General features: G+C 44.5%; 1 protein-coding gene across 3 annotated transcripts; it reads right to left on the reverse strand.

The window, feature by feature from the left end:
- Nucleotides 1-10715: 10715 nt before the first annotated feature.
- Nucleotides 10716-54471, reverse strand: PELI1 (pellino E3 ubiquitin protein ligase 1). Of its 3 annotated transcripts, none has more exons than XM_054290481.1 (7): nt 54292-54471; nt 19119-19260; nt 18753-18882; nt 17146-17247; nt 14977-15174; nt 14677-14865; nt 10716-13728 (listed from the first exon to the last, which is right to left on the reverse strand). In XM_054290481.1, the coding sequence occupies exons 2-7, from the start codon at nt 19187-19189 to the stop codon at nt 13162-13164; spliced, it is 1257 nt and encodes a 418-aa protein (XP_054146456.1). In that variant the 5' UTR covers nt 19190-19260; nt 54292-54471; the 3' UTR covers nt 10716-13161. The 3 variants fall into 3 exon arrangements, with proteins under 3 accessions (XP_054146456.1, XP_054146452.1, XP_054146455.1); XM_054290477.1 differs by lacking the exon at nt 54292-54471 and adding an exon at nt 41516-41557; XM_054290480.1 differs by lacking the exon at nt 54292-54471 and adding an exon at nt 28338-28495.
- Between the last annotated feature and the right edge of the window lie 17618 nt (nt 54472-72089).

Raw genomic sequence — 72089 nt, forward strand, 5'->3', positions numbered from 1 at the left:
GTAGGGAAAGTAACAAACTGTTTGATTTTCTACCTTATTGACATTATCTCTGAGCTAAATGTTGTTACTGTTCTGCTGCATTTTGTATTAACAGCAAAGCCCTCTGTTCCCCTTGGGAAAAATAAACTAGAGCTGCATCATCTTTGTGGATCAGAAGGAAAGGATGACAGCCATGAGGCTGCCTCCTGCTGCTTCCTTTTCTGACTGTCACCTTTCTGCTAAACCCCGTGGTGGCAGTGACAACGCCAGTCCAGCCTGAGAAACCTCCTCTCCTGCCGACTGCAGGAGGCTCAGTGGGTGATTTCTGGAGACTTTGGGAAGAAAGGCTGCTTTAAAGCATAGCAAATCTCCCCAAGGCACGTGGCGTGGCTGGGCTTGTGAACTGTGGTGTTGGCAGTCTGGATCACTCTGTGGGTAAGAACAGGCAGCAGAGCTGGTGAGGTGAGGAAATTGTGAGTCAGTCAAGCATAGTTCACTTGATCTGTTGTCAGTCTACCTCCTCACATACAGCTTGTGTCCACAAAGTCTGCTTTTATGGGAGCATTTCAGTTATCTGGGCTTCCTACTGATTGCCAAGGGCCACGTCAGCTCTGCAGGGCAGCGTGACTCAGCCCAACAAACACCCTTACCCTGGGCACACAGGACAGTTCCACAAAGGCTCTTCCAGGGAAAAACTCCAGCCCCAAGTAGCTTTAGCCAGAAAAATCTTTCTACTGCTGCTTTTTCATCTATGTGAGTTAAACTGGCATTCTTATAAAACAACAGAAATATGACAGGGTTTTTTCCTACACTCATGCCAGCTCAGGAGTCTTCAGTGGAGTCTTCCTGGAAAAGAAATGGGAAACAGTGAGTTTTGTGCTGTAGAAAATAAACAGTGAAAAGAACAAAGTAGCTCAATGTTTTCTCAGATACAAGAGACATTAAAAAAAACCAAGGAAATGCTTATTACTGTTTAATAGCAGAACCAGCAGTCAACTGTTGTAAAAGTTGCGTCATCTCTAGGAATACCTGACCTCCTTCCTTGAGATGTCATAGTGTTTTAGAAGGTCTTTGCTTACAGGATCCTGGTACCACGAGCTTTCAATTTCCATCGAAAACCTTTGCTCAGCTTGCTAAAAACTGAAGAAGGTACTGCAATCCATAGGGAATGTGAGGGAAAATAGTGATTAAATGTAATTAGAGGGGCAGGTCCCCCAGGAACCCTGAGTGTAGTGGGTAATCTTGTCTCTAAAAGGGCAGCATTAAACAATGATAGGAACAACCAACCTTCGAGGAAAAGCTCTCCTTGGAGGAAGCAGGGGATATAAAAGAAATATGTAAAATAATGAACACTGCAGAGAAGGCAGATGGAGAGTTTCTGCTCTTCTTGTCTCAAGTGATGTGAAGGGATATTAAGACTGAATATTTCATGCCAGTAGCAGGGAACATATTTCCAGGCCTTGTTTAAGTGGAGCGTGGTGCTCAGTGCCATGAGAAACCTTTCAAGATAGGAGCTTAGGAACATGCAGAATGGAATGCCTGTTGTATAGGGCAACTGGCTCTCAAAATTAACACAGATGACAATTTTGAAGATTATTATGTCAACCAAATGCTAACTGGTGAAAGTCAGGTTCAGACCTCTGACTGGCCCACCCCAAGGGCTATCCCTTCACATGGCTCTTTTTAGGACAGTTTCCTAATAGATGCCATCAAGACACTGTCATAACACAAGGACAACCCATAAAACTGGGATGCCAAGACTCTCCTGTTGCTCCTGAATGCCCTGGCATGTTTTCCTCCATGTCTGCAAGGGTGGCAGAGCTCCTCCTGGCTCCAGATCATTCCTCAGCACCTTAGACACGCTGCAGATGTGGCTGCACTTCACACAGGTCTTGGTTGTCTCTGTCTCCAGTAAAGAGGCCGTGTAGAATTAAAAGCTCTTTCTTCTGTATCTGGAGTGAGCCCATTTTATCAGATAGCAGTTTATTCTGATGGAATACATCAATACCTGAGTCATCAGGAGCTCTGGCTTTCTTTATGTCAGCTTTCCAGGCTAGCTTGTTGTGTGCTCCCTTTCAATCCAGCTGTGGCCACTCCAACATCACAAAAGGAGGAATTCTAGTAGGGTGCTTTCAGGAAAGTGTCATGGAAAACAGTCTGGTCCAAGCAGCACCTCAGGCAAGCAAAATTTCTTGTTTCTGAAAATACATGTGAGTCAAAACATGCAGTTTCAAAGCAAGTGACGGTTAGAAAAAAAAAAAGAAAAGAAAAAAGTGCAGAAAAAATGAACTATGTTGGTACTGCGGGGGTAGTAGGGCTGGCATCTTAGTGACTTTTAAAGAGAAGAATTTGATTCTAGGTACCACAGGGCTCAGTACATGTTTCATTTTAAAGATCAGAGATAAAGGCCCTGAGTTGTAGATGTTTTTAGACTTTGCTCTTGTCTAAGTTGCAAGACCTGTGGGTAGAGAGTACAGCCAAGTTCATTCGTAGTTAGTGCAGGTGTCACACACATACTGCTGAGAGGAAAGCCATACATCTTCCTGCATTTTAGAACTCTACAACTGAGAGGCTGTGGAATGACAAGGGTGCCAGATTAAACTCAGGAAGCAGCACCCTCACTGCAGGCTCGGAATGGTGCTTCAGTCCTGTCTTTGACCTTGACTGGAAATCCCAGGGATTAAGGCAGGTCCACAGGGAAGATTTTTTTCCTCTAAGGGCATGCTAGGTAACAGCCATTATTAGGAGAGGGGTCTGTGTGAAAAGCATCATCAGGTCTTTGAGGGCACAGTTTGTCTTTGTTGTTTTACTTTGCTCCTACCCTGAGCTCATCTCAGCTTCAGAGCGGCTGCAGGGATTTGATTAAAGTCAAATGAACTTCCAGCAACCGCTGTGCATTACAGCAGATGGCAGCCTTTCCCCAGACTTCCAGAAATGAGGAGTACCTGGATTTCAGACTGTCGTGTCTTTTCTTGTCCCCTGGTGTCTGCTAGCGGCAGCAGAGGCATCTGTAGGAACCAGCAACTGATTCAATGCAGCTAGAGATAGAATCAACACTGAAATCTCCTCCTTGCATTTGGAGAGCTTGGCTTCTCACCAGAGGGTGATCAGCTCTTGCACCACCTCTTTATTTATCTAGGATGATGTTTCCCTTTCAGCTTATATCAGAGTTCAACACTGAAGCAATTAAAAATCCATGCTAATTCATTTCTTCACCTTGACAACAACACATAACAGAAAACACATCATCCTTGGTGGGGAGTATGTCAAAATCAAAGTGATATTTCTCAGCACTTGACATGCTGTATTAAAAAGCACCTCTGTTAAGAGACCTACGCAGCTGGCTGAATAAACTGTGGTGTGGGTGAGGCCTCAAATTACTTCATCTGCTGGTGACTTTTCAAAAGAGACTCAGATATGCTCTGTGGATTCACCCAGCCCTGAAAAGTAAGGGGAAAATGATCAGCACTCTTCTGTCCTGCCCCTTTTTGTTCCAGAAGATGAATGCTTACTGAAACAGGGGTTTTTGAGATGACCATAACCAAGCTCTTTCTAATACCTCCTGGATCCTTGGAAGTATTTCTTATTGCCACATAGCAACTCTTGTCCAAAAAAACCCCCAAACTTGTCCAAACTGTGTTTTTATATCTACCTGACTAGGATTAGTCAGGCCTAGGGGTCTGTTTCACAAGCATGAGAAAGATGCAAAGATATCTTCTTCTGGGAGGTTGCTCCTGATGGAAACACAAAAGAACACAGATTTACTTCTACATAGGCTCTGCTTTCAATTTCTACTTTTTATCCTGCTTCTGTTCTCACAAAACATGTTAATGGCATCCAGATGCTTATTAACACGCTTCATAGTAAGAACCAGAGACAGGAAATGCAGGCCAGATGAGGAAGAGCTTAAAGAACAGCTAAGAGAGATGAGAGGAGCCCAGACTCAGCAGGGTCAAGTAAAATTTACTCTGGAACCTTCAAGAAACAGATCAAATTGTGGTCAGTGTGAATGACACTATAAACTCCAGGGAACAGAAGAGGTCCCACAAGACAGAGAACCTATTAGCAATAGTTATTAGGATATCCAAATAAAGCATCAATTAGTCTTAAAGACCCGCATAAGCCTTAAAACAACTGCTAGGGGCTTCAAAAAAACCAAAAACAGGCATGTCTAATCAGCTCCATTCCTCTCTTTGATAAGGCAGCTGGCCTGGCAACTGGGGAAGGGAAGTCACGGATGAGCTGCATCTCCCCTTGAGTCGTGCAGGGTAACGCAGCCACCCAGGGAAACGGTCCAGACAGGGTGAGCTGAATAGGCAGGGCAGTTGTTTGTGCTCAAGGTGTAACATACATCACACCCCCAGCTCTGTGTGTCACATCAGCCACTGCCTTGGTGGTGGATCAGCTCCTGAAGGGCTAGGAGCTGGATTTCTGTGCAGATGATACCATGTGGGATGGGAGACCCAGGGAGACAGAGTTAACTTCACCCAGGAAATCACCATCAGTGAGGAAATTACCCCAATTCCCCACACTATACTCAGGGCATTGGAGTTCAGGAGCATCTTTTGCTTACAGGACATGTATACAACTCACCCCCAGTTCAGCTTTTAATGAAAAAACAACTTAAAATACTCTTCACCAATGTAGGCAGCCCACAGAGCCTGCTGCAGACTGCTGCTCCAGCTGCCCTCTTCTTTCCCAGCTCTGTAGAGAAATCTGGCTAACGAGGAATCTCAAGGCCATTCCACTGCTCTTCTCCCATCTTCCTGGCTGCATTCATTATTAATAGAGCCTCATTAAAATTTAATAAAATGAATATCAGGGGTTTACAGCTTTGTAGGCACCTTTCCTCTTTTTTTCCCTTCCAGGTCTATTTGTTGGACAAATTTATTCAGTGTCACACCGGGGAAGGTGCCAATCTATGCGTTTTGCAGGAAGTTACTTTTTTGTTTTATTTCCAAACTCTACAGAAGTGCCTGGAATATGAAAGCTTTTGCTTTGAGTTGTTTCTTTTTCTTTAAGAAAGCAAACCCCAAACACTAGGTAGATATTTGGTCCCAACTTGCTCTTCAGTTTACTTTAGTATATACAAGTTTATGAGTTCTACAGTTTTAGAGTAGATCTGAGTTTATGAGTTCTATAACTGAGCCATGGACCAGGCTGCCTGGAGACATGGTGGAGTCATTACTGCAGATTTTGAAAGAGTAAGGATGTTAAACACTTGGAAGAAGTATTTGGGTAGAACCACCCTGCCACAGGGCAGACAAATGAAGGAGAGGACATTGCATGGATCTGTAGTTACACGAGGAACAACATATTTTTAAATCAGCTGGTGCAAAGAAAGTTGCATCTCAAACTTGCAAAAAAGTTGTTTGATGTAACCTGGGAACTCTTATTGGTGGTTGTTTGTTTGGGGTTTTTTTCCCCTTTTAAATAGTACAGGAACTCCAGACACCCTGACGTTTTGGGTATCAAGAGCAAAGGTGGGTTGAGTATGCCCCATCCTGGGGACTCCAACAGCTGCTCTTCTCTTTCTTGGCTGTGCCCTGGGGAAACCAACCTCAGATCACAACTTTTATACCTTCTATTCTGTGAATGAGCCCCTAAATTACAGTCTGAAAGATTGTTTGGAGCCAGCAGATCCTAAACCTTTTAGCATGATACTATTCAACATATTCTTTGCTGCAGAACCAAAAATAGAGCCTGGCTTTATTAACCATTAGCCTATGAAGTTTAAAGTATAACAAAATGCAGACACACATGGGCTACAAATATATTTATGTTATTGTGAGGAACACTAATCCCAGGCCTCTATAGTATGAAAAACTCTCCACTGTATGAATAATGTGTATTTGGCAATATTGGTGTAGGACCTGAGGGGATGGGTTGTTGTCTGGGGGCTTTAGGGCTGGCACAGGCTCCAGGCAAACCCCACGTTTGTGTAGTCATTGAGCCTGCTCTGCTGACAGCTTTCCCTGGCAGTCAGCAGCCAGGAGCTGCCAAGGAGTTTGCCATGAGCATGATTCATCATTGCCCAAAGGTGCCTGAACACACCTTCTGCTGCTCCTGCTCCAGAACAGGTGGAGTGAGATTTCCAAGTGATAACGAGTGACGCTGGCAAAAATGGCTGAGTAACACTGAAAGCCCCTGGAGCGATGGGGGAGCTGAGGTCATCGGCACTACTGATCCTGCCTCCTCAGGAAAGCTGCTCTGGATCCACTTTTAATGTGAATAAGTGAAAAAGCATTAAACATCCATGCCCTGGATAGTTGGGTGGCATTTAAAGGCCTGCTGATTGCTTTAGCTCCCCTTCAGAAGTGAAGCAAGCTACTTCAACAGCTTTGCTGTGCAGAGCCTGGGCCCAGCTGTGTCCAGGTGGTCACTGTGTCCACAGGCTGTGGGGAGGCCCAGATCCCTGTGACCCATCTCAGGCAGCAATGGTCAAAGGTGACACCACAGCTCCTTCCTGGCCTGGGATCCATGGACAAATGGACCTGGATCCATGGACATGTCCCCGCTACAGAGCAACACTCCAGGGAAAGGCAGGCTGGGCAGGAGAGCTGCCTCAATCATCACCTCTCAATCCAGGGCAGTTTAGAGCCTTCCAGCCCCTCTGAGGTCACAACTCAGGGGATTGTCCAGGCAAAGCAGGAATGGGCACACCTGCCTCACAGTCCTACGGGGACTTTGGAAACTGCCAGCCCTGTGCCAATGGGAAGCACAGGACAGAAGGGAAAGGGGCCAATTAAGAAGCCAGGCTACCTCTGGGTTGCTCAGGGCACACTGAACAGATGATGGCATCGCTGGAAGCTGCATTTGCTTTTAATTGTCCTCATTCCACTGAATAACTAATTCTCTCCTCCTCCCACACAACAGAAAAGAAAAAAAAAAAAAAAGCAAGCATGGGATTTTTGGAAAGGATGAGTTGACTCAATTCCTTTCATCAAGCACATGACAGCAAGCTGCAGTTTTTAGCTTTGCATCCAGGCAAGTTTAGAATATTGCTGCATGCATTTGTTTTGTTTCAAATCTTCTGGGATCAGCTAAAAATATTATTTTGGAGAGATGTAGATATGGAAGCACTGAAGGCTTCATGTTCATCCAGCTCTGAAACTGCAGCCAACCAAAGGGAATGATGGGTAGATCCCAAGTGTAAGATGGTTTTATTGAGAAGTTATTTTACAGAGAGCTGGGAGGCACTTGGAATCTGAGCATGATCCAGGGAAAGAAGTGGATCCCTTCAGCCCAGAGTGTTTCCCAAGATCCCAGTAAAGCCGTTGCTCTTCCCTCATGCTTGACCAGCTCATTTTCCAGGACAGACTGAAGGGAAACCCTATTTAGGCTGAAAACTAGGTAACCAAAAAAACCTCAAAATACATTTTGCAGGTCCTGGGTCCAACCAACATAGACCAATGCATTAAAATTCACATATTTTAATAGAATCACTTAAAGAAAGGCATAATCACAAGAAACACGACTTAAAAACTTTCAGATAAAATATTTGCAGAGAAAAGTGAAATTAATTTTTTTTCTTCAGGGGATGTTGAAACCGAAACAAATATAAGGGTCAAGACAATTGTATAAATAAGCAGACAGGTAATTTTGGGAGTGAGTAGCAAAGAAAACAGACATAAAGAAGCTTTTCCCACTGGTTTAACTGTATTTAACCACACTTAAATCTGACTGACAACATGAACTATCATGTTCTCCTTCCTCTCTCTGTGCTGCTCACGCTCCATGCAGCGCTCCCAGGGTATCCTCAGGAGTCCATGTGCCATGCCAGGGCTGGAAAAGGGGAAGGCTTTTCAGGAGACCTTTCCACTACAAAAAGGAAAAATAGACCATCCTGGCATGTGTTTGAACTCCAAGGAACTTCACTCTCATTGTTTTTCAGGAAGGCAGCAGATCTCCCATGGCCATCTCAGCACAGAACTGGTACTACAGACGTAGGCAAGGTGGAGGAAGGAAGTCAGAGCAGATTAATAATTTACTCCTGCCTCAGAGCTGTTTAGTGGTCCTAAATCAAAATAAAAGCATTACAATATTGCAGGTATTGCCAAATTGCAGAGAAGTTGTCTTTGCACCAGGAAAGTCCTTCTTTGAGTTGATCTTGAGGTCATTTGCACTCCCATGAAATATCTCAGCCCCCTGCACTGGAGCAATGGGCTCTCTGCAGGGCTGGCAGAACCCAGGATTTGCTGGTGCTTTGCTGCTGCCACAAACATATCCCCACCAGCAGAGCCAGGCAAACACCACAGCCAGCCAACAGTGATGCTGGTGCTGGTTCCCATCCCTCCTGCCAGCCCTGCAAGAGGGACAGTAGGACAAGGGCTGGGAGCTGGGCACAATAGCAACAAACCCAAGAGTGGCAGCGAGTGGGCAGGGAGCTCCTGCCTGCCAGAGCTGGCACTTTGCCTCTGGTTACTCATCCTCCCTGGAGCTCAGCCTCGAGGAATGCAGCCCCAGGCAACGCATTCCTGATCCCACAAGGGCTTGTGCTGGGCAAGGCAAGCAGGACCCGCTTCTGCAGGCACCTGCTCACTGTGACTGAGGAATGGCTGTATTGCCAGGGCTGGGAGGCACAGGGAGCATGGGCAGCAGCAGCTCAGGGGGGTCCAAGGCAGGCACATAAAGATTCAGGCACTGGGCTTTACAGCTAATGCCATTCCCTAAGGCTGCACTGATCCCAGCCTCATGTGTGTGTGAGGCCACAGGTCCTGCTGCAGTTCCCAGAGGCTGGGTTTGGCATGGCTGCTCTCACAGAGGCACCTGAGCCTTCAGGGAATAAAAGCCCATTTTTTCTGCTCTTTATATCTGTCCCCTTTTGCTTTCAGATATGGAACCAGACCAAGAACCAGCAGAGCTGAAGGTGCTGGCTGCTCTTGCTGCAGTAGCACCCATTGGTGTTTCCCCACTGGAATACATGAGGAGGAAGAAGAGGATACTGCCTCCCAACAGCACAGTGATGTAGAGCTGTTCTCCAGGAGGAAACAGGAGCCTGAGCTCCTGCTGCTGCCCTGAAAGCAGCACCTGGGCAGGGGCAGGATTGCTGCTGCCCTTGCAGAGGCCACACTTGCCAAGGAGTCCCTGGTCCAAGTCACAGGAACCATCACAGCTCCTGCAGAGATGCTTTCCCAGGTCTTCTTTACAGTATGCACAACACTGCGGGTAAAAGTGATCTGCCACAGTCACAAAGGAGCCTTAGAAACTGCATTTCTAGGATGATCACAGCCCTTATGTTAAAGCCAAGTGCTACAATTAAAAATAGACGAGCTCTACCAGTGTTTTTACAGAAAGGGATGAGCCAAGACAAGGACCACAAAATCTGGTCTAATTCAACAGCAACCAGGCCTAATCCAGGCTGAAAGACAGCATGCAAGTAGCTGTAGGCACCAGGGTAGATTTATATTGCAAAACTGAAAATTTATTTTTAGAATTGAGCCTGGAAAGTGTCACTTCAGGAGGAGATCAAGCATGTCATGGCAGGATCATTATGGGATTTGCAGAGCACCTTCCAACACAGGAGTCTCCTGAGGTGACTTCATGTTTAACTTTCCAGAAGACCAGGCTCATTGCTGCAGGTGTAACAAGGGCAGCACAGCTGGGATGGGAAAGCCTCATCCCCAGCCTGCACCAGGCTGCTCAAGGCCACACCAGGCACTCCTGGGGCTGCTCCATCCCAGTGGCCAAGGCAGCAAAGCAACCAGAGCACTTCATTCTCCCCCGGAAAGCCACAGCAACCTCCCTGTCTATGCTCCTGCCAGCACCCAGTGCTGCCCCACTTCTGCTTTGGGGAAAAAACACCAAAACAAAAAGGGCTTTATTAGCCAGCTGCTGCTTTCTGGCAGTGTTAAATCCATGCAATCTCCTACAGCTGAAAGGGAAATTAGTTCATTAAATCACCTGCTTTACACATTGCACTGCCCAGATCAGGGCAGCCACACACAAACCAGAAAACTGGCTGCTCATATCCAAAGGCACTTCTGCAGAGCTTCTCTGAACTTTAAGGCTAGAAAAGTACCCACACTTAATGTCATTTTCCGATTGATTCCCTTACACCTGCAGTGGTATCCCAGGGAACAGTCCTGTCCCATCTGCTGCTTGCATCACCATTGCTCCTTGCCAGTCCAGCAAACCTTTAAAAGCAGGTGAAGGCCACAGATCTCACCTGGGGCTGCAAAGGGCTACTTTAGGCTGTCACAAGTGGAGCTGAGATAGTCTAAAACCAGCAAGGTGCCACCTCTTGCAGCACAAAATTTGTTCAAAAGGATTGGCCTTAAAGTTCAGAGTGCTTCAGTCATCTGTTTGAGTACTTTTAATCTGAAATTCACTTTACCATTTACAGAGGACTACTGCAATCATTTATCAAAGATCAGAAGCCTGGGGGTACTCAAACAGGGTACCAGAGTTAGGGATGCTGTTGTTGGTGATGGAACTTGCTCTTCAAACTACTCAACCATTGCTATTCTGCCTTTGACAGTGGGATTTCCCTGTCTCAAGTGTTTGAATGTCCCTGTTCCACCCTTCTAAAAATGGGATTAAACAAGTCCAACTTGGGTGAAGAAAAGTACAAACCAGGCAGAAAGTGGGGCAGACTGAAGAGTGACCTTAGCCTAACACTTCCCAGAGACACAGCCAGTTCTGCTCAGATACCTTTGTCTGGGATGGTTTTTTTTTTGCAGGGGGTGAGGAGTGGGGTAGAGAAGTACAGTGTAACCATAATGGGGTAGGGCTTTAACAAGGGCTGCATGTGGGGCATGAGCCCCTCCTCTTCCCCTCTGCAGTTAGGTGTGCCTGTACCCAAGTGCACCCCTGGCTCTGCCTCCAGCTGGGCCTCCAAGAGCACTTCCCATATTCCTCCTACCATCCTGTGCTCCATCTGTGCTCACAGTTCAGCTCTGTGTTACTCATACTGCTTTGTAGCTTTCATCATGTTCTTTTCTGGTTTTTCATGTTCCTGTAGTCAACAAGATCAGGACCAGAGAAATGTCAATTAGACTTTGTGGAAGACACAATCAAGAGCTCTTTGTCATTTTAAAATTTAGTTCAGTTTTTGCTTACATTTCAGTATCTGTAACTTACTCATTTAAGTGTGTCATTTAAACAGCAATCTCACCTTTAACACAGAGTTAAATATAAAACACATTGAGAGGACACATCTGAAAGGAGCCATTCAAAGCCATTACCAGGGAAAACATCCAAAGTCTTTACAGCTGCTGCTTCTCTGTGCTCTTAATCCATATGTGCAGAACAGAGGGACACCTGAGGTGACAACAGAAGGGCCATCTCCAGCCCTTTCCCATCTCTTGAAAACAAAGCCACAATCCCAGAATTTCTGGTTTTGAAAAGTGTTTACTCACGTAGTTTAAATAAATTAATTTGCAAATAAAAATTAAAACTACAGTATACTATAGTTTGAATAAGATGATTAGAACAACTACAATACAGGGATTTCTTGCTGCATAAGTTTCATGACTTAATGCATATAATCTGGAAAATGTCAAAATCAGTTATATTTCTATGGAAAGGGAGTAACAGCAGTTACTTGTACATGACAGCTAACTGAACTTATAGTACAGGTTTCCTGACACATGCATTTCCTGAGTGAACCAAACAATATATATAATTTCTTTTTAAAAATGGAGAAATAATTGACAGTCAAAGTAAGTAATTCATGACATCTAAGCAACACAGGTCTCTTTAAACAAAGAAAATTTTAGAAGAGCTTCAAAGAAAAACAAAAGCTTTGCTATAAAGTACAGAAATTTTCTTACTGTCAATTATACAGTACATATTTGAAAAAAATGTACGAAGCTGGCCAAAAAAGCTCAAATCAATGCTAAAAAGGTCAGGCTGCCATGAAGCACAGTGGGCTGGCAGCAGAGCTGCATGTAGTACACTGGTCTTTTCTGGTGGATCCAGAGGGGAAGGAGGGGGAGAAGAGGAGAGCAGAGACCAGAGAAAGCAGAGCCCACAGCAGCATCTCCCAGTGAGGGTCTGAGCCCAGCCCAGCTCTCCCAACAGACTGCCAGCTGTGCCCAGCTGCCCAAGGATGCAGGGACTCCTCCCCTGACTACCAGGCTCCACCTCTGTCCCACCTGTGGCCCAGATGAACATCTGCACCTGGCAGAGGGGCAAAGGCCAGGCCTGAGGCCTCCCCACCAGTCAGCAGGTGGAAGGCTGCTGAGCATCCAGCTGACAAACCCCTCTCAGGCTGGGACTGTGGCCAAGTCACAAACTGCTCCCCACACACATGCCCAGGTGCATCCACCTCTCCCCTGTGCCCACCCCCAAACAGCAAGGAACAGAACAAGCCTCATCTTTCTGATCTGTTCATGTTTAACATTGGAAAAACCCTCACAAATGTCACTAATGCTAAATAAAGAGAAGTGTTAGCGTGAAGGGAGAAAAAAATCCTTAATCTAGACTAAGTTGCATATTCGAAGAGTCTGGTAAATATTCTCCTCATAACCAGATCTTAAGTACAGTCCTACCAAAAAGACATTTTAAGGAGTCCTTCTTAGCTACCTTTCAACACGGTTAAAGCACAACTTTATGCCATCATAATTTGCATTAGCTTTGTTTAAAAAGCATTTTAACTATTCTAAGAACTCAGTATTTTAGATTAAAAGATTTTTCTACCATTTTCATCCCACGTTCTTCTCCATCCAGAACTACTCTACACATCCAATTGCTGGATGTAACACACTATGACCATACTACTCTCTAAACATTCTAAATATTTTCAATAATAAAGATAAATAGAAAAGAGTTAATATACATGTTATATTTTACAATGTTCGCATCCAAGCTGTAAACCAATGTTCTTTGAACTATTTACCCTCCATATACAAAAAGAATGAAACACCTTTCAAACACTGTGGGCATGTGATTCAAAAACCATTACACTGAAGGCATTGAAGTTCACTCTACAACATTTCCTTCACCTCTTCAGAAGTAGTTATTAACCAAAAAAAGCAAGAGGTCTCCCCATTCTCCCCCCATTTCTTCTATTTCCAGACTTTTCACAATAAAGAGGGATTTAGCTGTTGTAACAAAAAAACCAAAAAATTCTTCATCTTAATGCAAACCAGCAAAGCCCAGAGAATACGAAAAACAGTCGGTTTAAAAATGAGAATCGCTTAGCTTATCAGTTTACTGCAGTCCTCGGGAACACCTGTGTTAGTCAAGAGGCCCTTGGAAAATGAGCCTGATGTAACCCTGCTCACCAGCCAGCTGATGCGCGCAGAAGGGACAGGCCGCGTGAAAAGTGTGAGTACCGTGAGGAAGAGGAATTTGGGACCAATATGCAGTTGTCTTTTCTGAGCACACGTGTCCACAGGGGCTGAACGCGTGAGTGGGAGGTCCGGCATCCACGTAAAACCCCGCCTCGCAGCCGAGCCACAGCGGCACGTAGGGGCCGACGGAGCGGCACATGGGGCACTCGCGGTCCTTGCCGTCCCTCTCCTCTTTGTTCCCCCAGTTGTGGTAGCCGTGCACGTGGCCGCAGTTCAGGTACACCCACGGCTGCTTCTCGTCTACAACATCTTTTCTCTTCATGCTGGGGAAGGCCAGGGTGTTGAAGCCCACGGGGCACTGGGGCCTGGCCGCGTTGATCTCCTGCCTCAGAGCCTCCAGGTGCTTGACGGTGGGCGTGCGCGCCAGCCCCTCGGCCGTGCGCCACAGCAGCGTCGCCCCGCACAGGTCGATCAGGGAGCCGTCCTGCAGCTGGTTCGTCTCGTTCTCAACCTGGACAGGGACACAGACACGGACGGCCGTCACCTCAGGGGCTCTGAAGAGTAACAATGTGCACTTCCACAACACTAATCTGCCTGGAAGACCCATCAAAGTTTCAAGCAGGTTCTGACTGTGTCCCCAAGACACCCATAGAGAGCCCAGTATCAGCTTCTCTCTGCCCTCCTTTTTTTGGAAAAACCCCACCCTAACATCTTAAGAGATTAAAGTGTGCATTAAAAGAGACCACACTGAGTCAAGGAAAGCTCCTCTCCCATCTCAACAACTCTGTATTCCATCCCTATAGCACTCTCAACTATGTTACTTGAAATGCCTCAAGGAGTACCACAAGACTGTTTAGTCCTCCATCATATTTTAGACTTCTCTTAAAACACCCCTTTACACATGGCTTTCCTCTCCTCCCATCAGCACTCCTAGCTAAACACACTCTTTAAAATGTTCAATGTAGCATTTCTTTTTGCTGAAACATCCCAAGCCATACTGAACCCAAATATCTCCTGGAAATATCACCAATGCTTTGCAAACAAAAGAAGAGGGAAAACTCAGAATGCTAACGTGGAAATGAATCCAATAAAATTATTTCTATTTTCATCATTCTTTTAAAAAGGAAAAGTGGCAAAAGCATAAACTAACAGGGGAGAATCAGGAAAATACTTGTAGAATGTGCAGGAGAGCTTGCAGAAATACAGAGTAGACTGGAAACTCAGTTTAGGAGAGCAGCCTACATGTGCAATTAAGTACTAGTTTGCAGATAAACTCAGTTGTTCATGTTGATCAAGACACCTCTGTGCACCCAGACAAACATATAAGAGGCAGTGTAACTAATTGCAGGGGTGACAACTACATGGAATTCCAGCAGATTCCAGCTCTATGCCCAAACTATACTCCTAATGGCTGCACCATTTTAAACAGGTTGCATAAAACACTGGTCACTCCTCTCACCATTTTCCCCCTCTGTTGAGCTGATCTGGTTTCACGGAGGCTGAAGACATTCCCACACACAGAAATCTCTCTCCACACCCCTGGCTTGGAGTCTTCTGTGAATCCATTACGAGGATGCATAACAAGAACTCCATTTGTTGTTAGTCCATCCATTTGCCCATCTGATGTCTTCCACTTTGCAGCTTTCTCCTAAAAGAAATCACATCAATGAGCACCTTTGATTTGGCTGGAGTTATGAATTATTTTTAAAAAATAAATGTGCAATGAACTTTCAGTGGAAAAAAGAAAGAATTCTCTTACCCCAAGAAAAATGTTTTTTGAGGAGTCAAATCCTGCAGCATATATTCTTGCTGTAAATGGAGGGTTACGTTCACATATGATTCTGCAGGCAAACCTTGATATTGTGCTCTGCACAGACTGTGTATCTGAATTACTCTGACTCCCAGGAACTGTATCTGTTACTACAAAGTCTATAGGGCTCTCTGTTGACCGACCAATCTGGAAAAGCATTGAAAAAAAAACTGGTCAGAAGTTTGTCTTTGGGTCTAGGACTATTCAAATTCAAAGAAAGTAAAAGCAATGATACAAAAATCATTACATTACAGTTTAAAGCATTCCTGTCCACCAGTCTACCAATTTAGGTTTATAAAGCTGCATCTGAATTGATGAATTTTTCTGCCTCCAAATGATCAAAGTTATTCTGAAAGCTGGGTACAGCCAAATGAAGGAAGGAGAAATAAAATGATGCTATTAAGTCAGTTCTGAGATTATTTCCCATTGAAGGCCTTTTTATCACAGAGGTTACACTCAGGTCAGGCAGACCAGCTGCAGGAGCACCAGAAGAGCCAGGGAACAGCAGTTAGAGGGAAGAACAGTGACATGCAGTCACTTTGCATGCCCAGAACACTCTGAACAGTGCCAGACTAAGTCAAGGTATAGATGTATGAAAATCAGATTATGTGAGCTGTCTCTTCAGCTCTGGTGGGCACTGAGAAGGAGCAAACCTTTTGTCAAAGACCAGGCACCAGGTGGTTGTGGCGGACAGGGGCTACATTTACACACTCAGAACACAAGAATGGAACATCTGACTACAATCAGGTTTTGCTGGTAGCTGCATCTCCTTTTCTGGCTGCAGGGGACTGTGAGTCTTGCAGTCACATACAACTGAGTTTGCTGGAACTGCATAGGTATCCCTGCTTTTCCAGTCAACTCATCTTGTGCTTTTCCTTGCAAAGAGGAAAAGCAATAACCCTTTCCCAAACATCCATCCACCTCTTACACACTACTACTCACTCATTTCCAGAGCTCTCAGGCTCTTTGAAAATAGGTGATTATATTAAGACTGATTGACTGCTGAGCAAGAGACCCAAAAGCTTGAGGTGCTTTTTGTTGAGGGCTGGAGTGCTTTCATGAGACTAAAACTGCTTTGTCAGAATCTATTTTTCTACTGCTTCCTAGGCAGGATAACCCATGACTACACAGGGAGTGCCAGGGGCAATTTCAGAGCAGCACACATGCCAGAGCATGCCTGAAGAGAGAACACTCACACAAACAATAGCTTATGCTGCAGTGATTTCATTACAGTCCTTTTGCTCTTGTTGTATTTGCAGTTGCAAAGCAGCTTCCTCCACCACTTCCCAACACCTCCCACCTCCTTAGATCCTGCAGTGGCGTCACAGCTAAATGCTGTGACAGCAAAACTCCTTGCTGTAAACTAGTGGCAACAATGAGGGGGAAAGAAACTACACAAGATCACAGTCTGGGAATCAGAGAGAACAAAGCCCACATTAAAAAGAACCCCAAAACAAACCCCTTCCGTTTGAGAAAAACAGGAAACAATTAAAAGATATGAGGGCACACCACAGCTGCAGATGTGTTTGTGGCCCCTTCTCATACACACAGGAACTGCAGCAAAGTTGTTCTGAACTGCCAGCATCAGCACTGAAGGCTCCTCTCTTCACATCTCCCAGTACTTTAGACATTTCTGGGTTTGCTTAAAAAAGTTCAGAGTATTTTTCATATTAGTTGTGCCAAAAGCTTTCCTGTGTTTCCACATTGCATTTCTTCTACCCTGTCTCCAACTGGCTGATCCCAAATCCCTTTGTAAATGCCAGAAGCAAAGTTCTAAGTTCTTGAAGAGAAAGGTGCCCTTTATTCTTCATTTTGCAAGGAGGGACTAGGAAACAGATTATGTGACTTGCAGGCCAGCAAAGGCAAAACCATAATCTTGTGCATTAGTCACAAAATCCCCCAGCTTTCACCTTTGCCCAAGTCTTTTAAAAAACAGATGCACAGACACAGAGCCTTGTTCACAGGATGGCCTTGGGAATGAACTGAATTAAATTGCTCTGAATGGTGAGTGCAGAAACTGACACACAAACTTTTCTGGGTCTGAGAGAAAAATCCTGCTGAGAGGATGCCTTGTTTGAAACTACCAAAAATGAGAACACACACATTTACTTCACGTACCTGGAACATATCTGTGTTGCTGTCATGAGTATATTCAACTACTACAGTCTGGGCCCGAGACAAAGTGTAAGATATGCTGTGTTGGTCCTTATTACTTATTGCCTGTGGAAAAATGCCAAATGTTACTGAACCAGTGCACAGTAATTCTACAGAATAGAGCAGCAAAGCAGACAATACACACACACACACACATATATATATATATAACATCAGCCTCTTCTACTAATTAAGAAATTAGGGCAGACGGTTGCTAATGACACACCTAAAGTTAAACTTCACAAAACCCAGTCTTGGCCACTATAAAAAAGCTGCAGGATTGATTCAGCAACAGACCAAACTAGTCTCTTCACCACATGCTGCAACTAAATAAACATAACCAGGGCATATTATTAGTCATGTTTTGTGTTAAAGCAACACTGGCCTGAACACAAAAGGACAAACCAACCAAATGCAAAGGCTAAAACTTAATGTAACACCTTCATGGCCATCTCAGAGAGAATTTGGCCAACAGCAAAGCAAGGACTTCACTCAGGAATTCATTCTAAAACCAGGATTTGAGTTAATACTAAGATCAGTAATGACTGATTTAAGATGCATAGACAAAAAAGTGGTGGTAAATAGGGCAAAATGGAGAAACTCAACATAGGTTGCAGAAGTTGTAGCAAAGGTTTCACTTGTTTAGTCTAGATGTTCTTTCTGCAATTACCTACTAGGGAACTAACCAACACTTCTAAAAGTGCTGCCAAACAGCACCTACCAGACCATAAAGAATTTACAAAAATAAATGTTCTTTTCATAGATCTACTATGAATGTAGTTCTACTACAAGAATTTTGGTAGAAAAAATGCTTCTGAATTCAGAATACTTTATACCATTCCCTGAATTCAAGGTCAATACCTTAAGTGTCAAGGTATTCTGGGAGTCAAGCACTTAACACTACTGCGTTTGTTTAAAGGCCTGATCTTGTCACTGGCAGTTTCTAAACAACCACTAAGCATCCTCAAATTCCATTGTTTAGTAGAAATGCTCCATTATTGCACACACACTTGAACAGCCACAATATTTCATGGTAATACCTTAGGTATGATGTATTAGTTTTGGCATACACTGTTGAAATACAGTTCAACTTCAGGGCCTAAGCCCTTCCTTTTCTGCTTCTTAGAGGAAACTCTGATTACAAGCCCTATGAAACACACCCTGCAAAACCCACCTGTGCTGACCCCTGGGGAACTCCTACCCACTGGATGGAGCGCCAAGTGCATGTGGAGCTTTGGCAAGGATCATTTAAAAGTCAGCTTCATGTGAAGCAAAGTTAGTCCTAAAGCAGAGTGAGTACAAAACCACAAAGTCAAGAACAGCTGACTAGCCTGTGCCCAGAACATTCATGTTTCAAAACTAATTTTTTTTTCCTGGCTATAGCAAGGACTATGTACTGCATCTTCTTTGCTGAATTGTTTCTTGCTAATGCTGACAGGTACTAAAAAACTTTGGATAAACAAACCATTCTTTTCACAGCCAGATATTTATGCTGTTTAAACCATTTCCTAACAGCTCTTTATATGGCACAAGGAGAAATCAGACAGACATGAGGGGAGAAATGGAGTTACCTTTGCTGCTTGAGGGGTACAGGCAATGTGCACAGTGCTGGGTTTCACCCCATTTGCCTTGGGCCTTTTAAATAAAGCAAACCTACTTTTCCTTCTCCCTCTATCTCCATTTGGGAGAGACCCATTGTACCTGCCAAAAAGCACAGAAAAAGAACAAAGTCCATCATTCCTGTATTGCTTAGTTTCTCATGACATACGGACCCACAAGAACTTTCAATCTAAGCACCAAGTATTCTCAATTAGTATAGTGTTACTAATTGCAGATTTTCAATTAATCACATTTAAATCCAAGAACTGATTAATACAGTACTGAAACATGTCCACAGGACTACAGCATAGAAAACCCTCAGACTCTTACACACTTACCCCAGTACGATCAATTCACCATATTTGACTGGTGCTTTGGATGGATGATTTTCTTGATCAGGAGAAAACATGAGCTTAGCTAAAGACTTCTCAAACTTCAGGTCGCTGATCAAGAGTTGTGGCACACTTTTTTCATTATTTCCTGTTAAAATAAAACCAAAATTAAGTGTAAGAGAAAATATTCTACTCCAATAACACACACTTGCACACTAATATGATACTGTAGGTACAATATTATGTGTTTTCCATGTCTTGACTTTGCCTGAAATAATTTTTAAAAACACATATATAAAACCACATGAATTAAGGCTGAATTGCCTTGAAGAATTGCAAGATCACAAAAAAAAATGCATTTAGAAAATTTTTAGAAAATTCCACTATGGCCTTAAGACATCCACACTTGTTTTCCTCCATGTCAGTTTTTAGAATAAATGATACATAGCTTCATTTATTATATTTCGTTAAGCTGTTGAGAAATAGAGCCAGATAAGCATTAAAGAAAAAAATACAAACCCACAAAGCAAGACCAACCCATGAGCAAAAGTTTTCATGTGAAGTGTCTAATTCAGAGCTTTCTAAGAAGTTTCTGCATTTGCAGATGGAAGGAAGTTGTATGACAATTTGATAAAAAGCCTGCCATAAAAGTTAATGATATGTATTGTGATTGCTCATGTTTGGCCAGAGCCAGAAGTGATATAAACATCTGTTTGAAGGAGGTTTCCTGAGGGAATTCCATGTAACTCCTAATGGAAACAGTCCTGAAGTGCATTTTTTACTCAGACTTCTGCTTTGAGGAACAGTTCATATTGTATTTTTTACAGCTTCTCATTAGTAGCATTTCCAGACACTTTCGACCTATGCAGCTCATCTCTGACCTTCCTCTAGAGACAGCCTACCAAGCAGAGCACTTGCTTGATAAAGAATAAAGCTGATGAGAGCCTGTTTGAGGCTTTCTTTAACAGAAATAGGAACATTCCCTTGGTCCTTCCAGGTGAGTTTTCATACCAACTCAAAGAGCTGCTAATATTTTTTAACACTGATGGTGACATTCTGCCTTCTGTGCAAATGCACTTTTTGACCCACACAGCACTTTTTAAATCCTGTCATCAACTTTGATCACAACTACAGTGCTGTATCTCCACTTTCTTCTACCTTGACTAGACCATGGCTATTAGCAGAAAAGATGTCATCATGCAGATATTATCTATCCCCATGTTATGTCGCAAGAACAGAGACAAAGATGTGGCAGCGCTTGACAGCCTGTTCACAATTGTTCAGCAGCTGATGCAAAGATCCCTTTACTGACCTTATCTCTCCCAGTCTTTGCTCCTTCACAGAGAAGCTTGGCTTTCAACATGTTTTCTCAAATCTACAAGTTCCTATTCAGCATGCATACGTTGATTGCCATCTGCAATCAGCTCACAGTGTAGGAGATTTCACAGTGCTTGAAACAAGTTAACTGCAGCCCGTCTTTGTGGCTAGCACACACAATATAACCACAACAGCACCCTGACCCACTGGGAGACGAGTGCATTGCACAAACCTGATTTGCTCAGCACTGCTGTGAAGTGTCTGTGTCCCATCTCCAGAACAGTGACACCAAGCTCTCTCTGCTGCCTGGGAAGCAGCGAGCACTTTCACTCAGCAGCTGTCCTGCTCATGCCTCAGGGTACCCATCACTCAGCTGGTGCTGAAAGTGCATTTTGCTGCTCCAGCAGTCTCCCTCTGTCCCACAGGAACAGTGGCACTGGCACTGCTCACTGTTGACTGAGAGAGTCAAGGAATAGAGTTTGCTCAAAGCCCTTCTGGATTGCTGACCCAAGCGCAGCAGTAACTCCCCAGGGATTGTGAGGTTACTCACTGTTGTAGGTTTGGCCTTTAGAATTCTAAAATGAAGACATTAAAGCAAACTTATCCCATGAAAATGTGACCTTAAATGATGTCACAACACAACACATTGAAGTGGAGATTGCCCCCTTTGATAAAGAGAGCCCCACAACATTAACTGTGTTCACAATTTTCATGTCTTTCAGGGCCCTCCTTACCTCCTGGCATCACACCCCACTTTGGAGCAAAGCGCCACACTCAAACCATGTGCCTGTGAACACACCTCAGGGCTGCTTTGCTGACATTGATATCGAACCACACAGATCCTAGTGCTTAATAGTGCTCAGTTCCTCAGACACATTTCCCTTCTGAAGTATTTCTACTTTCTTCATGATTTATCTGTATATAAAAATGTATTTTCTATGAAGTATTTTTACAATCAACTTCAGCATTTCTTGTTTTATTTTAAGATCTTCTTGCATTATACTTGCTTGTACAGGTGTCTTCTGAGAGATCTCATCTTCTCATCTCCTCCCCACATGATTAACCTATTTACTACTTGTATATTGATCTCCTGAACAGCCTCCCCCCTGCAACTCAGTCTTCTTCACATGCAACTAATTTCATCTTGGCCAACACTTGTCCTCTGCCTTCACATTTAAAAACTCACAAGAAATACTGCCATGAAACTACAGCAGTGCCTATAAGGAACCAGCATAGAACTAAGAAACATCATGCCACAATAACCAAAGATTTAAATAGTACAACCCCACATTACAGTGTTAAAGAGCTAATTCTTTCACTTAGAGAAACTGGGAAGGCAAACATTAAAATAACTTAAGCCATTAGTATAAGAACAGGTTTGGTACAGCTTCTCCTCTTTTTCTGTTCATCCAAGGGAATAATTTTAATGGAAAACTAAAAAAAAACTACATGTCTGAGTAAACTTCAAAGCCTCAGGAAAATAACATGTGAACAGTTCAAGGAGACTCTGTGTTACCTGCACAAGTGACCAGAGAACTGTGCAGAAACAATAAAAGGGGGCAGCAGTTCCCAGGGACAGACTTCAGCAATACAAGGAGTTATACAGAAATTCTCAGTACAAGGAAAGATGTCCCACATCTATTGCTCAGCTCCTCCTTAAAACATTTTCTTTTGCTTTACATTTAAAGAAATCCATTCAAGTTTACTTTGCACGTGATGGAAATCCACTTCTTACTAAAGGAAGGTTTGAGTGTTAGAAATCTAGAGCCATCATTAATAACACAGCCTGCTCATTCCCTTTCAAAAGTCTGGCTGAAATGTTTGAACTTAATTTTTTTTCAAATACATCTCAGAACCTTTATGAACTCCACATAAATTTCACAACTACTACACCCCCAGATTACTTCAACTCAAAGTACATACAAGATTCAGTATTCCTAAAAAAATAATCAGTCCAACATACACACTACTTCTCATCCAGTGTGATTGGCCCAGTGCACTGCACCCAAAGGGAAAATATTTTTGTCCCCAGAAATAACAAAGCCCAATTATATCTTTCCAGTGAGGTCCTGAAGACCAGTCCAAGGGAAATTTCACGTCTGTGAATAAAACTCAAGTGCTGTCCCACTGGAGATGAGTCTAATCTGCCATGGGATAACATCTGAAATAGTGCAGGCTTATGAATCATTTAAAGCTGAGTGAAGAACTTACTTGAAGGAAAACTGTTGAGTAGAAGAAAAGGATCAACCAAAATATATAATGGGCCTTCTCTTGTAGTGTAACCTAACCAGTTTTTATTTCTAGAGTACTACTTTTCTTCAAAAAGTTAGGAAAGGCTAATTAAAAGGACAAATTGGCTCTGAAGGGCCAGTATACAGCTAAGGAATCAACTGTTTGAGCAAAATACACACAAATTACATTTTTGCTGCTTCTTGTTGCAGCATTTCCAGACATCAGGGGAACAGGCTTCATTGGAGAAAGCTCTTAACAACAGACTCTTCTAAACTCATCCAAGAACATTCAATACTGATAAGGAATAAGATGTCAATTACAAGATTCCATCTCACCCAATGTTCTTCCAAAAAATCACAGAACTGGCAGCAGCAAACATTTTGTGTCAAGATCTCTGCTTCTGCTAAAGAGAAGAGACCAAAGCCTGAAAATGCTTATCTTTGCATAGTCCTGCACCATGGACTCGAAAAGACTGAGAGCAAAGCAACTTGCATGGCTAAAGGCAAGCACAACTTTTTGCAGTTAGCCCCAAACCACAATGGGTGCCAGGCAAAATTCTTCAGTGTCAAAAATAGGAAACTGGAACAGGAAGAACTCATGCACAGGTAATATTTTTATTGTCAACACTGGTTCCTCTGGGAGCAACAGAAAGTTCAATGCTCAATACTATCACACGCAACTGTTTTGAAGGACTGGAAAGTGACAACAACTGAACTGAGAAAAGCATTTAAAATTTGTTTGAGTAATGTAAGTCTGGTTCCTGACAAGCCTTCCTGCTCTCTAGTACTCACCAAAGCCACAGAAGGCCAAGACTGCTACAGCTGAGAAAGCAAGGCACAGATTTCTGACTCCATTCCAGTAGAAGGAAAAGTCACTGTAGTCTCTCCTGCCTGATGCAAACACTGGTCCCTGCACCCAGGCTATCCCCTCCCAGACAACACTTCAGAGTAGGTGAGGTTAAGAGCTCCCTTCCCTTGAGCACATCATTTTCCATGGGGGGCAGAGACAGATGAATTTTGGTTGGTTTGGAACTATCAGCTCTAGCTTAACCAGTCATTTGCAGCCATTCAGCTGCCTTTCCTGGTCATGAGACTCACTCACAACCAGCCTTTAGTTGCTTCAGCAAGTCTTCAGATTTTGTTTGCACTAAGGCACAGCACCCTGTGAATTAAATTGGCTATTTTGTAGACCAAGTACAGCTTCTGGAATTGCAGCATCTTAATGGTTAAAATGGGGCGGGGGAGGGGAGAACATAAATTCAATGAGCCCAGGCAGAGATTCATTAAACACTCGGCTGAAAGCTAAAAATACAGGAATAAAAGTCTCTTTGTAATAAATTACCATCATTTTCTAAACACAGAGCCAGCATTATAGGCTGCTAGCAACTGCAGCTAGTGCCAGACTGGCCCTTTTCTAAAATACTGCATAGAAAACCACTTACACAGTATAGAAAGAAGTCCTCTGTCAACGAATAGATTAAAATAAAAATATGCTGATTCAGATGCAAAAAATGGGAACTTCCCCCTCCCTTTTTATAATATTATATTTATATTCTATATCTACATATTTTAAGGTTTGGATTTTTTTTTCTTTTAGAAATAAAGCACAAGACATTTTATCTATTCATGTTTTTATTTTTTTTACTATTTGCAGTTCTGCACTGACTACCCTTACAATTCTCACATACAGCTCTTCCCTGAGCAATTCTGTGCTAAAGCAGAGGGAATGGGGACAAAATGGAATCTAGTCCTTTTGACAGGGATGCAGTGGCAGAACAAGAGGCAACAAACCAGCTACAACACAGAAAATCCTGATTAGCTGTTATGGAAGGGAGAAACCCTCAGCCCACAAAGCCTGTGCAATCTCCATCCTTGAGGATCAGCTGCATGTGGCTCTGAACAGCCTGATCAAAGGCAGTCCAGTCCCATTTTGAGTCCAGGGACTGAACCAGATAACCTTCCAACCCAAATTATTCCAGGAATACAATTAATTTTAAGAAGTCCACACAATTCTATCAAGCAACTGGAATATGCACTTGAAGTGCACTTTTGACCAGCTAGACATAAATTGTAAGTAACTCCATTACCAATGAAACAAGATTTTGTCCTTATCCCTCAAGATTTACACGTTAGCATCTACAGCTTTATTTGGATTTAAAACCCCTACTGCAAACAAACAATTTACATTGAATAGTGTGACAATACCTGAGAATACACAAGTAGGACCTAAGTTTGCCAATATTCACTTACACATTTAAGCTCTTTATCACTCCAGTTTCCACTAGGCAAGTCTCCTGTGACTGCAAGATCAGAAACCGAAATCCTCTCAATACACATAGAGTATTTCAGCACTGCATATTCTCTTCTATGGTTACATCTCACCACTTCAAAGGAAAAAAATCTTGATTTCCAGACTTAAACAACCAGAACACTAAAGTTAAGTCACTGAGAGACACAAACAAGCCGTACAGAATACTAGTCTCTCAAGATGAAGGTATCTGCAAGCATGGAAGGAGGAGGCAATAGGTAATCAGAGAGAAGGGGGGGAAAAAAAAAAAGAAGCAAGCAAAAGCACCAACAAAAAATTACCAAAACCAAACAAACCAAACAAACCCACCCAAACCCAAAATCCCACAGTAATTCCCAGCAGACCGACTGCTTGTTTGAGTATGTGTTCCCACCAAGCCCAGCTTGCCAGGTTTCACGAAAATATCAATAATGTTACTGATCTGCACTGGCACAAGCAACAAAGAATCAGGTCCTTGCATCACTGTTTCTGAAAGCTGAGACAAAGGTTGAGAATCACTTTCTTCTACGTGGTGGGTGAAGAAATGTTCACCACTGGAAAGTTATTCTCCTTTAACTGTTTTTCCTATAAATAGTTTTGCAAGCTTGTATTAAAAGAGTTTTTGCTGAAGTGATCACTGGGTAAAGAGAACATGTGTTTATCTTCCAGTTTTAACTTCTCCCAGTTTTCAATTAAAAACAAGCTCACGTTTCCTTCCCACACACACCTGCAATTTTACCATCATTAGGTTTCAGACTCCACTTTTAAGATTAGCCACATTCTGTGTACAGCTTGCATCCTTCACTACAGATGCACAGGAAAGTTATAGTGATGCATCTGTTAGTGCAATTTAAATGCCTATCACTTTAGATCAATAGCCACACACCACCTTTTTTAGGAAGGAAATTAAATTTTCTTATTTCCAGAAAAGGGAGTTTTTCAGCATCAAAATCCCCAAGAATAAGCCTTGGGAGCATGGAGTATCAGTCCAGCCTTTTGCTTTAGTATGGCTTATTATTTCCTTAGTCTATACTGTACACCTTTTCTTTTGTAACTCAGAATAAGCTTAGGCATCCACTATAGACACACAAGTGTCTTATGATATGAAAGCAAGACAAAAACAAGATATCAAAAACAAGACAATGAGGCCAAGTTCTGAAATGAGCAAGCAGCTGATCCTGCACAGGACATCAAGCACAAACCAATGCAACAGCTATCTATTACTATGCATTGAGAACATCTGTAAAATCTCAATAGAGGAGTTTTTTGTTGTCACAAACAGAATGAAAGCATCTTTTTACCATGGACACCTGCCATTAGTGGGCTGGTCATCCTGGAAATAAGTCATGTGAGTCAGAGCATATACACACACAAAAACCCATTGTCTGTGGACACTCTGAAAGGGGCATTAACTTGATAGACAAGAGAAAATCTACTGCTTTGCTCTAAGGCCACAGCTAATTTTGTCCAGTCTAAGAAACAGCAGCTCTGGTTGAATTGGTGTCTAGCATTCTGCTTGAAGTTCTGTTCCAGCCACAGAGGCAGGTCTGACAAGCTCTCAGCAATTTCAGGAAAGACAGGAACAGCGCCTTGAGGACAAGCAACCTTGCTCAATAAACAAGGGAAGTGTTTTAGAATAGGACTTCTATTATAGGCACCTATATGAAAATCTGTACTTTATGATAGTACTCAAAAATAGCATTCTTCTTCAGAAGACTGAAAAAACCCATCTAAGCACAGGGTTCTGATTTCAGTCAGACCTCTGCTAACTTCAGTTCCCTTATTCTGAACTACCATTGATGACATGAGAATGTGGCTGAGTCTATTAAAACTGGAAGCTTTATGTAATCAATAATGATCCACTCCAACAGAATGACAAAAATCAATTCTGAAAATATTCCCTTGGAAAAAGAAATAGTCCCGAATTTTTTTGCCGTTATGAAAAGTAACAGCTGATCCTCCCCTGAGGAAACCACGATAACCTCCTACGGGTTATAAATGATGTAATTCAGACTGCGTGTGGGAAGCCAAAAACATTTGTCTTTTAGCACAAGGTGTCTATTTTAAAGCTGTCACTGCAACATTATCTGTATCCTTAATTAGCTGAGAAAGTTCTCCAGCAGTTAAGCTGCTCCATGTACACGCAGCCTGGCCCCCCCTGCCCCTTTCAGGTGCAGCGGTGACCACGCGCGGAGCCTCGGTCCCACCACAGCTCGTCCCTGCTCCATCACTGAACCACCTGCCAGAACTACCTTACTCACACAAGCTGCTTCACAAGATTCATTTGCAGCTTGCACTTTGCCTGTTAGCATAAACTAGGCTAAAAAGTTTTTATTTTCTTTTAATTTCATTCAGATTATCAAATGAAGTTTATTTGTAATCTGTAACCCGTACGAAAAAGCCATAAAATAATACTACATAGAGGCATGCTGGGAGAACATCAGGTGCTCATTAGCCACAGCATACCTGTTTGTATCTTCAGAGAGTGCCTTGCAAAAATACAAACAGAAAAGAAAAAAACTTCACACAATACTAGTACAGAAGCATAGTTCTGCTGCAGAGAACTCTACAGTTGGAAACCTTTAACATTATCCTTCTCCACTGCTTCAGACTAATTACACAGTATTACCTTAAGAAAAAAAAAGTTACAGAGACTAGTTACAGTATTACCTTAAGAAAAAAAAAAGGCAGTTCCAACTTTCACTTAAAGTCAGCTGCAAGAGTAAAACTTCCTAAAAGTTTAGGCCAAAGCAGGGGCATCTTATTCTTACACAAAGCAATAGAGCTTTTCAAGTCCAGAAAAATCTACTGTCTGATGCACCTGTACAGGAAAATATGGCTGAGGAGCCTGGGCTTGCAAAAAACCACAATGACTTCTTGTTCTACATGCCCAAACATTACAGTTTTGCTTTTTATGAGCCTCTGACTTCTTGATAAGGCAGCTCATGTACCAAAGTATCTGCTAAATAGCTGTTTGTATTACACTAAAGCCTTTTCACATAGCATCTAAATCATCTTACAAAAATAGGAGCTACAGTTACAATTAAAGCCTTTTTCTCGGTTTAGACAACAGAAATATTCAAGAGCTCCATGAGAAATTGCCTTTGGTACAATTTTGTTAGGTAATGGCAGTTTTAAGGCACCTTGCTCTACACCCTAAAAATGAGAAGTGACTGACATTTCTTATGATTAAACAACACTTACTATGCAGTGCACTTTGAATGTCTCTGCCTCTTTGAGGTGGAAGGGGAGCCTGCAGACACACTGCTTGCCCTCAGATTTCCTTTCCACTGCATCACTGAAAACCACTGCAACTGAGGAGACTTTTAGAAGAGAGACTGAAACAATACCACATTAGAAGGGAAAAGTGACAGCATGCAGAGCACTTACCAGGATATTTGTGTCCTTGCAGTATTCCTACACAGTGGAGAAGAAAAAACCCAACCCTCCGATCTTGTTTAAAATCAGCTGAAATCCACCAACTCCTTTAAAGCCCCAGCAACTGCCAGACTGAGTGACTGCTCTGTGTGCTTTTACTTCAGCCGTGGGAAGCACCTCCTGCCTCAAGAGGGGCCGGCTCTGCCTTGCGTAAGCTGGGTAAACAGCACGGCACCACACAGCATTGGCTGGAGGCAGAACCAGCATCCTGCTCCTGCTCCACCAATTCATCCATCCCTGGCCCCAAAAAGGAAAAGAGGAAGCAGAGGGTGTGTTGAGAACAATACTGCAGCCCAATTGCCTGGCAGCTCTGCGGATGAGGTTCTCAGAGAAAAACTGATTTATTTCCTTCTCTTACATAACTGTACCCATGCATGCTATACCTTTTTTTTTTTTTTTTAGCCATAATTTATTAGCCCAGCTAGCATTCCTCACCTCCCACACAAAGAGTAATTTCTTAATACACTGAGAATTGTACCAGCAGAAACTGTTCAGGCATTGCTATCTCTGTTTTCACTAATACTGTAGGACTGGACACATGACACATCTGCAGATGCCACCTGTGTGTGCTGGACTGCCACAGCCAATGATTCTAAAACAGCTCAGTCCTGTAGGATGCACATTTAGAAAGGCAAATCTGCATGTGCCAGACCAGGTTATGAGCTCATTTCACATTCCACCAACACCAAAATCACTGCATCAAGCCAGTGGGTGGGATAATTTAAATGTCTGAGCCATAAAGTGGTGATCAAGTCACCACAGCTTCCAAGTTACCTCGTGGAATTGATCATGCAAATGCTGTGAGGCTGCTGCAATCATGGTATGACACAGCAGCTTAACCTTTACATCAAGTTTTATATCACAGCTGTAGTGGGTGAAGAAGGGGTAGATGGTTACCCTGGCTCAAGCAATGTAGATAGAGCCTGACATTTCACATCTCCATGTTGTACATGCGACTTTTGCTGCTCCTGTTTCTGCTGCTCCCTCCTTGGCTTGTGACCTCAATCTTTTAAACACAATTTTATGGACTGATCTGTCAATGTTTCAAAGTTGGTTTATCTGCTCTGTTATTTTTTAAACAGACCTGTTCCCCAATTCACCTTACAGTATAGCCACTGGGTAACACTCAAACCTAAGAACCATCAAAACAGTTTTTCTGTTCATAATGCCATAACACAACATAAGTTGCAGCTCCACAGAAGTCTGCTTTATGGCTGAGAACAAGGTGAATGCATCTGTGTTTTCTCTCTTCTCAACCTGTACTCCACAGCAAACTTTTCCCTAAGTAATACAATACAGCTGTCCTGTTACAGGATCTTGTCACCTACCCAAAAATTTAGCTGTAGAATACCTTGTCATAGCTTATTCTGGATAATAAAACTATACATGGGCTCAAAGATGCTTTTTTCCCTCGTACCATAGATTATTAAGTACAAAGATACCAACTTGCTCCACAGAAGTGCTTGAACCACAGCTGCTGAACACTGGAAAGTGCCTGGAGAAACACTGATGTACAGGTGTTCCCTCATTTCCACCCTTCTGGCTCACAAAAAAACACAGGACTGAACTCTGCTCTGAAATGCTATGGTCATTATCACAGCTATCAGATTACTAAACTGGCAAGGGGCTAAAGGAAAAACCAAAACCACACACAAATCTCCAACTATTTCAACCCAAATAATTTTGCTTATCTGTTTGTGTATTTATTCTGTAATCCCATCATACCAATGCAAATGAAGGGATAGGGGCCTTCTGCATCCATCTCAACAGAAACACCAGAGACTCATCAAGCCTGATCTTGAGATTTAGGTTCTAAGGGACTCCCCTTTCCTGCCAAAAATCAACAGCATCAGGCCACTGGCATACAATCCCAGCTTTTTCAGTGGTAATGCGTAGATCCTTAAAATGGCAATTTTTACTGGGGTGGAGGAGTCACACCACCCCACCTCCCCCATCATTTTTAAGTATTTACTGTTTTGTCCCAGCCTATACAAAGTTGGCAGCTTGAACGCTGTTTTAATCAGGGCTAAGGGTTGCTTTTGTGATTTGGTTTTAAAAGGGAAAAAAAAAAAAAGAAAAGCACATCAGGACTGCATTAGTATCACTTAACACACAGATATGGCACCAAGAGTACAAAAGGTGCTCTGTATTCAGGTATTTAACCACAGTGATTAGTTACATTTGTATGACCACTTCTAAGCTGCATTAATTTTCTCACACAAGTTGTAAAACTGGAGTTGTACCGTTTCAGAACATCCTGAAAAGCAGAGCTTGTAGACTAATTTGCTTCTAGAACTCCTTTATTCCCAGACATTCTTTATTTTTCAGATGCAGAGCTGTTCAGCATTCTGGCTAATAAGCTTGTAGATAACTTTATGCTGCAGCCACCTAAGAAGCAGCTGCAGGTGGATTTGCTTTCTACCACCCCAACCAGCCTCCTGCAGAAAACAATCCTTACTTGCCTTCATATTAGTGACCCTCTCGAGCAATCAAGCAACACCACACAATGTCCTTTTTATAGCTAATCATGCCCCATACTAATCCAGGTTTTTTGAGGGTTTATTTTGCCCCTAGGCACACTTCTATGTGGCTGCCTCTGTGTCTCACCCAGCAGAGTTTGAACCACTTTGTCTCCCTGCCTGTGTTTACTCACAGCCATGCTCTACTCAGCTGTTCTTGTGTCAGCACTGCCCCTCACTTTTACGGTAAGGAGGCTTTAATGATTTTCACAGAATCACAAGAACTACACCATGCCTTGAGGACTGGAATGAAATGCCTCCAGCATGCAGTCGGTGGGCGAACTAGCTGATTTCTCCTGGAGTACATATACCATGCCAGACTAAAACAATGCAATCTGTAGCCCAAGATATCACTGCTAATTTTATGAAGTGATGCTGAACTGCAGGGGAGGTTCCTTCTTTGAAGTTGAAAGAAATAAAGAGCTCTATCGTCATGTTCTTCTATCTGACTCACAAACAGATGCTGTACAGTTTGATACAATTACGTGATTTCACATGACATCCACCATGAGCTCTGGAGAGGAAAATGCATTTCTAGCTGCTCCAGCTAAAAAGAGCTTAACAGCCTTACACACAGGGGCAATGGGCAACACCATGGCCTCTAGCGTCCAGACAGGCAAGAAACCTGAATGGCAAACCCTTCATGCTGGAGGTAACCTTATCAGTATATTACTGCCTTTCAAGACTGACATTCTAAACAACCTGTTGATAATTTTATTCAATGAAACAGGCAAGGAGTGGACTAAAAACCCCACGCAGCATAAGAGCTTGAAATTACTGCACATAGGCTATATTAAAGCAGAGACTGAAGGAAAGGAAACACTGAGAAAAGGGAGCAACACAGCTGGTGGAAGACCAGGCCATGGAATGATCCCACAGGGGAGGTATATTTGTACACTCAATGCTGAATGTTGAACATACACTATACACAACCCGAACTCAGTTTCTCATGAAGTCAGGGGCTGAATTCTGACCAAAGCTAATGATACCCAAATAAGAAAAATATTTCATGTATTCTAAGGCATCAGCACTGTTAGGGGGTTCCCAGAAGCCTAATCTCAGGTGCATGAGGGAAGAAGAAAGAAGGGAAGATTACTGACTTACCAGCCTCATTAATCTTTTATTGTGTTACGTCACATGTAATCTCTGTGCAAGGAGTTCCCATGTCATGCTGCTAATAAAAAGTCATACTACAGTGTTTTAAAGAGATTATAGAGGGGGGGGACCAGCCTGAAGCCAAGAACATGCTATTTAGAGTATACAATAGAAATGCTAATCAAATAATCTGCAGGAAGAGGAGAAGGGAAGGAAATGACCTAATCCCCTGCACTACTGTGTGGTGGCTTATAGCAAGCAGTAAGAAAGTTCTTACAAGGGCCAAGAAAACAAAGGTCCATTGTTATAGCTACAGCCTCCAGATAACCCTTTTCTGCATCTCAAGTTTCTGTGACATGAAGGGTAGATGGTACTTTATGAACTCTTCTACACTGACCACTTCTGGAAGGGGTAGGAGAGATTAATTAGAATTGCAGGACAGCTGAGTAAAAGATCTAAATAGAATCTTGAATTCTTAAGGCACAACAAAGTCTCCTTCAAACAGATTTGCCAGCTCTAAAACACTGCTCATCCAGCCATGGTGAACCTTAAGCAGCTGTGGAGCAATTTGTGATGGAAGTAGCCTAGTTATAGAGTGGCAACAAGTCATCACACTGCACAGAGGCATTTCCCATCACAGGAGTCACACTTGGCCATCAGACAAACCTAATGAGCATTTCTTATGAAGTCCTGCTCCACCCTTACATCTCTGTGAGCCTGTTCCTCAACTGCAGCAGGGAAGTCCTCCACAAGAGAAATGGGTCCCAATGAGCAATTCAACACAGCAACTGTTGCCCAAGTAAGATATTTGGGGATTAAGCTGCTCTTTAAGCATTGTTGTGGTTTAACCAACCCCAGCCACCAAGTGCCATGCAGATTGCTCACACCTTACCTGGCTGGTGTTAAAGGCAGGAGAGTCAGGGAAAAAAAAGTAAAACACTCAGATTGCAATAACAACAAATAAGTCCTTGAAATAAAATAAAAACATATTAAGGAAAAGGGAGACGATATAAAAGAGAAAGAAAGGAAACCCAAGAAAGTGATGCACAGTTGCTCACCACCCCACTGACTGATGCACAGATCATCCATGAGCAGCAGCCAGCCCCTCTCAGCCAACTCTCCCAGTTTATAACACTGGGCATGATGTCCACTATGGAAAACCCTTTGGCCAGTTTGGGTCACCTGTCTTGGCCATGCTCCCTCCCAGCTTCTTGTGCAGCACCTGGCTGGCAGAACACAGAACCCTGTAAATCCTTGATTCAGAGCAAGCACTGCTCAGCAAAACATCAGTGCATTAAAACTATTCTCATCCTAAACACAAAGCACAGCACTGTACCAGCTGCTGTGAAAATTAACTCTATCCCAGCTGAAACCAGGACAGATGGTTCTTCACCTGGCTTCAAGTACCACCTGAAGCATCAGATGTGCTGAATTCCTAAAAATTCAAGACTGCCAGAATGATAGGCAAAGCCTAATTCTGAAGAAAGCACATTTGTTTCCAGAAAGGTCAAACTGATGCAAGTCATCTGCCAAGTCACAGCCACACAGATGCAGCTGCACCAGGCTTCTTTCCAAGACAGTAAACTTTAATTTCCGAGGTACCTGGCAAAAGCTACTGTAAAAGATTTCTTTTTAAGTTCTCTAGGATCATTTCTGGTTGAATTAATCTTAGCTATGCATAAGCACTTCCTTAAAATTGTTTTAGATGTTGTTCAGCAAACTTTCAGCATCAGAAGACAGATTCACTGAGCTTCAGGTATTATGGTTTCCCCTAAATACAAAAAGGGAGGCCAAATTTGAATTCATTTCCAAGACATCATTTTTGTACTTGCAAAGTCTTTAAGGTTATAGCAGAACTTGCATTACCTGAAATTTTTCATTCCCACAAAGCCAGATCACTTGACCATGGACTTGTACAGAGAATTCTAAGATAGTTGTTAGAAGTAGTAACACTTTCTGTTCTGGAAAACATCTTTATCTCAGTGATGAAAAATATTTCATGTCAGATTATTCATTCAGATTAGCAAAAAAGATAGGAAAAGTATTCAGTTATAGGTATTCAGCTATAACTGGCTATCTCCCCACACTCACATTCTAGAGAAAAATTATGTTAAGAGGGACAAAGTTTAAAAACTACTCAGTGCAGTTTCTTCCACATCACACAAATGGATCTCTTACAAGAAGGCAAATATATTACCTGCAAAGAGATCATGAAGCAAAAAGTCATATCTATCCAACTGCCCTCTCCTTTATCCTAAATTCCCAACCACACTTACTAAACTCTTGACACTCACCATTTTGACTGTAGTCCCTGGTAAAAAAAGGGCTGGATAACTTCAAAACAGCTCCCCTCACTTCTGCACGACAGCATCCCAAGTCCACAGTTCATACCTGAATATTTTGCAAATCACTGCTATTAAACAGCCATCCTACTATATTCTTCCCCCTCACTTCAAACCTTAGACAGTCTTTACACAAGGTACGAAACTTGGTCCTTTCTGAACACATCACCTCCAACACTTGCACATGAAAGCACATGACCTCTGTTCCTCTGAGAGCTGTAGAGGGCTGCCTGCTCATTGCAAGCCAAGGGTCAGCTTTGCACAGGGGCTGCTGGAGCTGTCACAGCCCTGCACCAACACACAGGGTTCAGCACCTCTGCCTCCTGTACTTCTGACTGTCAAGGACATCCTTCTAGGAATAAATACTGGTTTATGAGCTCAGGTACAGAACAAATGTTACTTTAGGCAGTACCCAAGAGAATAAGAATTGATTACTTGTCACATGCAATAGGTTTCTAATAGAGGAATAATGAAATATGTCTTGATACATTAAAAGCTGCCCCTTAAAAACTAAGGTGAACCAACTTTTTATGCTAATGCAACTTGCATTTAGACATAAACACAAAACTAACTTTTTGCACACTTGAGTTCTCATGTGCATCACCTCCTACAGCCAGAAATTCAAACAATACAGGTCCAATACATTCTGGTGTTGGACGCCCTGCCTGTTCACAGTTTGTTACTGCTCAGTGAAAAAAAAATCCCATGCCAGTTGATCAGGTCTTTTTCTTTCCTTTCTAATCTCACAGGCAATGCATGATTTAGCATATACAGGCACAATACTTTACTTCCTACACTTCTAATCCAATTTGGTTAAGAGGTTTATTGCTTATAAAAATAAACAGGCAGTTGCACTTCAGGCAGGCACTAACACCTAACAAAAAAAAGGTCACTCCCAAATAGTAGCAGTTCAGTGCTAGAGATGCCATCCCTAAATTCTACTCCATGGCAGAGACAGAAATAATACAGTTACTTCTTTAGAGTACAAGGGAGAATTGGTAGCAACTCTTGGCTCCTGTCACTTGCAATGTTTGGTATTAATGTGCCAAATATATTCCCAGCAAAAAAAGCCCAGGAGAGAATACTTCAACCATGGAGATGTACAATTTCTATAGGGACCCAAAGGACTTTGGTCTGATCCTATGGTCAGGTTTTAATTAACAGCTAAGGAAATCATTATGTTTCATATTTGATTTACAGTTGCAGGTTTTCAAGGTTATCACTAGTTTCAAATTTTCAATGTTCTATGTCCAAAGAAAAAGGTTACTTTTACAAAGGGAAGGTATCTAGCTCAATATGGGAACCTTGAGTTAGTACAGCCTTCAGTGACAACTGGAAGAAGAAATTTTCCCAAGAGTGTGGGCCATAAATGATAAGCAAAGGCCTTTTGGTACTAAGAGAGTGGTCTGTTTGTTTTCAAAAGAGCCAGCATTTGAAATCTGTATTGCTTCTTGTCTGCTCAGCTTATGTCAGACAGAATTCAGCAGATGAAGACAAAAGTAATTTTAGGTTGGTCAAGTACAGGGATAGTGACAGGCACTGTGGCAGAACATTTTTCCAGCAACTGCCAAAGTGATGCACCCATTGTGAGGCAGTGTTAGAAAGTTCAGCTGGAGTTTCATGGACTGCCCTGGCATTTTCAATGATGCTATGCCACATCGCAAACTCTAGTGCAATTACATCAGCAAGGCAGCACTTTGACTCTGTAATCCTACCAGCAAAGAAAGTGTTCCTGAAGACAAAAAATGTTCTTCCTTGATCCAAAAGAATTCCACAGCAGAATTCTGTGGGAATATAAACCTTCAAAATTTGGCCTAGAAACTAAGACTCTTAAAACTGAGGTTTGAAAACACAGGTTCAGCATATTTCTCATCAACTAGTGACAGTTTATTTGACATAAAATGTTCAAGCAAAACAGCTGAACAATTTATTCTAAAAAGAAAAACAAAACAAACCACCCCAAAACACTAAACAAAAACCCATGCTTAAAGCTCTATGTTGGTCAGGACTCTGGCTTTCTGGACTTACCAGCTCATATTTCAAAGCTACCTGGACACTCCTCCAAAGCACAAAAAAAAAGGTTGAACAGTTAAAGATGGAGCTAGATTTGAACTAACACAAGCATGAAATCAAATCTATTTCTTTCTCTTTCAGGCATTTTTCTGACATGCACAAGTATCTTCACAATTGCAAACTCACTTCTAGTAATGACCTCTGCTCTGCACTTTGTACCTGTATGCCTTGAGAGGCAGGCTTTGTGCAAAGAATTACTTGTTTTCTCTCAAAGAAGAATTTTTCCATTCAGGAAATAAGAAACATTGTTGGGCAAATACCCTGAAAAGTGCATACAGCCACAGAAACCAGCTGTTCTGACAGCACCACAACCAAGTGATTTTTGAACAGTACCAGACAATTCAGAACACAGCAGTACTTTAAAGAGTTTGGAAATAAATTTCACATGATTTACAGCACCACTTATTTATTAACCACATTGACTGGTTAATATAGCACAGATTTCTTCCTTTCTGAACCTTGGGAAAGATTAAGAGAAGCCTCCACTTTAACCCATACACTGCTTGTGTGGGTGTCTTCCACAGAAACCTTAGGCCCTGTTTTTCTAGCACAGAAAGTTAACAGCAGCAGTCTAGTCTGGAGGAGCCATTTCACTTCCCCTTTCATTCAGCCATTCAGTGCAAGATTCTTTCCAAGAAATCTGGCTCCTCAGAAGTGATCTTTGCAAGCTTTTCAGGGCAGATTGGCTCTGCCTGGACTGGATACTGTTTGTGAACATTGTTTCAAATTGCTAGTAGCTACTCACAGCTCGGAGGTGGTGCCTCGTTCACACCTATCCATAGAGGTTTGTAGAAACTTCGCTGTTTGTCATCTGTTACTGTTGTGCTCAGGGATGCCTCCTGGCATCCCTTCGGAGAGCAGAAGGCTCAGAGGTACTGAACTGCCATGGGCAACCTTAACACAAGTTCAGAAGGCACCACCCAGATTCATCAGAGATGGCTAATACATTCAAGTTTCTGGACCAATGCCAATTCAAAGTAAAACAAAACAACCAAAAACCTCTCACACATTTAAGGAATATCATCTATGTAATTAACTATTCAACAGAAATACTAAAAAACCTAAAGAACTTCAAATATGGCAAAGTCATTGGAGCCAATTCAACCCTAGACACTCAGCATGACTTTATGAAGTGATCCTCAGGCTGATCATCAGAGCTGCCTTTAGCACTCACCCTGTGTTGCCTCGATGCAACTTAGTGGAAGAACAAATTTTCAAGCATGCTCAGTCTCACTCCACCAACATCAACCCCAGCTGTAGAACAGATATTCTCTAAACATCAAGGAAAGAAAACACTTTTTCTGGCTTAGCAGCCACTGCTGTACCTCAACTTTTTAAAACACTGAAGTCATTCTGTACTTTTAGCATTTCACTTATGGAAGTGTGTGGATTAAATGTCCCCAAAATAAACCTTGAACCATACAAATAACTAGAGCACTGTCAGAAGCCTGCTCTCTTCAATTTTATAATAGTTTTCCTTGTGAGCAAACACGACTGCTAGGACAAAAAGATGCAAGGTCAGCCACTCTGACATGTTATCAACACTACACAATGTTACAAAACCAACATGAGGAATATATCAGCTCCAATAATTTTATTAGTTTCTGAGGTGAAGTATTTTTATTTTAGTAATCACTTCCAAGCTGAGGCTTTTTTCCTTGTTAGAAGAGAGGAACTTAATTTAAATTGCAGAAAATTTTTTAAAACCCCCAAACCAATAAAAACAGGTAAGCACAAAAAAACTATTTTCTATAAAAGTCTTCACTTTAAAACCAATTTGTGGCCTAAGCTTAAAATCTAACATTAGAGTAGCTCTCTCATATCAGAAATAAGATACATTTTTTCATTTACTCTAAAGAGTGATGTAAATATTACTGGCAAAATGCAGATATGTAGCTGTTGACACAAAGTTTCAGCTCTGAAACTTGCCCAACAAGAACTGTGAGTTAGAGCTTGGTGCCCATGGAGCAAAGCACCACTTTTGGGAACAGCTGCACATTCCCATTTTGTGACAGAGACCTGAATTTTATTGCCTCTGCTATTAAAACTCACAACTAAGCATCCTCACATTTGCTGTACTAGGATTTGCCAAAGCTCAGCTGCAGGACTAACTCTGTTTTACTTGTTCTAGGTTTTTCTTTTTAAAAAGAGGACTGAGCCTACCATGAAGGGGTTTAAGTTTAGGAATGACTGGATTTCTTTTCACAGCTGGTCCTGTCTCTTCCAGTCATCCTCCCTCACCCAGCAATATGAAAACTCTCACATGTTGCTTACTAATTATTTTTATTAATACATTTAAATAAATGTCTTTGTTTCCCAAAGAGAGAGCATGGTGCTTATGCCTTAACTTTTACTATACAAGTCTACCTAGACCATAACAATGGTATAAGAAAAAGAAAGGCTGCAATTCACCCCCAAAACAATACCGCTGTGATTGTGTACACTGAAGCAGCAAGATTTATCTTTACTGGCAAAAAAAAAAGGTCCAGAATACAAAAGTTAAGCAGAGATAACAGAAGGCCTAACACAAAGGGGCATTGAAATATCATAGTCAAAACTCCCAGAGAAGTGGCAGCCAACTGAAATTAAAGATCATAAGAAAAGCTTTCTTGTTAACTGAAAGCAACATGAAATCTCTGATTGACCACAAATGCACAGAGAAATCTAAACCAGCTCCAGCATACAGAAGACCAAATCCTCTGACAGAACTTCAGCCTTTCAGGTAAATGCCTGCAAACTCAACATGCTGCAAAGATGGTTTTTACTGTCACAAATGAAGATTCTCTAATTAAATTTTGAAAAGTAAAAATACTTGCAGCCTGTAAGTTTAGCCCAGATTGGAATTCTGCAATAAGATACTCTTCCTTTAGTGTCTTTTTAAAGCAGGCCAAAGCCATTAGTTAAAAGGATAATCTAAATAAAGCCATTGTTAAAAAAATAAAACTACATCATGCCATGGCTGGAACAGCTAAGGTACTGGTCAGCAAGGAAGGATCATTGCCTGTCATAGCAACAGACTTAGTTCTCTCTCTCTTCTTATTACTATATTAAACCTTCCCAACGTTTCACAAAAATAAAACTGAGATTTGTACCTCATCTGATTAGCAGATGATCAATTGTACTGACTGACTTTGTTTCTAAGTATACTGTTTCAAAAAAAAAAACCCCAAAAAAACCCTAGAAAAGGCATGCTAAGTAAGGAAAAGAAATTAAGAAATTGAAGCCCCTATTTTGTTTTCCATCATCTACCAGGTCACTTCACCAAACCTGACACTTAGGCCCAGTTATGCAGCTAAGTAAGGATTCAGCTGCACTGAAGGCAACTGCAGTCAGCAGCATAAGCAAGATCACTATCAGCCTACCTATGCAAGACTGTGCTAGAGCAGATCTTGGCTGCACATGTAATTTAATTCACCACTCTGATTCTGGATAAGCCCCAGACCTTCAAAATAATTACAGTGCCGTCAGAGACAATGTTCTCTGTCAGGTGCAGTATTTAAGTTGTGCACTGCTTCTCTCAAGAGATGAAGCACATAAATGCCAGGTACTCTCCAGCTTCTGAAGCCACCAACTGCAACACTGTTTCACAGCTCTTCCTAGAGTTTTTCCAAATGTTTTTAGCCTATGTACAAGTACCTGAACACAGCAAGTCCTCTCTGACCACCATATTTCATTAGACAGAAACTTCTTCCTAATGCACTTTCCAAGGAGACTCTCAAGTTTATAAAACAAAGCTGTAACACCTACATTACTTTTAAAGGTCTAGACCATACTGCACTATCTCTTGAGGTTCCCCTTGAAGCATACTGACAGAGTTAAGGCATTTTGGACTAAGAACTCACAACAGAAACTTGACAGAAAATCAAGAGGCACAGTGAAATACAGGGCTGATCAGAAACTAAAATAAATATGCAGCATGAATTCAAATCAGCAAACTCATGTTGAATAATGAAGTGGTATTTCCCATACCTAAAATGTTTCAGGCTGTTAACCACCAATACTGACTGCTCATAACCAGTTTCAGGACTTTGGCAGTTGAAACTGAAATAGCAGCCATTGAAGTACTGATAGCTTTGATCATGAAAAACATTATTATGATTAGCATCTCATGCCTATTTGCTCCAATCCCCTGAGATGTAAAATAAAACTATAAACGTTTTCAAAGTTATGTGCCAAAAGTCCTCTTACTATTAATCACAGCCTTTGTACTCTCAATTTCACTAACATTAACTCCACTTGCAAACTGGTCTAAGCAAGGAAAAGTTGATGTTCTCACAACACATTACTACTTTGGTTCAAGCAATACTGAAAGAAGGCAGCAGCTGCTGTCCTCAAACCAGAGGGCCAAGGAAAGAGAACAAGCCACAGATACATTCACAGGCAAAGCTACAGAAAGCAATGCAAGAATTTTAAGCCTACCACATCAGAAGGATATACAGTCATTCTAATAACAAAACTTAAGGCACAGCTCCCTGAACCTCTAAGGAAACTCCCACAATTAATTTGTTTCTCTTGAGTTAGTGAGAAAACTCAGCTCATGGAAGAACTCTGGTCTGGAGTAAAGACAGGCCAAGGACTGCATAGCTCATATCTGGGGAGGGGGAGCTGTGTGTGTGCACAGTCCAGAGAGGAGATGGAGAAGGCATCACTCTCATCAGGCACTAAATATTGTATCAGAGCCTCTGGAAATAACCTCAGGTAGAAATCCAACATTAGGGCATGAGAAAGTAAATTTGGCACAGTTTAGAAGGCATGTCACAAATAACCTGCATTTTATAAGAGCTATGGTTGCTGTAGAGAGATATTATCCAATGAACTAATTAAAGCATTCTCTTCCACTTCTTTTAAAAAATATAGTGATTAGAGAACAAATACCTTTACAGATAGTTACAGCAAGACAATAGAAATAGTTTGTATTGTTCCACACTTGTACTTTTAGCAGCTTATCTCAATCAAACTCTCCCAGAGGTAAATAAAAGCTCTATTTGAAAGGAACTCTAGAAGTAGTTACCAAATTCTCTAGATGAAAAATCTGAAAAGAAGTTCATGTGCAATTTAAAAAGTCTGTTCTGCTAGAACAAGTGTGCAGATGCAAACTCACCGTGTGCAAGCCCCTCGAGATTGTACCCGCGCTTCCACTTGGATTTACGATACATAACCAGAGCCCGGCGCGCAGGGGGGGGCACGGGCTGGGGCTGGCAGAGCTGAGCTCAGCTAGCTGCTACTGCAGGCACGACAACGCTTTCAACACTGCGAGAGAAAGCCAGAGTGAGACCACGTGGTTAAGCCCCATCTATTGGAATATGAATCCCAACATTACCAGTTATATTGTGCCTGGGCCAGTCTGATCCTCGCTGCTGGGCCAAAGGCAGCAACTGTGGTGTAATCACCCCAGAGATACCTTGGCTTGCTGGTGGTTGCAGCTGGGCACTGAACAAGTCCAAGCTTGTTAGGAACTCCGTTTACCTCAGGAGAGCTTCAGGCGATGGTGAAGAGAAAAAGGAGATGGATTCTGCTGGAGGATTTAATGTCCACAGGTTTATTCCATGGTTACAGAGGTCTGAACGTGGGCAACTGCTCCAACAGAACGCTGACCCCATGGCCTGATCACCTTTTTAAGCTCAGGGACAGGGGGAGGGGAGGGGACAGAGAGCCACCCAACCAGGTGAGAGGGGCAGGGTCTCAGGGGGGGATGACACCTAGACAGGCCAACGACCCCTGGGCATAGGGGCATCTTTTGAACTTGACCAACCACACAACGCCTTGCTGGAATGTTAAGCCTGATTGACAGGACTCACTCAGCATGGGGGCAAGAGGGAAGGGAGAGAGGTATAGGCACAACTGGGGAAGGAACCCGGAAGCTTAAGACACACCGCAACACCCATCCCCATCAGCAATTGAGAACTGCCAGCTGGCAGAGGCACAGGTAGGAGATCCACCTGCCGCTCACAGCCACTGTAAGGAATGGTTTCCTAGAGGTTGGCTCAGTGTCTCCCACAATAAACATGTCTTTGAGCACAGCATACACCCTTCTCTCCAGTCAGTACTCCTAGTGCAAAGCAGCTCAAATGCTCAGTTCTTCAACATTATTGAGGGAATTCAGTTGCCAGTTGGTGTTCTCAGAATTCACTGAAATTGAAGAATATGTTCTGGAATTATACTGGATAAGTTATAGTTTTACCGTCGACTGCCAGTTGCAGGTAAGCATTAGACAAGTGCTGTCAGCAGACACCCTGGCTGTGTTACTCAAAACCATGAAAAATAAAGGGATGAAAGGGCTGGCTCTAACTTCAAACTACTTAGAGTAAGGGGAGTTGGATCAGATGAACTCCAGAGTTCCCTTCTAAATTCTTCTCTTCGTTGACAAACCTGGCCACTAGCACAGAGGCATGAGCTTTGCATGCAAAGACAGAAGCCCTGCATGACAGAGCTGTTATTTATCACCTATTTCCATGACTGCAGGAATGCCTGACCTTAGCTGCTAACATATAGCAGGAACACACTCTGCAGTTAAACAATTTCAAGGTGGCACAAAGCACTGCTGCCTGCAGAAGCAGCAGGCCTGCCTGTGGCCCAGCAGCTACGTGGCACAAGGTTCTGCTCAACCATGATTTCCACAGACCCACCCTTCACACTGTTTCTCAACTGGATTTACTCAGTGATGAGTGCACCTCAACAGATGACAGGAACCAGGAGTTGGGACCACCTTCCACAAAACTGTACTCGTTTCCAGAAAAATAGTAAAATTGTGCATTTTTAAATGCATGGACTAATTAATAGTGAGAGAACAGGAAATAATTTATTTCTGAGCAGTACTTAAAAGCTATGTTAAATCTTGAAAATAAAAGAAAGTTTACTCCCATTTTTAACTAGAGCTAACTTTGTTTTCTGTATACTCATTCTTCCATTCAACTTTTGTTCTTTTAAGTAGCAGAATCTATATTAATCAGTAAAAGACTGCTTAGTACAGCAATAATCTTATTAGCATGCATATGGAGTTAAAACTAAGCTTTTATGAAGGATGTTGTAAAATTAAGCTTGAAAACAAGCACAGTAACAGCAACAAATGAAAAAAAATTAAAATTCTGTCTCAGCTACAAAAACACATTGGAACAATCTATAGTTCTGTCTTGATCAAGGCTTAGTCATTTCCTGTACACTTCTTTTCTTCCCATGGCAGTATTTTGTCTGCTCACATTAATGCAAGGTACCTCAATCAGTTGCTACAATAAAACCTGGGATACACCAACATTAACACAGGTTATGGTCCAGTTGGAAAACTCTTCCACCAACAATTCTTCTGAACTGGTCACTTGGTTGCATGATGGGAAAGCATCTTCTGACTCTGCCTGGCAAAGATAACCTGCAGAAACCAAACAGTCCCCAACAGAGACTCCAGTACTCTGTTGGGAGTGGAAGGAGAAGACAGGTGTAGACACAGTCTCTGAAGATTGTGAGGTAATATCTGAAGATTGTCAAAGCTTAAGTAACATTCCCAAAGACTCATCAGTATCTCTGGGATGAAGTAAAGTCTGAAATATAAACTATGGCTGAGAACTAGACACCTGACTTAAACCCATGCTTAGTACTTCAGCATAAGAGTGAGGTCTAAGAAAAACCACCAACTGCCATGGTTAAGCTTACAATACAAACTAACTGGGAATTCCCACATACTTTAACTACAAGGATTATTATTGACAGGGAATGTAGAACACATTGTGATTTTCAGTCTCTGTCAAGAGAGACTCCCCACTCAGATGTGGGTCTCTGAAGCACTGAGCAACTTCACCCTCTGCTAGAGTTGTTAAAGTTGCAAAGCAGAAACCAGACTGCAGCCTCAGCAGGAGGAGTGAAAGGGAAAACCCAGGTTTCACCGAATGCCATGCTGCTCCACATCAGCACAATGGAGGGGAATCCTGCTCCACTCCGAGTGCTATGAGCCACCTGGCCAGAAGCCATGCTTATGCATAGCTACTTGGCCTTGAGGGTTGAAAATAAAAAGATGAAGAGCCAAAATTTGTGGCCAGCAGACACAGCTGTCAGGCAGGGATAGGCAGACCTAAGGACTGTAGCATTACAAATGCTCCAGCCCATACTGGTTGGAAGTTTGCATTTTATCCTATTCTTTTCCTCAGTTATTTCCTTCCTTTCTTTGTCTACCTACCACAATTCCTACTTGTGCTCTGCTTCTCTCCCCTACCTCATCCTTTTTTGTCTCTTCAGAATTCAAAGTATTTCTCTCAGGCTTCTTTCTATTCATACAGCATGGAAGTGCTGAGAAACCAAAGTTTACAATTTTTGGTATGTTCAGCTTCCTGTCTCAGGATTTTATTAAAATCAAGTTTCTTGAAAGATGGTTGACAGACTTTGCTTTTAACACTGTCCTCAGTCACAACATATCAGTCAGTATTGAAGGAAAGAGCTCACAAATAACACAGTGTGCTGATTTAGCTTCTACAAATGGAGAGTCTGGCCACTGCAGAGATGTCTGATCTACAGCTCTGACATGAACACTCCCCAGCCACACAAATAAAAACTGTCATGGTTCTCCCCCAAACTCCTGCAGGGACAAAAATTAAGATGATAGCAGATTGGATGGAACAGCTCTAAGAAAAATCAATAACAGTAACTGTAAAATCTAAAATTAAAGTAAGTCTGGTTTTGATGCTTTCAGTACACACGGTACATTAAATTTGGCATAAGCCCAATGGAACATGAAGTACTTGTGGACAATGTCTGCCAAGAGCCAGAAATACAGTACTTAGTCTTTAAAGAACAAACAGAGAGCCTCAGTTCATTTCTACTTTATGCATCTGAAAAAAAATTAAATCAAGGTGATCTGAGGGAACATTTGTATTAAATCTAATTGGCATGCTTTGTGCAATGCTGAATGGAACCCATGCCCATTGGCAAAGAATCACTATTTGTCATTCTGTAATCCCTTCCACTTGTAACAAAAGGGTACAAACAGATGTTAGACCTCCCCACATTCCAAAACGCTGTGCTTGCCTGCTCAGCATCAGGTTTGTGCCTCACATAAGCTTTCAGCCTGGTCCTCAGTCATGGTGACACTTCTGAACATCTGACACAGTGAAAGCGGAAGAAAAATGGGAAGCCTGAACTGAGGGAACTCAGGCTGCACTGTCATTTTTTTCACCCCCCTTCCCATTTGTTGGCACTTCATTAGTTTACATGCCTCAAAGCAGAGCAAGGTTTGTAGCTTTAGTAGCTGAAGAGTTACTTGCATTTCTGTAGCAGACTCCAAACATTAACAAATTCAGAATCAGCACACCTGTGAGTTCCTTACCTTTCTTAAAATAAGGACAAAAAAGAGACAAGCCTGCCATCCATCTGGGGCTTTGGAGACATCCTGCACCATCCCAGCACACAGGTTCCTCTCCCTGCCATCTTCCATGCCCTGTGCTCTTTGCTAACTGAACAGGAGAGCAGAGCACAATTCCAGCTTTGTTATGGCTCAGCCACAGCCCTGCTTGGGAAACTGGAGCAGCAAGAGAAGAAGAAATAGGCAATGCTACACTTGACAGCAGCCCAAAGTAAGGCAAGAAACTCATGCCATCTCTCTCTACATGTTAGCCAAGCACTATCTGAATCTTTAAAGCTGTTATTTCTTGGTGATTGAGGTTCTGAACTATATAAAGCAGCCAGATAAATGTGACTTTTACTCCTCCTCATTAACAGCTGTAAAATAATAGCAGAATGTCTGCAATACTTGCTATTGTGGAGACTGTAAGACTCAAGAGGCTGAAAGACACCGGACACGTGATAATTAACACGATAATATTCACTCCTCCCCATGACTGACCTCTCTTGGCTTTAACCTAAGCATTAACTCTTCCCTCACCTTTTGGATCAGGCTCCTCTCTCTGCTCCTGTTTATACTTGGCAACTTGAATGAGTCCCTCCCCAAAGTTGGGGGAGTAAGAGAAAGGCAACAAAACTTTTTGTAATGCTTCTCTCCAGGCAGAGGTTCCTCTTGCTGTCTATGCACATCTCAGAAAAGTGATATATGAATACTTATTTCAGTGAGGAAAAAATTAAATAGCCCATATATATTGGCACAGGAATTCAAAAGTAGTTGCTGTATCTAAGTCACAAATGGTTTGTAAGCCCACACTTTCTACTAGAGCACCCTGACCTTTCTCAGCCAGCAGTGAGAGGTACAAGAACCTACCCTGTGTTCACATCTGCTGCTCAGAAACTCTTTGACAAACCTAAAATACTGGCCACAATACTGACTGCATAAATATGCACACGTGCAAGGAAAAAAAAGGATAAAAATAAAAGCTATTTCTGCATTTATTTGCCTGCATGATCAAGTTCAGTTCCTCAACTTCAGCAGGTGGCTGACAGCCTTAATACAGTAATACATCACTTCTTTCAAAATAGACAAGAGAAAAACCCCCACAAAGTTGTTTCTCTCATCATGGTACACTCCAGCCCTCAGGAACAACCCTGAGCAGCTTACAGAAACCTCACCCAATAGGCACCAGCTCACGCTGCACCAAAAGGGAAAGCTCAACTGGAATGGTATTTCACATCCACCAAATGCAGCACCTAATAAATACTAAAACAACTCATGTGGGCTACCAGCAGCATAGCAATTACCTTATTAAAGAAAAAACAAAAACCCAGTATGATGGATCCACCTACTACAGGAATCAAGAGATGATGACTTGGCCATGAAAGCACAAAGGTGATCACCTGTCTTCAGACTAATTTGCATTACAATGTCATTTGTCTTAGGCTTGGTCTGCTAATCCCAGGGTATGAAGTGCAGTTATAAAAAATATGATATGATATGTGTCTGTGTGTGTATATATATGTATTAAAAGACAATCTTTGAACTTTAAGAGACACAAGGACAGCAGCCTGGAGCAGGAAGCAGTGTTTATCTGAAGTGTCAGCACTACCATCACAATGTGCCTCAACATTATCACATGAGAAAAAGAACAAATGAAACATTAAGTGTCTGCTCTTGGGCATTCTGGCTCTCTGCACTGCCTACTGCAGAGCTGTCACACCTTTGCCCTGTTAAAAAGCAGTTTTTAACTGACTGTCTCCAAGTTTCAGGCCATTCAAGCTGGTTGTCTCCCAGCTCTTTATTGAAAGCACATTAAATAAGTACCCCAACAATTAGTGGCTGCTGAAATTAGGTGTTACCACAATGGCTTGATTTACAGCTGGACTATTATCTTCTCCCCTTGTTACTATTCAACTGCACACACAGTGTGCTCATGCCACCTGTGGGCATGGTACAGTTTTTTGTGGACTTCTGAAAGTAGCATCCTAAATCTGAAACCTAATTACCACAAAAGCTTCATCATGGAGATTAAAATAGCAGTATTGGTTGAACAGTCCATAACTCTGGCTTCTCAAATATTGAGTCAACTACTCTAGTTTCTGACACAAGGAGGAACTCTCCCAGCTTCTATCAGAAGGTTTTGTAGCATGTTCCTAAATTCAAAAGATGGCAGTTGCCCAGCAAAAAGGAGTTAGACCCAAATCCAAGAGGGAGCACATACCCTACCTCCAATATTAGTAAGGGCCAAAGCCACTTCACTCTCATGCACTGCAGCACAAAGTTTAAAGTCATCTTCTGCTAACTTTAAAGTACAGCAGCAATCCAAACACAGCAACTCAAATATCTACCTGCATTTACTTTCTTCCACATTGAGCACTCCTCAGAGTATTTGAAGTGGCTCAGGAAAAAAGTAAACCAAACCAAAGAAAAAAAATAAGTGGGAAATGACAGAACTGACATTTTTAGAATATAGCAGTTTATCCCAAGAGGGGCATTAAAAAAGCAAAATGAGCAGCAAGTTTTTTAAAAGTAAGTAAATTAGTTATAGTAAGCCTCCATATATGATGAATTGTGCATTTTTACCCCTAAGCTCATACCAAATAAACAGTTCAGCTCCATGATCTGACATAGGGATCACTGCTTATTTTCCCTGTTGAAACTTGTGTTAAATGATGATTAAGACAATAATTATTCTTGAAAAAATATTGCATGGAACTACAACTGCTTCAGATAAGTGGAAAGGATATTAAGGTAGTGTAAGACAAAAATCTAAGTATACCTATTAACACTTAAAGAGAAGAGGAACCTTGAGATTTCTTAGCAGAAATTCTTCAGGGGCCACTTTTATCATTTAACATGAACAATGTGTCTTAAAGAAGATACAGATGCAGTACCCAAGCTTGTATGATTTTAAAAATCAAGTCCTTACTGTTCAATACTGCTAGACTATTAAAACCAGAAGGATCTGGGAACAGAGAAAGTGGGCATTTGGAAAGGCATGATCTCAACACAAGGAAAGGAACTACCAATATATGGAAGCCCCAGCCTAGCTTTGAGACTGGTTAAACCTTGCCTTGCAGTGCCCCAGAGGATGTGATGTTTAAGGGGGCCCTATGTGCAGGCTGCACAGGCACAGCAGGGGCTTTCCTAAATCCCACAGCTCTACCCAGGTGCCTTGCAAGCTGCTCCACACATCACTGATGAATTCCTGGGCAAAGATGGCCAGCTGGGTGAAATGTTTCAAGCTGAACCTAACCCAGAGATGCCAGTTTGACTGCCCTGACCCAGAGAACAATGAAGCCATTCGTGGTTTTGGCCCAGATCAAGGGGTTACCATCCATGGGGATAAGCTGGCAGGGACAAACCAACCCAACAGCTGCAACTTTGCAGTTGCTCACTGCATGGTTCAGATAATTAAGCAGAAACACTGAAGAGACAAGCAGGGCAGTGTGAGATGTACAAACCACATCACCAAGTTTGTCCTCACTATGCCTTCACAAATTCTTGCAGGCCTTGAGCCCCACCAATGTCAAATCTCAACAGTCTTCTCAACAAAAACCAAATCAGTGCCCTCAAATTCAAATTCTATTCCCTACCTTGTCCATCAAGTAAGGCAAAAAGGTACCCCAGCTCAGAAAAGAGCATTTTAAAGCATTTGTAATAAAACCCAAAGGGTTATATAGTTACAGAAACATTACAAATTTGAAATAGAAGCAGTTAAGTACATCCAGACAGGTGAATCAATTGGCAATGGAAGGAAAAAACCCATTGACAGTGGTCTACCTAAAAGAAAATTTTGGCTAGGCAGGGATTTGTGCTTTATTATTTTTCTGGGTTTTGGTTGCTTTGGGGTATTTTTCTGGTTTTGTATCTTCAAGTCCTAGCTCCAACAAACTATCCCCTACAGAATCCTACTTTACTAACTTACTCCAAACCCATAACCTGCAAGTACCTACACATTCATATATCCCAGTCACACAAAACCTCAATAAATCCACAAAATATTAACTAGTAGCTATTCATATTATCAACCACCCTTAATAATAACAAAAAAAAAATATTCCAGAGATCATTTCTGGTTTGGCCCTTTTTAACCACAGTCTTTCAATACCCTCCTTGCTGTTCACACATATACACACACCCTGATGTAGCCAGACCAGCATCTCCCTGCCCCAAATATCTCTATTAAAAAAAACCCCTCTCACAAGGAATGCTTTTCTCCCTTCTAAAAACACATTTATGCAATTAACTTCTACAAACAAGGCTGGCACAGAAAACCATCTGGTTGGCATGGCTGTCTAGCCAACACCAAGGCAGACCAAGAGCACTTGGAGCCAGCATTGACACATATCCCAATTCTTCTACAACATATACAGGTGAACAAGGAAAGTGAGTGTGAATTGAACAAATCCTCTTCCTGACAGGAATATAATTACTGGACCAGAGTGAGAGGTTTTGACCGCCTCTAATCTAAAAACTGCAATATAGCTTTAATTAGAAGAGTAAAATTATAGGATACTCCCACTCCTGAAACCACAGCCAGAAATTCACTGCAAGGTTTAGTCCACTCTGCTCTGGAGTATGAGATTCAAGCCCAAAATTCAGCATTTACATAAGTACCATGGGTGGCATTCAAGTCCCTGTGATTAAATCCAGCAGCATGGATTAAAAGCAAGGTCAGCAGATTAACTTTTATTACCTGTTCCTGCACTGTGCCGTGCTCCTGCATGGCAGGCTGCAGAGGACACCATCAATCCTTAACCAAACACTCCCAGCCAGGCACTGCACTCAGCCCCAACCAAACAAGCTGCTGACTCGCTCACACTGGAGCCCACGTCCCCAAGTGCCACCTCACACGGCAGCCAGGAGACACTGCTGGAGCAGGACTGGTGCTGATGAGCACCCACCGCCAGCACAGGGTGCCAGCAGGGGACAACACTTTCTCCTGCAAAGCCTGGAGCTTCCAGTCAGCTATTTCACAATGCCTCACCGTACAGGGTTATTCCAGAAAGGGCACTTTGAGCAGCCAGGAACATTTGGTGCTCCAAATCACGTCACATGGGTCAGCAAAAGAGGGCCATGCCACAGGGCTCACCTAGGCAGCCCAAAGGCTGTGCACTCACTCATGCAAAGCACGCAAGAACCTCTGCCTGCCTGAAGGAAAAGCTTCTTTTCAAACCAATAACAATACAGGATACTTGTGAGAGAACATACTCATAGTGTGCAAAACAGTCATTTTTCTGGAAATCAAGTTATTGTCAAAGAGTTTTTACTGTTTTTAGCAGAAGGCAGAAACAAGTAGAGCTTGCCTTTTTTTTTTAAGTTTCAGAAGGATTTCTAGCAGGAAAAAGCTTCCATCTTTTTTAATTTGAAAGGTAGGCTTTTTAATACATAGATTGAAACATTTTAAAGAAGAAACACAATCACTTGTAGCTACTAATTGCCATTACAAAATGTTAAGGCCACAACAAACGTGCCATGATGCTCCCCTATTGTCCCAGCCCACCCCAAGGAACCACTGGACAGCCCACAGCAGCACAGGGACAGGGAAATGCATCCACAACCTGCCCACCACCTCCTGAGAGGCACAGAGCCACTACAGCTTTGCCTGACACCATTTTTTGTAACTAAATTGCTGTTTGACTTTCCTCCCCATGAATCTTTACACCCAGGTGGACTAACTGGGCCTGACTGGAGGTGCAACATTAATTTCAGTGGGACTGGGGAGCTGCAGCAGCAGTGTGACACTTCCTGGTGCACCCTGCTAACCGGCAGGTTGAAAGGAAACAGAAACACGAGCAGATGGAAACATGCTCACGTTTTTCCACTGAAACTCAGCAGCGTTCAGCCGTGCTGACCTACTTCCTACCCCGTATCTTTGCTGTCACTTCCTCTGACAGTTTGTCAGCACGCTTGTGAATGTGGAGATCAAGGAATGAATGTCTGGGAGGCAAAGGAGCTGGACTTTTTCATCCTGATCATCAGTCAAGACTTTTACAATCTAACCAGCAAGGAGCACGGTGACCAGCCAGCAACAAGTACCTCCAATTACTGGCAGCCAGCAGGAATTGCTGATCACTGTGTAATTTCACTTACAAGTATGCACTTAAAGGTGACTGATTTCTTATGAAACACCCTCATTCTCCCTTTTTTTGCTCAGGGCATGGATTAGCATCTACAACAGCTTTGGGTTTTCCACTTTCCTGTATTCCAGAGGTCCTGACTGAAAAGGCATTTTATATCAAAAAATACTTGTAATTAGCTCCTTACAAATGAATAAGAGTTTTAAATACCACTGGCTCCAAGCACATGATCCTCTATTTTGTAACTACAAACTCAGCCACTAGTTGTAAATGCTGAAGTGAAAGGATCCTGTTTTCCATGTCTGGTTTCTTAATAGAAACCAATATTGCCTCCAAAATACAAAATGGTTGTAGCAAAGGTAGTACATTAAATTTGTCTTTAACTGGAATTACCCTAGTAGTTACAAAAAATGTAAATTTCTAAGATGAACACCAGCACGGTGACCTGCTGTGTTGAGAAATACATTCCAGTGTTTAGTAAGAATGGAAACATTCATGAGGTGCGTGTTACACGACTTTACTCAGCGTAACAGTAGGTGCTCCTACATGTTTAATTCATTTGAAATAGGAGATGCTGAAGCTCAAGGTACCCAGCAGCAACCTACATACAATCAAAATGCATTCCTAAAGCTTCCTGCCAGGCCATTCACACGACTTCAAAGAGTTAGGACACTTCTCCTGCACAGCACCAAGAGAGCTTAATTTTCCAACTACCAATGCTCAGTTTTCAGCAAGCCATGCTTTTTCATGGGGGAAAGGACTGTGGTGGAGAGGAAAGGGGGAAATGTCCTGGGCAGACGTCTAAACTTCGGCTCCACATTACTCACTCCAAAATTGTGGGCCTAAAACATTACAAAGCCGCACAGACCGCACAACAACACATGCAAACGAAGATGTGGGCAGCCCGTCCATCGCCACTAACCTACAGAGGCGCCTTCTGGAACAAAAAGCAACTCAAGATGTGTCATCAACAGGTCATCTGGCTGCTTCTTTGTGGGAAAAAAAATCCGAAACGCTGCTGAACAGAAACCGGAAACGGCTTTTTTTTCCCCGGGTCTCCCCCCGCCTCCCATACGCGTTCAAAATGAAAAAAAAAAAAAAAAAAAATAAACCTATCGTCCTTCAGATGTAGGAGCGCCAGCTTCTAGCTAGCTGAAAGGCTTTGTAATTTTCCTTACCAAGTAGTGTTTTCAGGGCAGAGGAGTCCCAGAAAAAAAATACCAAAAAGGGGTGGCCTGTAAGGCCAGAAACAGCAGCATTACAGCCAGACTGCTTTTTGCTCGCGTGTATTCCAGAAGCTGCATTTTGCAGAGGTGAAGTAACTGCAGATTTCGAGGTGGTATTTAAAACAAAAACAAGGGGGGTAGGGGTAAGAAAAATGCTTCCGGTATAAAAACGTGACTGTTTTAAAATATACCATTTATCAGAGGAAAATTATTCAGCTAAAAAACACAACTGGTCCTTCTCTTCCCTGCCTTTTGAATATCTTCTCTACAGCTGTTGCAGGCAGAAACGTCCCCCTCGTACTAGATCATGAAAACATATTATTTAACTAGGTGAAAACAAGAGTGAAAAGAAAAACCGGACACAAGTTGCACTGGACGGCGGGCTGCTCACAAAAGAGCCAGGGCTGAGGAGATGGGAGAGAAACGCTGCAATTTCCCAAAGAATCTTAAAATCAAAGACACAACTTACCCACCGCCCAGTTAGATTTTTTCAGAGTAAAACATCATCAAATTTGGAAGAGCTAGGGATTTAAAAAAAAAAAAATCCAAAGAAAAAGAAGCAAGCTTTCCCAGAAAGATCTTTCAGGTTAACAACAGGCAAAGAAAATCCCCCTTTGTTTTGTTGTCACCCGCCTGCGTGCTGCTCCCATTCCGCGCTCCGGCACGGGAGCTTGCGATCAATGGACTTGGCGGGGGAGGCGGGGGGAGAACTCGCTCTCACCCCCAAAAAATACACATATACCGCCGCCCCCGCCAAAAAAACCCATCCACCCCCGAATTCAACAGAACCCTGGTGCTCAAGTATTGAGAGACTTTTTTTTTCCTATTTTTTTCAGTGATGTTTTTCCCGAGAGCAGACGGCTCGGCAGCCGCTCCATGACAAAGAGCTTCCCCAGCACATTCAGCCCCAGAGCGGGGCCAGCTCCGGGCGGGTGGGAAGCAAAAAAAAAAAAAAAAATTAAACAAAAAAAGACCAAGAAAAAAAAGGCAAAATAAAATAAAAGAAAACAAAAACTTCCCAAATCCCGGTGGGGAAAAAAAAAAAAGAAAAGAAAAGAACGGTGAATTATTTTAGGAGCAACCACAACAAGGGAGCCCTGCGAGGCGCAGTACAAAGCGCGCAGGGCGGCGGGAGGGGAGGAAGGAGCCCGATGAAGGCAGGGAAGGGGCAGGCCCCGGGCAGGCCCCCCAGCCCTGCGGCAGCGGCGCGGGGATGGGGCTGTGTCGCGACAGGCGCGATACTCACCGCGGGGAGGAAGGAAACGCGCACAAGAGGCACCCCACGCCGGCAGGCCGGGAGCGGGGGGAAGGGGCAGCCTCAGCCTCCTCACGGCCGCGCGGACGGCGATAGTTCTCACTGGGCGACAAGGGGAGAAGCCTCAGAGCGTTCACCTCCGACGGGCCGGAGCTGGAGCCGCAGGTCGGGAGCAGCTGCCGAGAAGCGGCCGCGGAGCTGCAGCCGATGCCGATGGACGCCGCCGGCTCCGCCGCCCTCACACCGACTACCGCGCGCCGCCCCCCGCCCCGCCTCACCGCGCGGACACCGGCGGGGCGGGGCCTGAACCGGGACACGCCCCCTGTCTGCCCCGGGGCATGGCGGGAGTTGTAGTCCCGTCCCTGCGCGCCCGCTCACCTGCGTGCAGGTGTGTGTGCCTGTGTGCAGGTGTGTGTGCCCCTGTGCAGGAGTGTGTGTGTGTGTGTGTGTGTGTGTGTGTGTGTGTGTGCGCGCGTGCGTGTGCGCACCCGTGTGGAGGTGTGTGTGTGTCTGTGTGCCAGTGTGTGTCCGTGTGCAGGTGTCTGTGTGCAGGTATGTGTCTGTGTGTCTGTGTGTGTGTGCAGGTGTGTGTGTGTCTGTGTCTGTGTGTGTCTGTGTGTGTCTGTGTGTGTGCCTGTGTGCAGGTGTGTGTGTGCAGGTGTGTGTGTCCATGCGCAGGTGTGCAGAGACTGAATCAGGTGTTAAGTGTTTCTGCACAGGAGAGGCTCTGGGGTTCCGTTTTATTATTTAGAGGACTTTCAGTGCTAACTCCTGGAGAGAAAAGGATGGCAAGCACAAAGTGAACATAGAGCTGAGCACTGTTACTGACAATAAAACTGCTCTCTGGCACAGAAGATTAAAGAGAGCACTGAGGGCCCCTGCACACGGGGGGATGAGGACAAGAACCTGTATTTATCAATGGTGATGGATAGTTGGGTGATTGTCATTAGCTCTCCTGAAACTGACTTGGGCTTACAAAATATGTCTGGTGTGTTCATCTGCTTGGTATCTCTTTACGCTCTCATTCTGGGTATATTGAGCTTCCACCTATCAAAAAAGCATCTCATTTATTTATTGTTTCCTTCCTCAAAATGTCCTCTTTGCTACACCTAAACATTATCCAAAGGTAGCAGGCTGCAGTCTCTTGGCTGGGGGCTTTTGGGTAGACATGAAGGACTGAACTAAGAAAAGAAGGATGCTGTGGGACTGTTCAGTCAATTCCTGCTGGCATTTTGGCTGCCTCAGCTCATGCAGAGCCCTGATGTGTGCTGGGAGCAGCAACATTAAGTCAAAGCAGGGCTTGGCAGGCAGGGCAGGAAGGGCTAAAGGGCATTTCCGCAGCCATGGTCACCTGCAAATCCCTGTCATGTTTGTTTATTTTAATTCTTAATGAGCTGTGTTAATTTAATTCTTAATAAGTGTGTCCATGTGCAGGTGTGTGTCCATGTGCAGGTGTGTGTGTGTGTGTGCGTGTGCCTGTGGGCAGGTGTGTGTGCCCATGTCCACTTACCTGTGCTGCGCAGCACTGAAGTCCCACAGAGTCATTGGCAGAGTCCCCAGAGCGTGGCCAGCAGGTTTCCCTCACCCCCCATTCTGCTCTTGTGTGACCCCACCTGGAATCCTGCCTATGGCTCTGGTGTCCCCAGCATAAGAAGGACATGGAACTGTTGGAGCATGTCCAGGGAAGAGCAGTGAAGCTGATAAGAGGACTGGAGCACCTCTGACACAAAGACAGGATGAGAAAGTTGGGGCTGTGCAGCCCAGAGAAGATTGTGTGGAGAGCTCACAGCAACCTTCCAGTACCTGCAGGGGAACCTGCAGAGGAGCCAGAGAAGCTCTAGCAACAGGACAAAGAATAATAGGTACAAACTGAAAGAGAGGAAGTTTAGGTTGAATATTAGGAAGAATTATTTTAGCGTGAGAGTGGTGAGACACTGGAACAGGCTGCCCAGCGAGGTTGTGGATGCCCCAGCCCTGGCAGTGTCCAAAGCCAGGCTGGACAAGACCTTGAGCCACCTGGTCTAATGGAAGGTGACCCTGCCCAGGGCAGGCTGTTGGAACTAGATGATCTTTTAGGTCCTTTCCAAATCCTTAACATTCTTCAATTTTACAATTCCATGTGTGCATGTGTTTGTATGTATACATACATATGGATGTATAGAAAAATGTATGTATGTATATATGCCCATATATGTATGTGTATATATATACATATATATATTTCAACTGACAGATCCTTCTAGCCACATAAAGACTGTACTAATTGATTTTGCTCAACATTTTCTATAGGTTACCAGAAATCACATCCTTGATCTGGTCTTCAATTTTTGTCTTATACATGGTGAGAAATAGATTTTTAAGGGAAATGGGAGTTTTTACCACCACATCATTCAGAAAACAGCATGGTCCTGCCCCAGCAGAACACACAAAATCAATGGAGATGCTTTCCTTGTCATCCCATCATGAATTCCTGAAGAATTATTGAGTCAGAAATATTTGTGGTGCCAGGGTGTGTAAACTCTAGCAGTCATTAACCTGAGTTTCACTGGCCCTGGGGTTTCTAAGAAGAGATTAAGAGATGTAACTTGAAGCTCCTAGATTATGAGAACAAAAGGGGCCTGGATGATCATCCCTCATGATCTCTGGTGCAACCCTGCACATCCCAGAAACAGCTTTTTCCTCAAAGGCAGTAGTCTTTTAGAACACCTGAGATAAAAATAGCCCTGATGGTAAATTCACCACACCCCAGCTTTTGGTGGCTGCTGTAAACAAAGCCCGGCGCTAAAACTGAGCTCTCCTCAGAGCATTTATTGGTTTGCCTTTGGATTTGCTGTAACTGTGCTCTGTGCTCAGCAGCTTGTTATTCCCTGCCATATTTCCAAGCCAGGTATTTCCAGCCCTCTGATCAGGGCCCACTTTAGTCCCTCTTTGCTGAGCCCCTGGATCCCAGCATCCTTCGCTATGGAGCAAGTCAGACCCTCAGCCCTGAAAAAGATTGTATCCCACATCTCCCCGGAGCTGCTGGAGGTTCCCAGGGACTCAGGCACGAGGGAGGACGGAACACACGTGCAGGCACGTGGCAGATGGGTGGCAGGTGACAGCAGGGCAGAGGCACGGGTGGAGAAGCTCCAGGTTCTGGCTCTGTCATGGAAATCCTGCCGAGTCCTGCCTGCCAGGAAATCACGTCCCAAGGGGCCAGGGACCAGGTGCCTCCTTTCCAGAGATGGTGGGCAAAGGCTGAAGGAAATGGGATGGGAGGAAGGCGAGGGATAGGTGGAGAAGGGCTGCAGTGATGGCCAGGCACAGTGCTGGAAGGAGCGGCGGCTGCCGAAGCCCTGCGTGCGCTCAGAGCTCTGCGCGCAATGAATCACTCGCCACACGTGTGATGTAACACGGCAGTGGCAACAGATCTCATCATCATCCAACTTACACGGGGAAACTGGGCTGTGGAGAGGTGAATATTGTGCCTGGGGCGTGCTGAGACCAGATTACAGAGGGCCTCACGCTGCCATCCCATGCTCACTTTACTAAGCTGTGTAGGAATTACGTGCAGCTGGCAGAAACAGACAGGGAGTATGCTGAGGAAAGCCTGGGGGGACAGGATGAGCTTGGTATTCACCGTATAGAGCCTTGCCCCTAGCATTTGTGTCCTGCCACAACAAATAGTCCCTCTTGCTGTGTTATATGGGGTCCCTTTTAGCTCCCAAGAGCTGCTCCAGGTTGCTGTCACATGCTGCGCTCTTCTGTAGCATCCGTTTATCACTTTGCCCCTTTTGTAGCATCTGTATATCACTTTGCCCTCTTTCCTGATTTTGCCTGGCCAAACCACCCTTCTGCAGAAGATGAAATAACAGTGAGAGATTTCCAGCATCCCAGCATCCCTGCTGCAGCTTTGTCCCAGCTGCCCCCAGGATGAGTCCCGGGTGCCAGCGATGCCAGTGCTGAGCCTGGCCCTGTCTTGGGAGAGCACCTGCAGCCACACCAGGGCTTGTGTCCCATCTTTTATTTAACTCTAAATTAGCACCCCCATGGTGGATTTCTGTTTCTTGAATTGGCCCAATCCCTTCTTATATCCATGCAAGCATTTATCCTTTGCACAACCCCCTGGCTCAGCGCTGCTCCCGGTTCCCTTTTCATGTCGATCCTGCCTCAGGGTTCATTTCTTTCTCAAAGACATTTCAGAGGAAGCTTAAGAGACAAATCAGCATTACAAAGCATTCTTCTTGTAGGAGAAAAAATTTCAGAAAGCTTTTCTCTTCTTACTATAAAATAAAAACCCAAAAAGGAAACAGCTGAGTTTGGTGACTCTTTTTGGTATTTCCTTATATTTAACACATGTTCCTTGCTATGGAAAAAGGGCAATCACCACTGATGGCTTAAAGTTCTCCAGAGGTCTGGAGAAGCTGGTGCTAAAAACTGGGCTTCAGAACTCAGCTCCTTGCTAGCAGGAAGCCTGGGGGCTGCTTTTTCCTCTGATCTTGCCATGTACCCTTGTAGTATAAGCTTGTACTACTACATGGAGAGACAGCAGGAAACTAAAACATAAAATACTCAATATTTTGGGGAAGTCAAGCTGGACTGAGGTGACCCAGTACCACGGATAATTCATTGGAGAAGGAATGGTAGGCAGGTAGAGCATCACCTTTGCTGTCCCATCTCATTTCACACCAGTTTCCCCTCCCAGCACTGAAACTTGGAGCTGCGACTCAGACAATTGGAGTTCTGAAATAATCTTTGATATTTAAACAGCTATTTTCTGTTTTCTGACAGCCACACACTGTTCCAGTGTTCGTGTGAACAGGCTCCCTGAGTCAGATGCAAAATAAAGTGACACATGGTCCCCTCTAATGTTCCCATCAGAGCACGTCTCGTCCTGTGATCTCACTGCAGCAGGGAGGAAACAGCAAAGGCTCTTACCCAGGTTTCTGTGCTGCTCTCAACTGCATATGGCCCCAACAGCAACAGTTCATTCACACCTCACTGCCCCTGTCTGTATTATTAAATAAAATGATCCCCAGCCAGAGTGGCTGGGCCAAGGGCCATGCTGCTAAATGCTGCATCCATGAGCTAAAGCACCATGACCAGGCCAGGACTCTTCAGTGCATCTCCTGGCCATGCCCAGATTGTTTTCCAGACGTGGGCTGCCAAGTTCAACTGGCCAGGACACTTCACCAAGCACTCTCCAAAACCTTGGAGAGGCCCCTCATTCCTGGGGAAGAACCTGTGTCTCTGAGGGGTGTCCTTGCACTTCTAAATCAGCTGCCTCCCTGGGTTACAAAGCTGAAACTCACCTCACCTTTCTCATCCAGCCCGTGGGATTCCAAGGGATTCAAACCCAAGCAAATTTCATTGGGGACTGATGCTGCTGGGACTGAGCATGATGACAGGGTGCTGGGCAGCTGCTGGTGCCACAACATGCTGCAATTCCTGCCTGCGTGGGTAATCAGCGTGGCTCAGTGCCACGAGCTGTGATTAAGTCATTAGTCAGTTGCGTGAAAATATTTGAGATTACAAGTCGATGCTGAACTCCTTCTTGGAAGGGTTGAGGAAATTAGTATTTAGCTCTGGTGGACACGAGGTCAGAGCTTGTCAAACACAAGACATGATGCTGTCACCCTGAGCACAGACCTGATCATCAGGTGCTGGGCTTTTCCAAAGGAGCGTGCTAATTCCTCGTCACAAACTCAGCCTTGGATTCATCAGGAGATAATCATCAAGTCATTGTAGAAAAATTGAAGCACCCTGAGCCTCCAGGTGATTCTTTCTTTTCCATACCCAGTGGTGGGCACTGGCAGCTGCACTGTGCTCAGGCAGAGTGAGGGGGGCTGTGCAATCATCCACAATCAATCAGGCCGATCGTGTGCACCAATTAAATTATGTTCTTCCACCAGTTCTTAGAAATGTAATTTGCCTTAAGTTAATAAGCAAACACCTACCCTCTCAAAGTGTATTTACAGAGCTGTAAAATCAAGGGGCACTTCACAACGGCAGCAAGGAGGGAGGGAGGGAGGGAGGGATGGAGCTGTGGTACCAGCACAGTGTTTAGTCAGGATGCTGCTGGAGTGTCACAGGAGTGGGCCACCTGGATGGACATGTGTCAATCCCCCTGACATAAGTGAATGAATTAATTATGTGGAACAAAAATTGTAGTCCTTGCAGAGGACCTCCCTTAGAATACAACTGCAAAAGAAGAGGCTTAAGCAGAACATGAAGCCTCCTGCTGTCCCTTCACTGAGGACAGGATTGCACCCCATGGGCTCTGGGATATATTTCATTGCTTGTCCTTGAATGTGGATCTAGAGGGAAAGTTTGTTCAGCATTGGCAGTGATTTGTCCACCACCTGTGCCCTACTTGGTGCATTAAGCAAGACCAGCAGCTCCCAGGTGCACCTCTTGGGTTGCTCAGGTGGGAGAAGGTGCTTGGCTGCTGCTCAGCATCACAGCTGTCCTCCCATGGATCATGTGAACACATATCCCAGCTTTCCCAGATATCCAGTCTCAAAATTAAAGTCTTTCCCCCCACCTTCTTTTTCTTTTGTTGTTCTCTAAAACACAATCTCCGAAGCTGTCATGTGGAAGGACAGATGCATCTTCCCAGGGAGGGGGACAAGGCAGCATCTCCCCCTCATTCAACCCACAGCACAGCCCGAAAAATGGAGGAGGCAGGTGTTACTTGAGCAAGGCACATTGAAATGCCTTTAATGAGGTGAAATGAAAACACCACACGTCACTCACCACAGCTGCTGTATCAGTCTGGGGGGGAAGTAGTAAGAAAATCAGCACATAATCAGCATGTGAGTGCTCCCAGCACCTACAGGATGTGTCCAGTTTATAGTTTGGTTGAAGAAACAAAACACATTTTGGATCCTTGAAAACACACAAAACCCCAGATATATATAAGTTTTTGCTTGCATTCAGTTTACGCAGCCAATGCTATCCTCTTTTCTTTTTCTATTTTTTTTTTTTGTCTTTTTTTTCTCCCCCTCTGCGTGTCATGGGAAAAATCCCCTGCTTTCTGCCTGAGAACTCATCTGCCAGAAGGCCTGCTTGTTGTAGCTATGATTTAAGCCACATGAGCTGGCTGCGTGGTAACAGAGCAATACTCTTCCTTCGGCTTTCTCACTCCAGCAATATGATTAACACAGTGCTTTCTGGATGGCTGAAGTCTGTCAATCCAAGAAAGAAGTCAAAGGGAAGGAGGCCACCATGGGCTCTGTCAAAACAAGGCTTGTTTAATGATTGCTCCAGGGAGATTTGCAGCCAGGACCTGATTGAAAGTCCCCCCGAGGCCAGGCTGGCACAGCCACCTTCAACCCTTCATTTTGAGGGCTGTGAGATGCCTACAGCAAGTCCCACAGTGGCTTGGCTGTGGCTGGGCTCACCTGCTCTTTCCTGGGCAGCTCCAGCAGCGCCCAGAGGGAAGCTTGGACACCACTGGTGACATGGAACATTTTTGGGGGAGGAACTGAAAGGCTCCTACCAGCTACAGAGGTGCTGGGCAATGAGCTTCCAGTGTTGTATTCTGAGCATTTCAAATCTCTCATTTTCCTCAATTTAACTGGGGGTCCTACGGGACAGGGCTACAAGCAGCTCTTGATATTTCTTCTCTAGACCTGCCAGCACCCACTGTGTTTGCTCCTGCTCTGGGGCCTGCATCTGGATCCTACCAAATGGTTTGGGGTTTCTCTTTGCACTGCTGGATTTTGGAGTCAGTATTTGGCCATTCATAGCCATGTCTCCTGGACTAATATGACTGATATCAAATCCCCTTGCTCTCAGCTGAAGGATCAAAACATTTCCTGGCGATGCTCTTTAATTTGCATTTACAGACACTGAACTTCATTTGGCATGATCTTGTCCTTTCAGCTGGGAAAGCTTCCCCCCTTCAGCCCCTCAGTTTTACTTGGGCTCTCCTGAAGGAAATCACTGGGGTGTTGTAGAGGAAAAAGCCCCGTTCTGAAGATGCCTGCAGGCTTGGGCTATGGCAGCCTGCTGCAACCTAGAATGAATCAGAGCTGTGAAAGCACAGGCTGGCTAGCAGGAGCCAGCATCCCACCTTCCTAGCAAGTGCTCAGCTCTGCCTGCCCACCAGCCACGACTCTGGGGGCTCCACTGTGTCCAGCATCATCCTGAGGAGGATGCAACAGCATGCAACTCACTCCTGGTGGTCTTTGCCAGAAGCCCACCACCCCCAAATGGCCTCTAATGGCTGGATGAGGAATGGCCCCTAACTCATGTTGGCTGTGACAATGAAATAACCCATTCCAGAGCCTCAGCACCACTTTGAGCAGGCTGGTGACCTCAAGCACTGACCAGACATGGGTAGGAAGTGGTGGGAGCTGGAGACCACTCAGAGGCAGCACTTTGGATGGGGTTACCTTCTCTGGGGCTGCAGCAGGCTCTGACAGCAGCAGGAAATATCCAGCTGGACTCAGGACTGAGAAGCCCCCCACAACACACTTGATTTATTATTATAATTTTTTATTAATTGTTGTCTTTGGGGCTTGATGATGGCCCAAAAGCCACTGGTGTAACCCAAGCTCATGCTCTTCCCAAGTGCTGGCAACACTGATGCTCCTCGGGAGGAGTGACCAATGTAATGCCCACCAAGCCAAGGTTCACAGGTATTGGAAACAAGGCTTTCCCAGAAGGAAAACTAGAAAGTGGAAGAGCAAACACGTTGTTTTTTAAAACCTCATCCTCCAGTTGAGCAAAAAGGGGAAGAGAAATGGAGCAGTCATGGAGTGCCTCGTGAGTCACTCTGACACTAAGGTGTGGTATCACAGAGCTTGACAGATCCACCCTTGCCTTGCTGCCTCCCCAGCTGGAGCCAAGCAGTTTCTCAGGGCTGGGTGTTGACACTGCTCCTGGCTACAGAAGCCCAGCCATGCCAGGACCAGCTGCTGCCCACCCCTGGCCTTGGCACATCCCATCCCTGGTGCTGCTCCAGGATGGGGCGCCCAGAGGCACCCGCTGGTGTTGTCCTGTACTTCCAACAAACCAAAGGGGTTGACAAAAACTGCAGAAGCAACATAAGTAAAGCATCAGAGAGGTAAAAAGAAGGATTTGTTTTTGGATGCAGACTCATAGCAAAGCTGGGCTTTGACCCCTGTGAGGCCAGGAAATGTAGGCGCGGTGTCCACGCCTGGTTCTGGTACTTAGCAACAGTTGTTATGTAGCAATAATACTTGGCAAATTTCAGGGCGCTTGAGAAATATTAATTAATCTGCACATCAGCCTTGTCAGGTAGGCAGCTAAATATTTTCACCTGTGCTTTACAGCTTGAGAAGTGAGACTAGAAGAAAAAAAAAAAAGCAGCATTTTGTCTGTAGTCACAGCACAAGCAGCTGCCAACATGAGGGTAGTGCTCAGCAACTGCCTCAGAACAGGAGAGCTGATGCAAAGGAAAACCAGATAGAGCATCAGGGGATTCAAAGGAAGCACCAAGTTTTCAATCCAGTGAAGCAAACCTCAGAGGGACTTCTCTGCTGCTGGCACTGGCATTTCACAGCTCAGTTTAATTATACTAATCACTTTGATGATGACTCCTGACATTCACCTTCATTAGCCACTGGCGGCCACGCTCAGCTGCTGCGACTTCAGAGCTATCAATGTCTGCTTTAAATAACCCATGAGTAAAATCAGCTGGGAGCCAGTGTGTCTGGGCTCTCCTCTGGCATAGCCTGCATGGAGGTGGCTGGGAATGCAAGACTGAAGCCAAAGCTGCAGTTTAACTCTGGCTGAGCATAGGCATGATCTTTCTCTTGATGTCTTGGGGTGGGGAGAGCTTTCCTCTTTGGCACTGAGAGCAATGGCAGAGTGGAAGTGGAGAGTGGGGGTGATGTGCAAGGAAGGACTGAGTGAAGTCAAGAGGTCCAGACCCTGGCACCATCTTCCCAGTTGCCTTGGGAATGGTGTCAGTGCTGCACCTTCTGTTGCATAAACAAGTAGCTCATGCCATAGCCAGGCTTCAGCCCAAGGGATTTTTTGCCCCAGTGCCCATTGTCCTCAAACAAACAGCAATTCAGGTCACACTGAGGGCAGTCATACCCTAAAGGCAGGGGACAGGACAGCTGGAAGGACAAAGCAAAAGGCAGGAGGACACGTGGTGCCACAGCCATCCTTCACAGCACAGGGCTGCGCAGCCAGAGAGCAGCTGGGCCCTGTCCCACAGCTCTGAGGCCTTGCTGTGGCCACGCTGCCCTTGCTGGCTGTGTGCTCTGCTTGCCTTTAACCAGGATGAAATGTAGGAAAATCACACAGTCCCAGGCAGATCGCAAAGACAATTAGGCGTTGTGATGCAGCTGCTTCGGTTTTCCTTCCTTATGGTTTGTTGTGCTGTTTCCAGCTTGTGATTATCATTTTACTAGGAATGTTGCTCAGGAAACACAGACAGAACTTTCAGTGATGCCATTTGTCAAAACAGAGGAATTTGAGCTCTGCAGAACAAAAACAGAGAGAGAGGTGAGATGCTACTGCTTTGTAGTTAAAGATGCTGCAGCAACGCTAAATGCCATTTGTTACTTTTATTTGAGATATCTCAATTATCAGCCCCAAAAAGCTGAACAGGATGATGATTTCAAACTGCCAGCAAGCAATTTCCCCAATACTGACCCTGCAATGTTTCTTTATGAAGGTATTATTTTGCAAACTAATGCCCACAATAAATCCACTTGTGCAGATTTTATTAGCAGGGACCCGTCACCCATTAACTGCTGTGGCGTGCAACGTGTCCAACACACAGGAGGGCACCTGTTCGTAATTCAAAAAAATAAAATGCATAAAGCTTTTATGTTGTAAAAGCAGCATCGTTTTAGCATGAGTAGAGCTGTTTGAGATATGAGACAGGAGTAATGCTCTCTGTGCCTGCATCCCTCCTGAAGCCATCGCTGGGATGCTGGATTTATGAACAATGCACTGGGTATGGCACTCCTGCCGTGGGGTAGCTGAACACTTAAATGCCATTAGGGCTTTGATGCTTTGTCCTCAGAGGACTGATGCTTTTTAAAAAAGAGAATAAGGAAGATGTGAGACACTTTAAGGGATTTTAAGTGTTCCTTCATTCAGCATTTATAACTGGCATTTTCCTGAGTGTGAAAGCGCATTGAAGAAAAGGTACCCTGTTCTTTGGAAGGAGATTGCCTATGGCATATCCTGAGTGCTTCTCCTTTTCCCTGAAAGTCCTTGTTTTGCATCAAGTTAGATTTCTCAGTGCTGGCTCTGTTGTGCTGTATGTGCTGTATATTTTGGCTGGTTTCTCTGCTGCACATCTTGGCTTTTGCCGTGACACACATATCTGAGGAACACAATGGACTTTTGCACTCTCGGTCCGGAGGATGTTGTCACTGCAGGCCCTTCCCAGGCAGCCACAGGAGTGTTTCTGAATGCTCCTCTTGAGGAGCACACACCCTCCTTTCCAGAAAGGCCTTTTTCCCACTGCCAAACCGCATGAGCAAAGCTCCCTCTGCTTCAAAGGCAGCCTCGGGCTGCCAGAGCAGATGCTGGTGGGCAAAAGCCACCCTAGGAATGGACACGGGAGCTTGGCCAGGCTGGCTGGGGAAGGAGGCACTTCTGCCCCAGCAGGGTCCTGCCCTGCAGAGCATCCAGCTTCCCGAGCTGGTTTTAACGCAGCTTCAAAGGCGGGAGTAAACTTCCCCGAGTCCTAAATCCAATGGAGCTCACACCCAGCAGCAGGGATGGGCAGGAGCGCACCCTCTCCGCCGCAGGAAGGGAGGGGGTCGCGGGGTTTGCGTGTCCCTGGAGCTCTCGGAGCTGCCAGGGGAGGGAGAGCAGCAGCTCCGCCGGCTCCGGCTGCGGCAGAGCGGGGACACGCAGGCACTGCCTGCAACCAGGCAACCGTGAGGACAGAGCCGAGCAGGAGGAGCAGGAGGAGGAGGAGGAAGCTCCTCCAGCCCCGGCTGATGGGTCTGTGTGTGTCAGGGTGCGGAGAGGACACGGCATCCCTGGCAGTGCCAGGGAAGGGCTGGCACAGGATTGGCATCGGGCACACCGCTCCCTGCCCGCGCTCTGCTGCTCAGCTCGGCGCCCTCCTTCCAGCGCCTCCAGAAACGGGGGAGGAAATAAGGGGAAAATTGAAAAAAACAATGGAGGCTCACAAACTCCTGGTTTCTGTATGTCTTCCCGAATATGTATACAGATTTTGATCCAACAGACGCACTATTTTTAGTGTCCTTTGGGGTATGTTTGGGAGCAAGCCCTTAACTGTTGCTGCGCTGCTATAGAAACCGTATCCATGTACACTGACATGTTTACAATTGTTTCAAACGCCATAAACTTTCAAGGGCAAAATCAAGCGGCTTATTTCCATTAAAGTAACTGCCCTGGTGTGGGTTTCTTCTGCTTTTACATTTATTAATTTAGGACCCTTCTCGGCTTCACCCAGCCCCATGGAGCTTTTGTTTTGGGAAAGGTTTGCCAGCTCTTGCTACCATGGTGCTTGGCAAACCTGGAGCAGAGCAGTTGCAAATCTGGATTGAGGAAGAGAAATTTTTTTTTTTTGCTGGCTCTGCTCAACCTCAGCCATAGGAGGGGTGTTTGGCAGATACCAGGGTGGGTGTCCATGCAAAGCAGAGCCTCCTGCCTGCCCAGGCTCCATCCTGGTGCTGAGGAGTTGCTGTGGGAGGTTGTTCAGCCCTTGTGGCCAGCTCATGTCTATCTGGGACAGAGCAGCTGCCTAACTAAAAAAAAAAAAAAAAAACCAAAACAAAACAACAACAAAAAAAAAAGCCCAAAAAAATGACCCCACTCACCTCCCTCTCTCCCCTCTCCCCCCCCCAAAAAAAAACAAAAAAACCCCACCCAAACAAAAACCCCAAAGCAAAAACAACAAAAAAGCCAGCAAAGCATTTTAGTTTAGCCTTTGGGAAGAGAAAACAATTTTCCCTTTAAATTTATTTTTAAATTTTTTCTAAAAGTTAGGCTTCCCCATCCCTTTTTTTTTTCTTTTTTGGAAGCCACAATTTTTCTCCTATGACAAAGATTAGATTCTCCTATGACAAAGATTAGAAAAGGGCAGAGAAAAAGAGTGGAGTTTTTCCCAGCATCCCAGGTGGGCAGCAGATGTGTGAGAGAAGAATTCCCCCCTGGATGTGAGATGGATGCGTCATTTGAGCTGGATGAGGAGCACAGAGTCCATCCCATCCTCCCAGTGCCAACCTCCATCTGCAAGGTGGGTTTAAGTGCACCTTCCCTTGCAGTACCAGTCCCAAGACAGCCATGCCAGGGCAAGGCGGCTCCATCCATGGCCAGGCAGGGATGGGTGGCTGGGGACACCTCAGAGTGGCCATCACCCACATGCCCCCTGCCCCCTGTATGAACCCCATCACTGCTGTGCTCAGCTGGGCACCCTGGCAGAGACACCCACAGACCCAACCACGCCAAACTGGTTTTCCCTGTCCAGGAGCAAAGTCCAAAGAAGGATTTGGCCTCCAGGGTCCGTGTGTGCAATGAGCACTCCGTGGTTCTGGAGGTGTGAGCTTCGAAATTTGTCCTGTAAAGATCTGTGGGTGCTTTGCTAAGGTTAAGCTGGGTTTCCCTGAGTTACCTGAGACCAGTGGAAATCAGGTCCATGTGGAAGTAAAGGAAATAAGTGGGAATTTCTGCTGAGTTTGTTCCTAAACTGATTTAATGCCTCCAACCTTGGCACCACCTACTTTGTCTCTTTCTTGTGCAAATATGCCTGTGCTTACCTGATTATTATTTGTCATTCAACCCTGCAACAGTCAATTATTTGTGTTTGCTGGGTCATGCAATGCACAACTAAAAGACAACCAAATAAGTAGCATCTGCAGTAACACCCAAAGAGCTGAATAGAGGCAGTGGTTGGCTGTGGGTGGCCATTTGCCTGAGCCAGCAGTTTCACCCTCTCTCTGTGTGCCTGCAGAGAATGAGAGAGTGGCCATCTGACCCAGCCTTGGTGGAGGATCCTGTGCTGTGCTGGGCTGTGCAGAAAGCCCCAGGTGGAATCCCCAACCCCCATAAGATGCTTGGGCAGCAGAGGCAGTCACAGTCATGATGCTCTGCCCCCTGTGAGGTAGAAACCACAGTATCTGAAACTCAGATCTTAGCCCAGTGGCCAGTTTCTGAGTGGCTGGGTGGTGACAGGTTATCCCCTATTGATGTGCTCACTGCAAAGCAATTATAAGTCAGCAGTCAGAAAACCCCACAGTTTTTGTCTACAGAACATATTATTTGACTGCAGCTGGAGTTTCTACTCCCCCAGAAGTCCAGGCAGAGGAGGCTGGCAAAGCCTTTCAGACCACAGAATGTGCCACAAAACTCATCCTGGGAGCTGCTTAGAGGGATAAAAAAAGCACACAGAAGGGGATGCTCCCGAAGGTGCTGTCCCCAGTGTTGGGCTGTAGGTGTCCCTTTAACAGCGCGTCAGGCAATGATCTCAGCATCACCATCAGGACAAAACCTGCCCCTGCCTCCCCCCCACGGCCAGAGACAGGTCCTGAGTGACCCTGCTGCTGCCGTGTGGTCAGGAATCAGCAGCGCTGCCAGTGGAACAGTCCCGGCCCGGGGAGTTCTGCCTCCATTCCTGTCAGTACCAGGGAACACAACCTTCTCCTCACCCTTTCCTGGGCTGTTTGGGTGCTCAGGCATGAACCGGTCGGGTGACAATGCATAAATGAACCTGGTGCTGCTCCAAGGATTACCTGGGTGCCCATGTGTGAGCAAGCCAGCGCTGCAGTGTGACTCATGTGGGTGCTCATGCATGGACAGAAGTGTGAGCTGGCCAGGCAGTCACGGGGCATGGAGGGGCTGCCCAGGGATGATCTGGGCAGGCATTGTGTGGGGACTCATGCATGAATTAACAGGGTGCTCATGCAGGCACTCAGCAGCTGCTCAGGCAGGAACCTGCTGGGTGCTCCTGTGTGAGCTCACTAGAACCCATGGGTGTAACAGTGAGCAGGTTACCCACGTGCAGTAACCCCTGCAGTTCATGCCCAGATCACTCCTCTCCTTGAAGATCATCCTTAAAGCCATTTGAACACAAATCCATTATTAACTTTCCTTTCAACATCATCACAATCCTAACACATAATGACTCCAAGCTCTTCTCTTGCTTCCTGCACACCAGACAGAGGGGTTAATACTGAAACAATGTGTGCATATGCATTAAAATTTCACTCCTTGCCCCTGAGGATCAGAGAGCCTGGGAGTTATCAACATTACAACCCCAATTTTTCGTATGTTAGGAACTCCATCCCCCTTACACCATGGACTAGAATACCAGGGTCAACATTATCAAAGCCCAAAGATACAAACTTGTGACTTCACCCATTGTCCCCAAGGACAAGGATGGAGGAATTAATGTTGTAAAAACCTGGATGCAATACTTATTGCAAGCACTCATACCTGCAAAACACTTAGCCAGGAAGGTCACAGCAGTCTGAAAAATAACAAACCCCAGCCCTTGCACCTATGACAAATGTCAGGCCTTGTGCCTGCAAGAAAAGAACATTAGGGCAGTTCAAATGCAACATTTTCCATCTGTGTCCTCAGAGCTCTGTTCTCCCAAGTCACCAACTTCATTTTTGCTGCTCCAGCTCAGCGCTAGGAAGGGATGGTTGCCCACCTTCTGCACAGAACACTTGTCAATGACTCTTCATGCCCACATGAAAGTTGTTCAGCTGCTCATGAGCAAATGAATTGAGTACTCAGGTGCAAATTGCTTTGGATGTGAAAGCAGGGGCTCGCTGGATGCTCATGCATGAGAGAATAAGATGCTCTTGCATGGGGGCAGGAGAGCTCTGTGTTTGCACACAGTTGAGCAGGGGCTGCCCAGCACAGCCTGGCACAGCCCATCAGCAGTGGGTGAGCTCTGACTTTGGGCTGTCTGGCTTCTCCTTCCCCCTCCCCACAGTGCTGTGTCTGCAAGCACAGCCCCAGCATCCCACCCAGCCTGTGCTTTAGGTCATGCTCATGGGGTTTCACCAGCCACTTTTGAGTCCCACAGCTCCTGAAATCCTCACAGGCTGGCGAGGGAGGGACAAGAAGGGATTGAGGTATCTGATTGTGGCAGATATTTTCCATGGGCGCATGACACTGGTGAAAAACATTACATGTTTCTAGTCGAAGGCAGAGATTTGGCAATCCCAGGGCCAGCAATGAATTCCTTTAGTCATGTTAGTTAGCACCTTGCTTGGCAGCTGTCATTGCAGATGCTTGCAGAGTCACGACATGGAAATCCAGGGGTGCTCATGCAGCTCTGAGAGGCAGGAGCTGAAATAATCCAAGTCACACCACTCACGTACAGCTTCTTTCTGGAGCCTGTCCTCCAGCCTGGAGCACAGCCACCACACCCTCTGAGGGGTTTGGCATGTGAGCCTCTGTCAGTGTGACATGGGGACACTGATCTGTGGTGGCTCTCCCACTGCCAGCTCTCCAAGGGTGGAAGTGTTGGGATTGAGACACCTGGTGCTCACTGGACTTTAAAGGTGAGGAATTGTCTTGTTTACCCAGAGGTATCTCTGGTGCAGATCTGCCTGGCTGGGGAGATTTGAGGCTCCTGGAGGCTCAGTCTCTTAGCAAAAGCCCGGTGTGCTCTCAGCAGGACAAGTGAGCCAAATTACGGCAGGTAGCTGCTGTTGCCAAGCAAAGCTGGGGCTGCAGAGTGGAACCTCCTCAAGGCTTGGTCTGCACCTTCTCATGAGCTGTGCAAGGTGCCCAACACACTGCTCTGAGTGAGCCATGCACCACAACACTGATGCCCTTAATCCCACTGAGCTGAGTGCGAGCTGGGACCTGACTCGAGGGGCAGCACTCAGGTGGCATCACAGCTTCCAAACTCATCCCTCAGGTGACAGCACCACCAGGAGACACTCAACCCCATCACAGACAGAAACACAGGGAGCCTCTGTCTGGAAACTGGGATAATTTCAAAGGCAGGATCACTGAGCACAGCAGGAATGTGAAATTATCACCATGGAGAAGCAGACTTCAGCTTGAAGCTTCCCAAAATGATTTCTTCTATGGCTCTGAAAATGGTTGGCAGAAGCCATAAATACACCACGTTCCTAAGGACACCTCGTGGCAGGGTAACTGTGTGAATACCCAGGGATGAATTCCTGCACGTGGGAATTGCTCAACAGGCTGCCTGTGTTTATCTCCACACCTACAAAACCTGCAGCCAGAGCATCCAGGTGAGCTCCTGCCTGACACCACCAGCACCTTGTCCCCAAACCCACAGATTTCTTTGGGCAGTTTCTCAAAGCCCTGTGACAGCACTGAGGGAAGTCACCGAGCAGCCTCAGGCAAGCCTTGAGCAGCACCTGGTGCACCATGGCAGGACACAGCACGTCCCTTGTCCCCAGCCAGTCCCTTGTCCCCAGCCAGTCCCTTGTCCCCAGCCACCATGCCCTGCATGGAGCCGTCTCTGACTCCCTGGGAATGAGCATTTGGGGAAAACTGACCATGGGGGATGGGTGAGCCAAACACAAAGGGCTTTTTTCACTGTGTTTAAAGAAAACAGCTTTAATGGGAAGAGAGGAGTTATGGTAATGGAGGGAAGTCTGAGGGCAGGCAGGGATCTGCCTCCCATTGCAAAAGGCAGCAGGAGGGGGTTGCTTTGCCTGGAGACAGGATTAGCTGGCATTTCAAGAGGAGGTGGCTGAGGAAAGCATTTGGTAGGAAAAATCACATGCTTCAAGCGTGCACTGAAGTTTCAGGAACCATTTTCTTATGCTTCTGAAATATTTCCTGCTTGACACAGCCACAGAGGATCCCGACAAGGACCAGAAGAAGAGTCTGGTGCTGCCTCG

The sequence above is a fragment of the Melozone crissalis genome, unplaced genomic scaffold, assembly GCF_028551555.1.
Source record: "Melozone crissalis strain CALT ecotype California unplaced genomic scaffold, PUWL_Pcris_2 ptg000081l_1, whole genome shotgun sequence".
Classification (NCBI taxonomy): Eukaryota; Metazoa; Chordata; class Aves; order Passeriformes; family Passerellidae; genus Melozone; species Melozone crissalis.

Bases quoted from the DNA above. Each gene is read 5' to 3' on its own strand.
- PELI1 (XM_054290481.1), bottom strand. From the start codon at position 19,189: ATGTTTTCTCCTGATCAAGAAAATCATCCATCCAAAGCACCAGTCAAA. The intron at 14,866-14,976 runs GTAAGAGAATTC...GATTTCTTTTAG, and splicing joins CAAAAAACATTTTTCTTGGG to GAGAAAGCTGCAAAGTGGAA. The intron at 13,729-14,676 runs GTGAGAGGAGTG...GTCCCTGTCCAG, and splicing joins CTCAACAGAGGGGGAAAATG to GTTGAGAACGAGACGAACCA.